This window comes from Cebidichthys violaceus, unplaced genomic scaffold, assembly GCF_023349555.1.
Source record: "Cebidichthys violaceus isolate CVI_PGR_0920_01 unplaced genomic scaffold, fCebVio1.0.p SCAF_109, whole genome shotgun sequence".
Lineage (NCBI taxonomy): Eukaryota > Metazoa > Chordata > Actinopteri > Perciformes > Stichaeidae > Cebidichthys > Cebidichthys violaceus.
The window spans coordinates 91,631-152,578 of record NW_027176273.1 but is presented as its reverse complement, the minus strand read 5'-3'; the positions used below and the strand labels follow the sequence as shown (position 1 = coordinate 152,578).

At 37.9% G+C, this 60,948-nt stretch overlaps 4 protein-coding genes and 1 long non-coding RNA gene across 5 annotated transcripts; 3 read left to right on the top strand and 2 right to left on the bottom strand.

The window, feature by feature from the left end:
• Positions 1-3,446: 3,446 nt before the first annotated feature.
• Positions 3,447-15,532, bottom strand: LOC137889597 (zinc finger protein 184-like). Its single transcript, XM_068733529.1, has 3 exons — positions 15,316-15,532; positions 3,917-4,694; positions 3,447-3,749 (listed from the first exon to the last, which is right to left on the bottom strand). Exons 1-3 carry the CDS (start codon positions 15,506-15,508, stop codon positions 3,653-3,655), a joined length of 1,068 nt encoding a protein of 355 aa, XP_068589630.1. The 5' UTR covers positions 15,509-15,532; the 3' UTR covers positions 3,447-3,652.
• A 2,628-nt stretch (positions 15,533-18,160) lies between these two features.
• LOC137889556 (zinc finger protein 771-like) lies at positions 18,161-24,077 on the top strand. Its single transcript, XM_068733468.1, has 2 exons — positions 18,161-18,309; positions 21,237-24,077. Exons 1-2 carry the CDS (start codon positions 18,258-18,260, stop codon positions 22,535-22,537), a joined length of 1,353 nt encoding a protein of 450 aa, XP_068589569.1. The 5' UTR covers positions 18,161-18,257; the 3' UTR covers positions 22,538-24,077.
• Positions 24,078-24,654: 577 nt separating this feature from the next.
• Positions 24,655-27,641, bottom strand: LOC137889668 (uncharacterized). The gene is made up of 3 exons (XR_011105233.1): positions 27,432-27,641; positions 27,198-27,349; positions 24,655-25,534 (listed from the first exon to the last, which is right to left on the bottom strand). It is a non-coding gene; the product is annotated as an uncharacterized lncRNA (long non-coding RNA).
• Positions 27,642-29,027: 1,386 nt separating this feature from the next.
• Positions 29,028-43,512, top strand: LOC137889380 (oocyte zinc finger protein XlCOF8.4-like). The gene is made up of 2 exons (XM_068733221.1): positions 29,028-29,278; positions 38,987-43,512. Exons 1-2 carry the CDS (start codon positions 29,215-29,217, stop codon positions 42,553-42,555), a joined length of 3,633 nt encoding a protein of 1,210 aa, XP_068589322.1. The 5' UTR covers positions 29,028-29,214; the 3' UTR covers positions 42,556-43,512.
• A 1,395-nt stretch (positions 43,513-44,907) lies between these two features.
• Positions 44,908-48,697, top strand: LOC137889563 (gastrula zinc finger protein XlCGF26.1-like). The gene is made up of 2 exons (XM_068733480.1): positions 44,908-45,454; positions 47,201-48,697. Exons 1-2 carry the CDS (start codon positions 45,262-45,264, stop codon positions 48,286-48,288), a joined length of 1,281 nt encoding a protein of 426 aa, XP_068589581.1. The 5' UTR covers positions 44,908-45,261; the 3' UTR covers positions 48,289-48,697.
• Positions 48,698-60,948: the final 12,251 nt, after the last annotated feature.

Genomic DNA, 60,948 nt, shown 5'->3' with positions numbered 1-60,948 from the left:
GGGCCAATAATCTACAAGAACAGATCGTAAAACATGAAACGTATTTAAAAAGACACAAAAAACAGAAAATACACCATTAAAACATAGATTAAAAGCAGGCCTAGAGCACGAGTTTAACCCAACCGCCAGTCTAAACAGGTGTGTCTTGAGCAGATTGTTAAACAAATTCACATAATCAGTAGTCCAGTGAGTAATCTGGCAGCAGCATTTTGGATTACCTGAAAACGGTTAAGAGCAGATACACTGAGTGTGTTACAGTAGTCAGTGAGTGAAGAGAGGATGATTATCTCTAAATCAGCTGTTCATAATAAAGATCTCAGTTTACTGACATTTCTTAGGTGGAAGAAACGGGATCTAGACAGTTGCTTAACATGGGGGTTGTAGCGTGAGCGGCTCCTGCCCCGTTTCTAGACGGGGAAGTCTTACGCACCTAACACGGTGGTCCCTCCGTCGGCTGTCCCACCTGTGAGGATTACGTTCCTCTTGGAGGTGTCGGAACAAAACCTTCGGCCTTTTATCTCACCCCGTTGCTAAATCGTTAGGATTTCGGAATTAATGTCTTTTTGAAAGTCTTTTACGGCTAATGTCCCTAGGCGCTCTCAATGGGATGTAACCCTAACACCCTGTATTTAATAGTTATATACATTGTCTATACTTTACTATTGGCTATTGTTTCTTTGGGTTTCTTTAATATAGGCTGGATAGTGGCAAGCTTAAAATAAGAGGGGACCATTCCTGTAGACAATGAGGAATTAACAATAGATGTTACTGTAGGGCCAATAATTGGCAGAACTTTCTGAAACAGAGAGGATGGTATAACATCCAGGGGGCAAGATGATGGCTTTGTTTTCTTAATTAAGTCCATCAGGTCTTGAAGGCTGATAGGCTGGAAAGAGTCCAGAACAGGAGGAGAATAAGAGGAGCTACAGGTAGATGAACAAATCCCAGGCTGAATACCAGACATAATAGCTATTAGTGCAATGTTCAATAAACAACTGCATTAAAAATTCAACATCATTGAGATTTGTGTTAATATCACAGCAGAAGGGCATTGAGGACTGATCAGCTGTACTCTCAGTAATAATGTGGAAGTGGAACGTTCGTTTAAGGCACAAGGAGTCAGTATTTAGAGAGCGATACAAAAAAAATACATTTATGATCACTGATCAGTAGGTCCTCACAACGGACATGATCAATATCTAGACCCAGAGAGAACACAGGGTCCAAGGTGTGACCGTCCCTGTGAGTGGCGCCAGAAACATGTTGTATGAAATTTAAAGATTCAGTAATATTAGGAAACTCAGTGACTATACAATCTGTGGTATCATTAATATGCAGATTAAAATCACCAACCATTAGCATTATAGCTTGATAATAGAGGTCAGAAAGTCACTGAAACAGAGTGAACCCGGCCATAAGTAGGGCACGAGTCTGTGATTCTGACGGGAATGTTCATGGGTCGGGAAGTGGAAGTTAAGTAGGAGACTAGGGAGAGAGTAGTAGGAGACCCACCAAGCCACCAGGGGGAGCTAGTGTTGCTTGTAGGGGAGGGAGGGGAATTCTTGTGTTGACAGGCTACCAGGTGAGGAAATAATAATAATAATAATAATAACACATTTTCTTTCTCAAGCGCTTTTCAAAGTACTCAAAGACACTTTACATTAAAATCATCATATATAAAAGCTATACACTATAAAAAAACATAAAACAATAAAACAATAATAGTCACACATTAAAAGCAGTTTTGAAAAGGTGGGTTTTGATTTTGGATTTGAATATGGAAAGTTCAGAGCAGTCTCGGATGTGTTTGGGGAGAGTGCTCCAGAGGGAGGGGGCAGATACGGAGAAGGCTCTGTCACCCCATGTCCGGTGCTTGGTCCTGGGTGGAGGAGACAGGAGGCATCAGAGGAGCGGAGCCGACGGGATGGAGTGTGGTGGTGGAGCAGGTCGGTGAGGGAGTAGAGGGCCTGATTATGGAGGGCTCTGTGAGTGAAGAGAAGGACTTTGTATTCGATCCGTTGTGAGACGGGGAGCCAGTGGAGGTTCTGGAGAACAGGGGTGATGTGGTCACAGGAGTGGGAGAGCAGAGTGCTGGATATACTGGAGTTTATTTAGGATTTTGGATGATGTGCCGTGAAAAATGCTGTTGCAGTAGTCGATTCTGGAGGTGATGAAGGCGTGGATCAGAGTTTCAGCAGCAGAAGAGAAGAGAGTGATGGGCGGAGACGGGTTATGTTTTTTAAGTGAAAAAAGGCAGTTCTGGTGATTTGTTTGATGTGGTGTTCGAAGGAGAGGTTGCTGTCAAACAAGACTCAGAGGTTGCGGATGTGTGGGGAGGGAGACAGAGTGGAGTTGTCGATGGTGAGGCAGAAGTTGTGATTGGTTTTAGTGAGGGATTTTGGACCGATGATGATCATGTCAGATTTATCACAGTTGAGTTTGAGGAAGTTGTTTTGCATCCATGATTTAATGTCAGTGAGGCAGTTGGTGAGAGTGGAGTGAGTAGCAGGGGTTATGGCCTTTGTGGAGATGTAGAGCTGGACATCATCAGCGTAGCAGTGGAAGTGGAGACCATGTTGACGTATGATGTTACCAAGAGGGAGCAAGTAGAGGATGAACAGAAGAGGACCAAGCACCAAGCCCTGGGGGACGCCTTGAGACAGAGGAGCAGTGAAGGAGGTGCAGTTGTTGATGCTGACGAACTGTTGTCTGTTTGTGAGATATGATTTAATCCAGGAGAGAGCAGTTCCGGTGATGTTGAGGGATGATTCGAGGCGGGAGAGAAGGATGTTGTGGTTGATGTGTCGGGGACTGAACCGGAGCTGAGGGAGGAGTTAATGATTACTGTGATGAGTGGTGAGATGGTTGGTAGACAGTCCTTGACGAGATTGGATGGGATGGGATCCAGGATACATACCCATTTACTATGGACCTCAAGGGAGTCCAGGAGAATGCTGAAATCCTGTTTCAGTAATTCAGAGGACTGGTTGGAAATGTCATTGCATCCCACATGCACAACCACGTCAAGTGGGTGTTTGGCCAAGATGCTGGGAAACTTTCCAGGATGTCAGTTACCTTTGCACCCAGAAAGCAAAGAGCAGCCGCCACTTGAGGGAGCAGGGCCCTCTCTTGGAGTCTCTCCACGTCGGCAGTGCTGGGCCTTGGCGACGCAGCGTACCTGAACCTGAAGGTAAGGATCCCTTCTAGCGTAAGCAGAGCTGGAGCTTGTCTTATGATGGACTGGTCTTCCCTCCCTTACCTAAATCTTAGGGGGGCACCAAACCGACGGTTAAGACTTCCCTCTTGAACCGTTATATTCCGTTTGTAATAAGCCAGAGAAAGGTCTCGCTGTCAAGGACCCGATAGTTATTCCACAAATATAATATGAATGGGTCTGAGTGGATCTGAGTTCCAGGCTGGTTCTGGTCCTCCACAGTCCTCTCCATCAGCTCAATGTTTTCTCCTCCGCGTAGGTTCCCATGTGATAAAGTAACCGGTCCTTGCGAGGGAATCTTATACCACAAATTGAGCCGCTAAACGGTTTTGTTCCTGTGTGAATCCTGATGTCTCTTCAGATTTGTCTTGTTGCCAAATCTTTGACTGCAGAGTAAAATGTTTCTCTCCTGTGTGAACTACCATCTTCAGACTTTTGTTACTTTAAAGTCTTTGATAACATACTGAGCAGCTGAATGGTTTCTCTTAAGTGTGGATTCTCATGTGTCTCTGTAAACTTCGTCTCTGTGTAAAAGATTTCTTACAAACGGAGCAGCTGAATGGTTTCTCTCTGGGGTGGCTTTTCATGTGTCTCTGTAAACTTCGTTTCTGTGTAAAAGATTTCTTACAAACGGAGCAGCTGAATGGTTTCTCTCTTGTGTGGCTTTTCATGTGTGACTGAAAGTGTCCCCTTGTTGTAAAAGATTTCTTACAAACGGAGCAGCTGAATGGTTTCTCTCTTGTGTGGCTTTTCATGTGTGACTGAAAGTGTCCCCTTGTTGTAAAAGATTTCTTACAAACGGAGCAGCTGAATGGTTTCTCTCCAGTGTGGCTTCTCATGTGTCTCTGTAAACTTCCTCTCCGTGTAAAAGAGTTCTTACAAACTGTGCAGCTGAATGGTTTTGCTCCTATATGAGTTCTCATGTGTCTCTTCAGACCCCTCTTAAAGTTAAATCTTTTATCACACTCAGAGCAGCCAAATGGTTTCTCTCCAGCACTACATCTTGAATCACTGACAGAAACTTCATCATTACTCTGATAAATTAAACCTGACTGAGGTTCTCTGGTCTCCTCCCAATCTTCACTGTCATCAGTCTCAGGTTCAAAAGCGTCTCCAGTCTTATTAAGAGGATCTGGGTTCCTGTCTGGTTCTGGTCCTCCACAGTCCTCTCCATCAGCTTCTGTTTCTATCTGTTCAGTTTGTCTCTGATGAAGCTGTGAGGACTGAGGTTTCTCTTCATCATCTACAATCTTCACAGGAGTGAATGAGAACTTGATATCAGCCTCCTCCAGACCTTGAAGCTGCTCTCCCTCCTGACTGGTCCAGAGTTCCTCCTGGTCCTCTTTAATGTGTGGGGGCTCTGGGTCCTCCTGGTCCTCTTTAATGTGTGGGGGCTCTGGGTCCTCCTGGTCCAGACTGGAGCTCCAGTCCTGCTGCTCAGAAGGAACCTCTTCTTTAACCACCAACAGCTGCTGGACGTCTGCAGGACAGAATGAAGTACAGACACATTACTGACCACCTCTCAGACTAAACTTAAACCAATAACAATAGTGAATTGTAGTTCAGAGAAGAAGAGATTCAGCAAATGTATGATGCCAGTTAGTTAGTTTAATTTTCAACCCTTTATATATTTATTTGCATTGCAAGCTGATCCAAGCTTACTCTGGTAACATTTATTTATGAATAACATTTTTTACAGTTTTTATTAAGTGGTGTGGAATGCCATTGTGGAAGGTTGAGGTTGCGACTCCGACCCTAAAAGAGTGTCAGGAGTAATGAACGGGAGAAATGCCAGACAAGAAGAGTGTGCGGCAGAATTGAAATGGGTAGCAACCTGTCCAGATTTGGAGAAGAAGAGGATCTGTCAATGTTACATTACATTACAATCATTTAGCAGACACTTTTATCCAAAGCGACTTACAAGAAGTGTATTCAACATAGGTATTCAAGAGAACTACTAGTCACCAGAAGTCATAAGTGCATCTCCTTTTTTAAACAAGCATCTAAGAGCATGAAGCAGAGCAAAAGTACAGAAACAAACTAGTATGAATACAATAAATGCTAAGTGGAAGGCTCAGGGTAGTACTTCCTGAAGAGGTGGGTTTTCAGCCTGCGCCGAAAGATGGGCAGCGACTCTGCTGTCCTGACGTCAGTGGGGAGTTCATTCCACCACTGTGGGGCCAGGACAGAAAACAGACGTGACCGAGTCGATCGGCCGCCAGGACCTCTGAGCGACAGGGCGACCGATCGCCCCGAGGCAGCAGAGAGAAGTGGTCGGGCGGGGGTGTGAGGCTTGACCGTGGCCTGGAGATAGGAAGGAGCTGTTCCTTTCACTGCCCTGTATTCTAGCACCAGAGTCTTAGACTGGATGAGCTCTTACAGGGAGCCAGTGTAGAGAACGGAGAAAGGAAGTTGTGTGGGAGAACTTGGGGCGATTGAACACCAGGCGAGCTGCAGCTTTCTGGACAAGCTCCAGAGGTCTGATGGCCGACGCCGGGGCTCCGGCGAGTAGAGAGTTGCAGTAGTCCAGGCGGGAGATGACAAGAGCCTGGATGAGAACCTGCACCGTCTCTTCAGTCAGGAAGGGGCGAGATCCAGAGCACAATGTGTCACATGTGTGTGTAAGAGTGCTGCAGCTCAAAGCGCCCCAAAGACACCAGTAAGAATAGCTGGGTGTGTGGGGAATGTGTGGGGGAGTGCAGACCATTTGCTCCTACAGGGAGACATAACAAATCTGAGTTTAGGAGTACCAAAACTAGTATTACTTAACCCTACAAACAGGGACATGTAAATAACCACAGTAAAAAGCTTACTGTGTAGATCAGAGGTAGCTAACACGGAGCCCGTGGGCACCTGGTCGCCCGCAGGGACCTATTGAGTTAACCACAAGGCATGTTCTAAAAATAGCACTAGTCACCATGGAGCTCCACCATGGAAGTGCTACCCTGAGCCTTCCACTTAGCACTTATTGTTTTCATACTAGCTTGTTGCACTTATTGTATTCGTATTACTTATAGCACTAACTGTTTCTCTTGTTTCTGTACTTTGGCTCTGAGTTATGCTCTGCTTCAGGCTCTTAGATGCTTGTTTAAAGGAAATGTACTTATGACTTCTGGTGACTAGTAGTTCTTTTGATTACCAATGTTGATGCACTTATTGTAAGTCGCTTTGGATAAAAGCGTCTGCTAAATGACTGTAATGTAATGTAATGTAAAGCTCCGTCTAAAATGTTTAAGTTGCTGTTCTTTTTTTAATCAAAAACGCTTGCATTAATGTTGACTTTAAAATTACAATATTTCTTGGGGAGAGACAGCCAGGTCGAGGCCGCCGCACCGCACTAGGTTTTCAGGTTCCGAATGGTGGGCGCTTCCTGTTGGCACTGTCCGTCGTCATGTCCGCCAGTCCTCGGAACAGGCCGCGGGGCAACATCTCGTCTCGTGGGTGGCGGGGGTAGAGGCGAGGCAACGCAGTCCGACCAAAAAGGCCCGGACTAGAGGTTTGAACAAGGGGGCACCTGAAGATTGAAATTCAATCGTCCCCTCCTCTTTAAAAAATATTTAAAGTCAACATTAAATCTTTTGTTTATGTCTGTGTGTTCTTGTGGCTTGGGCAAGCCATGGGCAGCTGCCGCAAGCTGAGCTTGCCCTTTCTCTCCAGAGGAGCGATTGACCAGATCATCAACAGTGAGCATTGTCCAAGGCCAGGAGGGGACGATTGAATTTCAGTCACTGAGCTGATCGATGAGATGAAGAAGCTGAAATATGACCCTGTGACTGTTTTTGCGTATATTGGATAATAAATAATTTTGATTATAACTTAGACCAGCTGTTCTGTAATTGGAAACGGACGAGAAGCACATGAGGGAGGGAGGGGCAGTTTCTCTCTTTGTTCAAAAGCTTGGGCCCTGACAAAACCGTAGACTTGCTTCGACATGTTAAACCCGGCCTCTCCACACAAAAGCACAAAAGCAAATAAGGATCCCAAAAAGAGAGCACCATCATCAACAGTGAGCATTGTCCAAGGCCAGCAGGGGACGATTGAATTTCAGTCAGTGAGCTGATCGATGAGATGAAGAAGCTGAAATATGACCCTGGGGGACACTTTGGGGGTTAAGGAGTTGTGTTTCTCCGGGGAATCTTCAGATCAACTCTGGAAGATAGGACAGCTGGGTGGAAAGGATTCTCTATTTCATGACATCTATTTTGTTAACAATAGCAGGCACGTGCACAGACATTTTGGGGGGCAGGTGCTCATTCTGCTCGGCCTGTGACTGTTTTTGCGTATATTGGATAATAATAATAATTAAAGCTGCAAGCAGCATTGATCGGGCCCTCGCAACGTCACACATGTCGAGGGTACTGGCAGGACTCTGGTTGATGCGGCAATGCATTTCTGTGACCATCATACACTGCATGCACAAGTTAGATGATATTTCCTGCGTCGACCAGCAGCATAGCAAGACCATGTTGCCAGGTCTTAAGCCTCAAATGTTTTGAGTGTACCTCCGATACAATCATAAATGTAAGCCTGTTAAGATCATTAAGAAAATGAACGTGCGAATGTGCTTCAGTATTTGTAACATAACAGACTGTCAGGTTACTGGGATGGAGTTCAACTCCCTGCAGTGTCCTACTGATTGTATTTGGACTTACATGAAAGTGAAAGTCGAAATTTTGTAGGGGGCGCTATTGAGCCGATTTAACACTCTGATTGAATAAAATCATATTATAGAACTACATTTTGGCCTTGTGATCTGTGTGTCAAGTTTGCTTGTGTTTCAAGCTTTTTTAACCTCTCCAAATGACCATCGTTTTTCACGGCGAAGACTGCGTTACCACGGCAACGGCGTTCGACGAAACATCAAAAGCTTAGAGAACTGGCATTATGAACTTCTTACATTTGTGTGGAACAAATTTGATGTTGATCTGATTTTCCAACTAAGAGAAACAAGCCAAAGTATAAAGACTTTAACTTACTGTTGCCAGTAGGTGGCGCTATGACTATGATTCAAAATTGGCTTGCAGATGTCTTCAGGCCTGGAGTTTACTCAAACATGTGAAATCTGGTAAAGATCTGATGATGCGGAGTCAAGTTACATCAGTTTATTCGTTCATGGCGAAGGATCAAAATTCGCAGAGCCGCCACGTCGCCACGCTTCGACAACTTCCTACAATTTTCACAATGAAGCATTATCAAGGTCTTAAGGCTTTTGTGACAAAATTTGAGAGGGATCCGATTAATCTGTGAGCAGTAGGGTGTCAAAGTACACAATCTATGACTTCCTGTTGCCACTAGGTGGCGCTATTACTAGGATTCTAAATTGTCATATACATGTGTTCAGGGTCAGGATGTTATGACATATGAGAAATTTGGAGCAGATTAGGCAATGTACAGCCGAGTTACAACAACTTCCTGTTTCATGGCGAATGGTGTTTTTTTGCCGCCACACCACGGACACATAGTTCGATACCTTTTTGATCTTTGAGTATCGTTTCACTGCCAAGGTCTCAAGAGCATACTGACCAAATCTGAAGGCAATCGGGTTTAATCTCTAGGAGGAGTTCGTTAAAGTACGGCGCCTTGAAACGGTCCAAAAACGTCATCAAATTCAAAATGGCCGACTTCCTGTTTGGTTTAGGATATACCTCCTTTTGACTTTTTTGTACGTCCCATCACGTTCCACATACCTACCAAATTTCATACAGCTAGGTGAAACCCAAAGTTGGGGCTACTCTGTAGGGGGCGCTATCGAGCCAAAATGTCATGCTGCAGCTGGACACCCCAATAATACTGGAATTTTCACCACGATTGAATTTTGTGCCAAATTTCAAAAGATTCCCAGTATCCCAAGCACCTCCTTTTTGCAATGAAACTGGTACGATAATAATAATAATTAAAGCTGCAAGCAGCATTGATCGGGCCCTCGCAACGTCACACACGTCGAGGGTACTGGCAGGACTCTGGTTGATGCGGCAATGCATTTCTGTGACCATCATACACTGCATGCACAAGTTAGATGATATTTCCTGCGTCGACCAGCAGCATAGCAAGACCATGTTGCCAGGTCTTAAGCCTCAAATGTTTTGAGTGTACCTCTGATACAATCATAATTGTAAGCCTGTTAAGATCATTAAGAAAATGAACGTGTGAATGTGCTTCAGTATTTGTAACATAACAGACTGTCAGGTTACTGGGATGGAGTTCAACTCCCTGCAGTGTCCTACTGATTGTATTTGGACTTACATGAAAGTTAACAGAACAGCAGTGTCATTTGTTTTTACTTGAACACTTTAATTTGACACTGTTTTCATTTTAAGCTCTTCTGTAACTTTAGATTGTAGTGTGAAGCATTCATTGTAACATTTAACCTGATTCTCATGTAGAAGCTCTAGACAGATCATTTATACTAATACCCACTGACATGGTTTGAAAAACACTGTTGATTAACTTTTGTTCTCCAAGCATCTTAGTTTGCACATATTTAGATCAGAGAAGTCTTTTTCTCATGGTGTGCCCACAAACCCTGTTTGGGCCGCTGTTATTATAGAATTCTGTTTACGTCCGTGGTTGCCAGTAGGTGGCGCTATGACTATGAGTTAATATTGGCTTGCAGAAGTCCTAAAATCACGACAGCAATCAAGCATGTCAAGTTTGGGGCAGTTTTGACAAAGTAAGGTTGAGTTACAAAAGCTTGATGGATGATGGCGAATCATGTAAAATTGCCGCGACACCAAGTCCATGTTATCCGATGAAACATCAAGCTTTTAGTAACTTTTAATCGTTAAGGTCTTTAGGTTGTTCTGATCAAATTCTAAGCTGATCGGATTATTTCCCTAGGAGGAGTTCGTAGTACAGCTCATGGAAATGGAAAAAAACATGAGAAATTCATACAAAATTCAAAATGGCGGACTTCCGGTTGGGTTTAGAGCATGAACCCCTAAGACTTTTTGTTAAGTCTACATGTGATACATCTGCTTACCAAATTTTATACAGCTAGGTGAAACGTACTGCAAGGGCTGCATCGTCAAAAAATTGTAGGGGGCGCTATCGAGCCAACTTGCCGCTCTGAAGCATTAAAATCACATCAGATAACTACATTCAGGATTATAAATGTGTTTGACAAGTTTGGTTACGTTTTGAGCATTTTTAGCCCCTCAAAAACACTTTTGTTTTTCGTGGCGAAGAATGCGTTGCTACGGCAACGGCCTTTCACGAAACAACAACCTTTGAGTAACATTTCATCACAAAGATCTTTAGATTGTAGTGACCAAATTTGAAGTTGATTTGATTAATTCCCTAGGAGGAGTTCGTTAAAGTAGAGCGCCTGGAAATTGAAAAAACGACACTAGAAATTCATACAAAATTCAAAATGGCTGACTTCCGGTTGGGTTTAGGGCATGGCCCCAAGAGACTTTTATTTAAGTCCACATGTGATACATATTCCTACCAAATTTCATACATCTAGGTCTAACGTACTGCGAGGGCTGCTTTGTCGAAATATTGTAGGGGGCGCTATTGAGCCCAATTAAAACTCTGATTGAATAAAATCATATTATATAACTACATTTTGGCCTTGTGATCTGTGTGTCAAGGTTGCTTGTGTTTCGAGCTTTTTTAACCTCTCCAAATGACCATCGTTTTTCACGGCGAAGACTGCGTTACCACGGCGTTCGACGAAACATCAAAAGCTTAGAGAACTGGCATTATGAACTTCTTACATTTGTGTGGAACAAATTTGATGTTGATCTGATTTTCCAACTAAGAGAAACAAGCCAAAGTATAAAGACTTTAACTTACTGTTGCCAGTAGGTGGCGCTATGACTATGATTCAAAATTGGCTTGCAGATGTCTTCAGGCCTGGAGTTTAATCAAACATGTGAAATCTGGTAAAGATCTGATGATGCAGAGTCAAGTTACATCAGTTTATTCGTTCATGGCGAAGGATCGAAATTCGCAGAGCCGCCACGTCGCCACGCTTCGACAACTTCCTACAATTTTCACAATGAAGCATAATCTAGGTCTTAAGGCTTTTGTGACAAAATTTGAGAGGGATCCGATTAATCTGTGAGCAGTAGGGTGTCAAAGTACACAATCTATGACTTCCTGTTGCCACTAGGTGGCGCTATTACTAGGATTCTAAATTGTCATATACATGTGTTCAGGGTCAGAATGTTATGACATCTGAGAAATTTGGAGCAGATTAGGCAATGTACAGCCGAGTTACAACAACTTCCTGTTTCATGGCGAATGGTGTTTTTTTGCCGCCACGCCACGGACACATAGTTCGATAACTTTTTGATCTTTGAGTATCGTTTCACTGCCAAGGTCTCAAGAGCATACTGACCAAATCTGAAGGCAATCGGGTTTAATCTCTAGGAGGAGTTCGTTAAAGTACGGCGCCTTGAAACGGTCCAAAAACGTCATCAAATTCAAAATGGCCGACTTCCTGTTTGGTTTAGGATATACCTCCTTTTGACTTTTTTGTACGTCCCATCACGTTCCACATACCTACCAAATTTCATACAGCTAGGTGAAACCCAAAGTTGGGGCTACTCTGTAGGGGGCGCTATCGAGCCAAAATGTCATGCACATATTGGACATCCCAATAATACTGGAATTTTCACCACGATTGAATTTTGTGCCAAATTTCAAAAGATTCCCAGTATCCCAAGCACCTCCTTTTTGCGATGAAACTGGTACAATAATAATAATAATAATAATAATAATAAAAAACATTAGAATAACAATAGGTCCTCCGCTCCGACTACGTCGGTGCTCGGGCCCTAATAATAATAATTAAAGCTGCAAGCAGCATTGATCGGGCCCTCTCAACTACACGCACGTCGAGGGTACTGGCAGGACTTTAGTTGACGTGGCCATGCATTTCTGTGACCATCATACACTGTGTGCACGAGTTAGATGATATTTCTGCGTCGACCAACAGCGTAGCAAGATCATGTTGCCAGGCATTATGCCTCAAATGTTTTGAGTTTACTCCGATACAATCATAAATGTAAGCCTGTTAAGATCATTAAGAAAATTAATGTGTGTGAATGCGCTTCAGTGTTTGTAACATAACAAACTGTCAGTTTACTGGGATGGGGTTCAACTCCCTGCAGTGTCCTGCTCATTGTATTTGGACTTACATGAAAGTTAACAGAACAGTAGTGTCATTTGCTTTTACTTGAACACTTCAATTTAACACTGTTTTCATTTTAAGCTCTTCTGTAACTTTAGATTGTAGTGTGAAGCATTCATTATAACATTTATTCTGATTCTCATGTAGAAGCTCTGGACAGATCATTTATACTAATGCCCACTGACATGGTTTGAGAACCACTGTTGTCTAACTTTTGCTCTCCAAGCATCTTAGTTTGCACATATTTAGATCAGAGAAGTCTTTTTCTCATGGTGTGACCACAAACCCTTTTATTAAGTTCAGTGTTTGGGCCGCTGTAATTATAGAATCCTGCTTACGTCTGTGGTTGCCAGTAGGTGGCGCTATGACTATGAGTTAATATTGGCATGCAGATGTCCTAAAATCATGACAGTAATCAAGCATGTCAACTTTGGGACAGTTTTGACAAAGTACAGTTGAGTTACAACAGCTTGATGGATGATGGCGAACCATGTAAAATGGCCGCTACACCAAGTCCATGTTTGATAAATTCTAAACTTTTAATCACAAAGGTCTTTAGATTGTTCTGACCAAATTCTAAGCTGATCTGATTAATTACCTAGGACTAGTTCGTAGTACAGCACCTGGAAATGGGAAAAATACACGAGAAATTCATACAAAATTAGAAATGGCTGACTTCCTGTTGGGTTTAGAGCATGGACGCCTAAGACTTTTTTTTAAATCCACATGTGATACATCTGCTTACCAAATGTTATACATCTTGGTGAAACGTACTGCGAGGGCTGCATCGTCAAAATATTGTAGGGGGCGCTATCGAGCCGAGTTGCCACTCTGAAGCATTAAAATCACATCAGATAACTACATTCAGGATTTTAAATGTGTGTGACAAGTTTGATTTTGTTTTGAGTATTTTTAACCCCTCAAAAACACCTTTGTTTTTCATGGCGAGGAATGCGTCGCCACGGCAACGGCATTTCACGAAACAACAAGCTTTGAGTAACTTTTAATCACAAAGGTCTTTAGATTGTTCTGACCAAATTCTAAGTTGATCTGATTAATTCCCTGGGAGGAGTTCGTTAAAGTAGAGCACCTGGAAATTGCAAAAACGACACTAGAAATTCAGACTAAATTCAAAATGGCTGACTTCCGGTTGGGTTTAGGGCATGGCCCCAAGAGACTTTTATTTAAGTCCACAGGTGATACATGTGCCTACCAAATTTTGTTAATCTATGTGAAACGTACTGCGAGGGCTGCTTCGTTGAAATTTTGTAGGGGGTGCTATTGAGCCGATTTAACACTCTGATTGAATAAAATCATATTATAGAACTACATTTTGGCCTTGTGATCTGTGTGTCAAGTTTGCTTGTGTTTCGAGCTTTTTTAACCTCTCCAAATGACCATCGTTTTTCACGGCGAAGACTGCGTTACCACGGCAACGGCGTTCGACGAAACATCAAAAGCTTAGAGAACTGGCATTATGAACTTCTTACATTTGTGTGGAACAAATTTGATGTTGATCTGATTTTCCAACTAAGAGAAACAAGCCAAAGTATAAAGACTTTAACTTACTGTTGCAAGTAGGTGGCGCTATGACTATGATTCAAAATTGGCTTGCAGATGTCTTCAGCCCTGGAGTTTAATCAAACATGTGAAATCTGGTAAAGATCTGATGATGCAGAGTCGAGTTACATCAGTTTATTCGTTCATGGCGAAGGATCGAAATTCGCAGAGCCGCCACGTCGCCACGCTTCGACAACTTCCTACAATTTTCACAATGAAGCATAATCAAGGTCTTAAGGCTTTTGTGACAAAATTTGAGAGGGATCCGATTAATCTGTGAGCAGTAGGGTGTCAAAGTACACAATCTATGACTTCCTGTTGCCACTAGGTGGCGCTATTACTAGGATTCTAAATTGTCATATACATGTGTTCAGGGTCAGGATGTTATGACATATGAGAAATTTGGAGCAGATTAGGCAATGTACAGCCGAGTTACAACAACTTCCTGTTTCATGGCGAATGGTGTTTTTTTGCCGCCACACCACGGACACATAGTTCGATACCTTTTTGATCTTTGAGTATCGTTTCACTGCCAAGGTCTCAAGAGCATACTGACCAAATCTGAAGGCAATCGGGTTTAATCTCTAGGAGGAGTTTGTTAAAGTACGGCGCCTTGAAACGGTCCAAAAACGTCATCAAATTCAAAATGGCCGACTTCCTGTATGGTTTAGGATATACCTCCTTTTGACTTTTTTGTACGTCCCATCACGTTCCACATACCTACCAAATTTCATACAGCTAGGTGAAACCCAAAGTTGGGGCTACTCTGTAGGGGGCGCTATCGAGCCAAAATGTCATGCCGCAGCTGGACACCCCAATAATACTGGAATTTTCACCACGATTGAATTTTGTGCCAAATTTCAAAAGATTCCCAGTATCCCAAGCACCTCCTTTTTGCGATGAAACTGGTACGATAATAATAATAATAATAATAATAATAATAATAATAATTAAAAAAAACATTAGAATAACAATAGGTCCTCCGCTCCGACTACGTCGGTGCTCGGGCTCTAATAATAATAATAATAATAATAATAATAAAAAACATTAGAATAACAATAGGTCCTCCGCTCCGACTACGTCGGTGCTCGGGCCCTAATAATAATAAAATATATTAATGTTAATAATAAATACTATTCCAATATGGGAGAAAACATGTTCTGAGTCAAAACATTATATTGCTTAATATGATGTGAAGAACTATTGAATCCAATGTATTCATTTGTATTATTATGTTTCTCTGTTTAAATGTAAAATCAATAAAGTTAAACCTGGCCAAGAGAACGCAGTTATGTTAAATTATTGTATATAAAACACGACCACACAATACGGTGTGTTAGGCACTGTACACACTCTAAGCAACACTCGTGTGTTTTAAAGAGAAGAAGTGAAGAGAACCAACCTGCTCTGTGTAACCGAAGCTGAGGGTTGAAATCACCGTCCAGTAGTTTCCGTTGTCGCTCGTTCTCCTCTTTTGAACGACAAAGTTCCTCCTCGTACTCTGCTATCGTTCTTTCAAACACACCAAATATCTCTTCAGCAGCCGCAGTTAGTCGCTGGTTGACTAAACATCTCAGCATTTGGACTTTAGACATTTTCACACAACGACACGAACTTGTTCTCCACACGAACTCCGTTCAGACACTGTGAACACAACACAGAGAGTCTGACGACAGACGTGTTTCTTGATCACATGCTGTGAAGTTGGCCTCAGGGAACGATACAGCTTCCGGGACACATCCGATGCGGAATTTCAAAATAAAAGTTCGGAAGTGTTACTGAAATTACAGACTTCGTCATAAAAACACAGACAGGAAGTTAAATGATTAAATAGACTTTTTAAAGAATAACATACATGTTGTAACACACTGTGGTGTGATATATGTTCAAGGAGTAGAGAACAAGAAACACATATGAATAAATGAAGCTCTTTCACTTCTTTCCTTTCCTTTATTGAGGAATGTCTGAATAGTGTCCGCTGGTCCTACCTGTCCTCCTCGTCGTAAAACTGCGTGTACCCAACCCCCACGCTTCCTTAGGACTTCATTCATCAACGTCTCTGTTGGAGCAATACGTCTCCTTCCCCCACTGTGTACACCTCACATTCCTGAAGTCAGCTCACCCAACTCATCTCATTACCATACAGTTGTTTTCAGCTCTGAAAAGCCCGTCTCAAAGGTCTCTCTCTTTCCCTCAAAACATTCACTACTTGTATTTTATAGTTTGATACATAGAATGATTATACTTTTATGATTTAACACTTCTTCAAACAAACATGTTATAACATTATATCCACCACTAGGTGTGCTTATTAAACACACTAACATTGCTTTTTAACATTAAAATATTTCACAACACAACAAAGAGACTCATATATGAATAAATGAAGCAGCTCTTTCACTTCTTTACTTTTATTGTTAATTAGTGCCGACATGGAGTCACTGCACATGTCCTTTGTCTGGTGTCTGTTGGTCAACCCACCAAAATAAAATTGCACACACTTCAACTGTTTACACAGCAAACAAATTCAAAGTATGTTTAAATATTTCAGTTTTGTGACTATGAACTGCTACATTAGAGTATTTTTGATCTGTGTACTCAGTAAATCAGTATTTTTATGTCTTACCTTGATGTCCACCTCTGGATCTTTTCTCTAAAACTCGTCTTTGTTACGTCTTTCCCAACATGCCTGTAACACTTTTTTTTAGTTGTGTGATTCTAAGATGTATCCAATAATTAACCAACAGTTGTTTTTGATGTTATTTCTCTCGTCTCTACTTCACAGGTGATGTCCTTACTGAACCTGTACGGACTCTGAGGGTCCTGGTCTGGATTACATCTGGTTTCTGATGCTGAAGCCCCATAATTTAATCTGGATTTAATTAGTTTTCTATTTTTAATGTGGTCTTTCCATGTTAATCTGCTGTCATAGTGTACTTTGAATGTCTCTAATATTTCAAAATTTTCATTCAGATTCAGCTGAAAGTTTCATAAAGAACATTACTTTCATTTTTTTCAGATGACAATTTAAATCCTCATTTCTTTCCCTCATATTTCAACTTGTTTTTATTCCTTCTTGCAGTTTTTGAACACCATCTTCTAAATGTCTTACTTTTTCCCCTCTAAGGCCCCAAATCGTCCACAAATAAATAACATTCCCACTTCTGTTGACAAAGTTCCAAAGATGTCATTTATTGCATTATATATATATATATATATATATATATATATATATATATATATATATATATATATACATACTTACATACTTTCTCACCTCATCTTCTCGACATAAATGTAATCCAAGGTTTCCTAAATCCACTCTGACAGCCTACTAATATCTGCTGTTTCTTTCTTTGCGTTCCATTAAATGTACATATATGTGATCATTTGATCTTTCCTTGGCTTCCCTATAGGAACAAGAACGGCCTCCTTCCACCTTGCTGGTGTGCTTCCTTCCTCCCTCACTTTATTAAACAATGTTAGTGACTTATTCGGCCCGTCACCACTTAAATGTTTTACCATAATATAACATATCTCATCATTTGTAAATGGAACACTTCATCTTCAGTATTCTCCTTCTTCCTCAAGTCCTCCCTACTTTCAAACCTTGTTTCCTCCTCTGGTTTGTTTTCCTTCGTCACAATAATTGTTAGAACTGAGTTTATCTTTATGAAAGTATTAAATGTCTCAGTTTTCTCTTTATTAGTCAGGATAACTCCACTCTCTTCTTTCTAATCCTCACTTCTTAAAAAGTGAAGAAAGAAAGTCACTCTCTTCCTTAAACCTCCTCCAGTCGGCTTCATTCCCATAATGTCTTCTGTGTGTTGAAGTCCTCACACTTCACTCTCTTTCACTTCTATTTCTTCCTATTTCTCAATTCTCAAACATGGATTATAATAATTCCTTCCTTTCAACCCACACTTCCACACACTCCATGTATTTCCCTATACATAGGACTCTATGAGGAATCCCTTTTGTCTGAAGGTGAAATGTTTTTATTGATTCTTGTTACTCTACGTTAGTTCTGTCTGTTTTCTCCATTTGTTTTGAACATAATTGTGTGACTTAAACATGATACAATAATATAATACAAAACAATACTAACACCAGCTTCTATATTACGTCTTTAAATATAAAGTACCACAACATTACGGGTCGGGCAGAAAGTCTTCAGTTTTATTTTGAAAGCTGTCCAGCGGAAGTGATAGTTGGTATTTCCGCCGGTTAGCTTCTCCGTTAGCTTCTCGGTTACCCCCTCGTGAGCAGAGAGAACCGTTAGCTGAAGCTAAATAACGGCAGAACAACAAACCGTCAGAGTTCAGTTCCGTGAACAGAACGGAGATGGAGCGACACCGGAAACTGCTGCACGAAATGAAGCCGAGAAGAAGAACAGGTTTGTTTTCTTTCTCATGATGCTAAGCTAACGTTAGCTGGTTAGCCGCAGCTAGCTGGCTTCAGTTCGAGTCTTTAACTCCACACACGTCATCATCGATCAACAGCTTTATAACGCTGATTAATAACGAAATAAATGATGTGTTATTACACATTAAACCAGCAGCAGAATGTAACGTGTTGTGTTTTATAAACAAATACAATGAAGTGTACTGAAGTAGAATATCACCACAAATACTGATTTATGAAATCTTATTTTATATATATATATATATATATATATATATATATATATATATATATATACACACAGTATATATAGATATACTTATACTGTAGTATATATAGTATATATATATATATAGTATATGTATATATACTTATACTATATATACACACACACAGTATATATAGATATACTTATACTGTATATATATATATATATACAGTATAAGTATATCTATATATATATCTATATATATATATACTTATATATACAGTATAAGTATATATACATATACTATATATATATATACTATATATACTGTGTGTGTGTGTAGTTGGAGCAGCTCATCATGATAATTTAAACATTTAAACATTAAATAATAAAATCATCATTAAAGCTACAAGCAGCATTGATCGGGCCCTCGCAACTACACGCACGTCGAGGTTACCGGCAGGACTCTGGTTGACGCGGTCATGCATTTCTGTGACCGTCATACACTGCGTGATCAAGTTAAACAGTATTTCCTGCGTCAACCAGCAGCGTAGCAAGATCATGTTGCCAGGTCTTAAGCCTCAAATGTTTTGTGTACCTCTGATACAATCATAGATGTAAGCCTGTTAAGATCATTAAGAAAATGAATGTGCGTGAATGCGCTTCAATGTTTGAAACATAACAGACTGTCAGTTTACTGGGATGGGGTTCAACTCCCTGCAGTGTCCTGCTGATTGTATTTGGACTTACATGAAAGTTAACAGAACAGTAGTGTCATTTGCTTTTACTTTAACACTTTAATTTAACACTGTTTTCATTTTAAGCTCTTCTGTAACTTTAGATTGTAGTGTGAAGCATTCATTATAACATTTAACCTGATTCTCATGTAGAAGCTCTGGACAGATCATTTATACTAATGCCCACTGACATGGTTTGAGAACCACTGTTGTCTAACTTTTGCTCTCCAAGCATCTTAGTTTGCACATATTTAGATCAGAGAAGTCTTTTTCTCATGGTGTGTCCACAAACCCTTTTATTAAGTTCAGTGTTTGGGCCGCTGTAATTATAGAATTCTGCTTACGTCCGTGGTTGCCAGTAGGTGGCGCTATGACTATGAGTTAATATTGGCATGCAGATGTCCTAAAATCATGACAGTAATCAAGCATGTCAAGTTTGGGACAGTTTTGACAAAGAACAGTTGAGTTACAACAGCTTGATGGATGATGGCGAACCATGTAAAATGGCTGCTACACCAAGTCCATGTTTGATGAAACCTCGAGCTTTTAGTAACTTTTAATCACAAAGGTCTTTAGATTGTTCTGACCAAATTCTAAGTTGATCGGATTAATTCCCTAGGAGGAGTTTGTAGTACAGCACCTGGAAATGGGAAAAAACAGGAGAAATTCATACAAAATTCAAAATGGCTGACTTCCTGTTTGGTTTAGGATATACCTCCTTTTCACTTTTTTGTACGTCCCATCACGTTCCACATACCTACCAAATTTCATACAGGTAGGTGAAACCCAAAGTTGGGGCTACTCTGTTGGGGGCACTATCGAGCCAATATGTCATGCCGCAGCTGGACACCCCAATAATACTGGAATTTTCACCACGACTGAATTTTGTGCCAAATTTAAAAAAATTCCCAGTATCCCAAGCACCTCCTTTTTGCGATGAAACTGGTACGATAATAATAATAATAATAAACATTAGAATAACAATGGGTCCTCCGCTCCGACTACGTCGGTGCTCGGGCCCTAATTAAGGAGCTGATCAATAGAAACAGGAAGTCTCTCTCCAGTTCAGTTTGTCCGCTCTGGGCCACCGTAGGACCAAAGAATCAGAACCAAGTCCACGACGTCCTGGTTTTATTTGTTGTCTCTTTCTTTTTGCTACTGGATTCATTTATGAGGAGCGGAGGCAGAAGGATGAAGCTAAGCTAAGCTAACGGACACAAACTTTAAGTGAGGACCGTTTTCTGAATAACTTGATGAAGCTCGACGTGACAGATTTAGTCCCAGAGCATCGTGTCATCACTGACGTTGAATCATAAATGGAGGATAAACATATTGTATCTCTATAATATATATTTTATATATATATACCTCATAGTAGTACAGAGACCAGACACTATGTGTATAAATGTTTGTGTATAAACTATATGTTACAAACAATAACCACCTATATAACCTATATGACGTTATGTTGAGCGTTGATGGAGCTGCTATAATGTTAGCTTAGCATAGCATAGATCAGTCCAGACTCCATTCAGAAAACAAGTATTTAAAAAAAAGTTATTTACTTGTCGTCTTGTAGAGAGAACTAACAAAACATGAATTCAGAATTTGTATAAATCTGCATCATTATGTCGTTATTTCAGCATCACTTGTTATTTGTTTATTGTAATTAAATCACTTTTAAAGTAGTTTCTTTTGGGTTCAAACAGCTGTAGTAAAGCTGACAGCTTTTAGTCTCCAGGTGAAACTCACGACACCGGCCGTGACTCAGCGACGGGCTCAGCTGTCTCTCCCTCACTTATTTCTACGCTATCCGTCACATAAAAGGTGAAAACGTCCCCAAAAAATCTTTAAAGCACTTCAGAATTATTTCCCAGGTTCTGCCAATCAATCAATCAATCTTAAGACAGATGTGAGGAGACGCGATACCAGAGCAGTTTTTAAGATTCATATTAACGTCTGTCTGTGTCTCAGTTTTACCTTCAGATGTACAAAAAGTGATCGTCGGTGAAGAAGAGCAGCAGGAGTGGCGCTCCAGTCTGGACCAGGAGGACTCAGAGTCCCCACACATTAAAGAGGACCAGGAGGACCCAGAGCCTCCACACATTAAAGAGGACCAGGAGGACCCAGAGCCCCCACACATTAAGCAGGAACAGGAGGAACTCTGGACCAGTCAGGAGGAAGAGCAGCTTCAAGGTCTGGAGGAGGCTGATATCACCAAGTTCATATTCACTCCTGTGAAGAGTGAAGATGATGAAGAGGAACCTCAGTCTTCACAGCTTCATCAAAGACAAACTGAACAGATGGAAACAGAAGCTGATGGAGAGGACTGTGGAGGACCAGAACCAGACTCTTCTGAGACTGAAGTCAGTGATGGGGACTGGGAGGAGACCGGAGAACCTCTGTCAGGTTTAAACTCTGTGAATAATGACGATGTTTCTGTCAGTGAGTCCAGATGTAGTGCTGGAGAGAAACCATTTGGCTGCTCTGAGTGTGAGAAACGATTTGGAACTAAGGCAGATCTGAACAGACACATGAGAACTCACACGGGAGAGAAACCATTCAGCTGCTCTGTATGCACAAAATGTTTTGCACGAAGTACGTGTCTACAGAAACACATGAGACTCCACACGGGAGAGAAACCGTTCGGCTGCTCCCTGTGCGGTAAAGCTTTCATTGAAAGTGGATACCTGAAGATCCACATGAGGTCTCACACGGGAGAGAAACCATTCAGCTGCTCCGTCTGTAAGAAATATTTTGCCTGGAGAGGACGTTTACGGAAACACATGAGAATCCACACGGGAGAGAAACCGTACGGCTGCTCCATCTGCGAGAAGAGTTATTTGCAGAAAGCTCACCTGAAGAGACACATGATAACGCACACGGGAGAGAAACCCTTTAGTTGTTCAGTGTGCGATAAAAGATTTTTGACCAAGGGACATCTGAAGAGTCACGCGATCACTCACACGGGAGAGAAGCGATTCGGCTGCAGCGTTTGTAACAAAAGGTTCGCTTGGCGTCGACAGGTCAAGAGACATAAATGTGTCGGTCGACGGTTCTCACAGCTTCATCAGAGACAAACTGAGGAGAACAAAGAGGCGGAGCCTCCAGCCAGCAGCTCAACTCAACACAAGGAACCAGAACTAGACATGAGCTCATATCCAGAACCAGGTCCTGATGAGGAGACTGGAGACTCTTCTGAACCTGAGACTGAAGTCAGTGATGATGATGACTGCAGTTTAAAGTCTCAGTACGACAAACACAACAACGGTTGAGCTGCTGTCAGTCGGGTTAAAGAGTTTAGCTTCTCAGCTTGTGGTCTAACATACTGGATTAAAACAATATAAGGGATTCAAAACATTTTGACATTGATATATAAATCGACCAATATTCTAATAAAATATCCTGGAAGGGTCCATTTACAATGTAAAGTCACAGGTGTAATTCATGATGTTCCAGTTAAGTCGCCCCCAGTTACACCTGAGTTTACTGGCTGCTGGTCTCAGAGGGTCCAGTCTTAGACCCAGTTCTCTCGGGGACTCGTGTAATCTGGGGACCTCTAATAATCTGTCGTAATCGTGTTGGTCGTCGCTGATGTGAATCTGCCTCGTTTATCTAATTCGTCAGGTGAGAATTCCACATGACAGGTCAAGTGACAATATGAATCATTTGGGTTTTTGGAGTTTTATCAGCGTTTTGGGTGCAAATTCAGGCAACGCAAACACATTCAGACTGGAGACAGAGGTCTGTGTGTATAATATAATATGTATCATATGAAGTATTAATGTGTGTGTGTGTGTGTGTGTGTGTGTGTGTGTGTGTGTGTGTGTGTGTGTGTGTGTGTGTATGTGTTTGTCTCTCAAACTGCACTAACTAGCTCATCTCAAACACACGTTTTGGACCCCGTTGTTTTAATCAGTTAAACACCAAAAACGTGTTCTGAGGTGCGTCGAACTGCCTCACCTCGACTTTGCCTGAAGAAATTACCCACAATTCATAGCGTTGTGACGTTAAACATGAGGGTTACCAGTGGCAGCATGGAGACATTAAAAAAAAGTTCCGATGAGAGATGGAGGATGATGGAGGTGAGGAAGGAAGTTGCTTGCATCTGGAAGTGGAGACCACATTGTACCAGGAAGGACCTGCAGTTGAACTGTCCCCCCCAGGTCCGATGCTTGGACCTTGGACACAGAGGGTCACAGAGTGTGTTTGGTAAGGAGGTTGGCATTGGTGGATCTCAGGTTGCGGGTGGGAGCGTGTCGATGCAGGAGGTCAGAAAGGTATGAAGGGGCGAGGTTGTGAAGGGCTTTGTATGTGATGAGAAGAATCTTGAAGTGGATTCTTTGCTGTATGGGGAGCCAGTGGAGGTTTTGAAGGACTGGGGTGATGTGGTCTCTGGTGTGGGAGTGTGAGAGCAGACGGGCAGCAGAGTTCTGGATGTATTGAAGTTTGTTGATGATTTTGGTGGATAAACCTTACAGGATGCTGTTGCAGTAGTCCAGTTGAGAGATGATGAAGACAAGGATGAGGAGGAGAGGGAGGGGCGGAGACAGGTGATGTTTTTGAGATGAAAGAAGGCGTTTTTTGTGATGTGATTGACGTGGCGTTCATAGGAGAGGGTTTGACCAAAAATTATTCCAAGCTGACGGACATGTGTGGAGGCAGGAACAGTGGTGCCATCGATGCAGAGGGAGAAGTTGTGGTGGGATTTGTTTTGTGATTTGGGGATGATGAGGATTTCAGATTTGTTGCTGTTGAGTTTAAGAAAGTTGGCTTGCATCCAGGGTTTTATGTCTGTGAGGTAGTTGGTGATGGTGGAGAGGGGGGTGGGGGTGAGGGATTTGGGTGGAGATGTAGAGCTGGGTGTCATCAGGAATCAGCGGGAACAGGAACAGCAGTCGGCCGGACCGGACAGGGAAAACATACAAAGGCTGGAAGTGAAGTGAACACGGGACACAAGAGGCAGGAAACTTCAAAATAAAACGGGAAACAAACTAAACAAAACTCAAAACTCTGACAAAATGAGAGGTTTTCTAAAGGGACTCTGGTGCTCAGGAACACTATTGCATTAGTCCACAGGGAGCGCCAAAAACTACACAACATGAAAGTTCCTTGTAGTAACTTTAAATACAACGGCGCACTAAAGTACAAACTACAATGAAAATAATGTGAACACGGAATGAAAAATAAAAAATGTATTAGAAACAAATTAACTTAATTTCAAGGGACCTTCAATTTCCATGAATTCATGCTGAGTGTTGTCTAACTCGATGAATCTTTAACAGTTCTTTAAATCTTTAGTTTAAACCCAGTTTAGTGTCAACTGTTAATAATTCACTCTAAACATCAGTCGAGGTGGTTTTAATTCTCATGAATTGATTTTCAAAGTGAATTAAACAAAGTGAGAAGTTTTATTAACAGACAGAAAAACTCAGGATGTAACTGCATGTAGAGATCACGGCTCTATTTGAGGCTCATTTTACATCAACTTTATTGTTCCAGAAGGAAAAAAACGTTGAACATAAAACACATGAAGATATAAAAACCTTGATTATAAAGAACTTGATCATTTAATAGTTTGATGGCATGTTAGTGAATCATTTCTCACCCTGTTAGAACTGACATTAAAACTAAACCGAGTCTTATTAAATCAGGGTTTCATCTCTAATCCAGATCCATCATGTGAAGTCAGAACATGAACGTTGGTGATAACGACATGAAACTGTAATAAACTAAAGAACAACAGATAGTCAGCTTTATTATTCTCCTGTTGACATGATTCATGAACATAAAGTGTAAATATTAAGCTGCTGAACACAATCTGTTTGTCAGTTGAGAAACTAAAGTGAAGCCTTGATTGAGTTCAGGTTCAGGTTTTATCTTCTCTTCCTGTTTGTTACAAGCTAATCTGTGTCTGTTATAACATGAGAAGAGGCTGGTACTGGTGGTAATAAGGTAACTTCATACATGTGAGATCAACTCCCACTGTTATTGAGAAATAGGAGTAAATGAAGTGCAGAACTCCATCATTCCACAGGGAGGAGCTGCAACAGAAAGCAAAGCAGAAACATCCATTTACATGTGTTCATCTACTGTTATGTTGTCATGAACACAACTCATCTGCAGAGACACTTTAGGGTCACAACACATGAAGGAACCAAAGGACTAAACTAAATCCAGGTCCAGGTGGAGTGAGGAGTCCAGATCCTCTGATCAGATCCAGAGGAACACAGAGATGATGGTGGACTCGCTCTTAATGAGTCCACTCCCATCTGAGGAGAGAAGAAGAAGAAGAGATGAATGAGTGTTTGCAGAGACTCCCTTCATCAGCTGTCAGTCAGTGATGCAGCACATCCAGTAGAAAGAGCAGCAGGACTTCAGTCCTTCCAGCTCTCATCTTAACGGATTGGAGTGAACACACTGAGCTCCAAGCTCACACACCTGCACACACTTTGGACATCAAGTCTGTTCACTCTGCACATTTCACTCAAGTACACAGTGGAGATAAAGAGCTGAGGGTCCTGAACGCATCACAACCGCAGAAACAGAGAGGTGTTCACTGCTCACTGTAATGATGGTTCAAAGCTGATAAAAACCACAGTCTCAGTGACATTTGAACGTCTCATCTCTTTGAAATATTTCAATGAGAGAGAACAGATCAGACTGATGAATGAGGACCATTGTCTCTATACATGTGGAGATGCTGTCAGCTGATGAACAGCGTTATTTCCTGCAGACTTGAACACAACAACAACAGTCGTCTTCACATCAACTCAAACACATGATCACAACAAGCTTGTGGCTCATCTGATTGGCTGACTTTCTGTTCAATCCTGAAGCCTGTCAGCGTTCTCCTCGCACAGCTTCAATGGGTACATCTCAAGTCTCTTATTTGTTGTTTCCTCGCTCCTTGATCCTCGCTTGAACAGGAAGTTGTTCTGCTCCTCCATATTGACGGCCGTCCCAAAGCTCTTATTTAGCTCTGAGGAGCGAGGAGAGAGGAGAGAGGAGGGATCTCCAAGGAGACATGAGCGAGGACGCACGAGAACAGGCTTCCAGGAAGTGTTTTAACGGCGGACACGCCCCCTCATTGTTCATCAGTGATGTGATTGGACGCTGCAGCCGATCGGACTGATACGATTTTTTCAACATTTAAACAGTGACGACGGATCAGATTAAACTCTAGTTTATATTTGATATGTTTTCTGATTCACCTTCTGGTTTAAATATGTGTTCATTGTAGTCTGAACAACAAAAGGACCACAAACCACTTTCTTCATTTGTTATAAAGATTTGTCTTTTCATGATCTGATATTTCCCTCAATAACTTTTACTATGAATATAATTAAAGTGAGAGAGCTTTTTACATCATTGATCATCATTTCATTCAGACACTGAGCCTGATCATTCAAGAGTTATGTCATTTAAGAGAAACTATAATCATATTCTGGTTTATTTAATAATCACGTCACAATTTCAAAACGTACAGATGCAAAAGTCATAAATATGACAAACGCATTCTGCCATAGAAATCGATCCTGATCTTATAAACAGAACAGTTTATTAAAGAGGAAACAGAGAAAACACCTCTAGTGATGAAGTTACTAGTAGTATTAGTTACTATTATTAAGTACAGTGATGACTACTGTGTCTTTATTAGTTACTAGTAGTATTAGTTACTATTATTAAGTACAGTGATGACTACTGTGTCTTTATTAGTTACTAGTAGTATTAGTTACTGTTATTAAGTACAGTGATCATGTACAGATCATCTACAGCCTCATCAGGACTGACATCACCTTCACTGACTGATGGACCACAATGAGAGTCTGTGGAAGCTAAAAACTCTCCTGTCAATCACTTCACTTCTCTACTTTCTGTACTCCAACAAATATTCTGCTTTTTTTTCAGAAACCTTACAATCAGTGAACTGACCTCAGAGTCTCCAGTCGACAGTGTGAACTCTCCAGTCCAGCAGACAGTAACTTCACTCCTGAATTTTCCAGGTTGTAGTTGTAACTCAGGTCCAGCTCTCTCAGATGGGAGGGGTTGGAGCTCAGAGCTGAGGCCACAACTTCACAGTGAGTCTTTGAGAATAGACAGTCAGAAAGTCTGTCATGACACAAATATTATAAAATATTATTATTAAAGAGGACACTTGATATTTACTTCCTGCTTCCTGTTTTGATGAACATTGTCTCTTCACATCAGTGGTTCAGCTGATCTTATCTCACTGTGTTTCACATGAAACAATAACTCTCATTCCTGCAGACTCTTCATCTTTTGTTAATCTATGTTGGATTAACACCCTGCCTCAGCCTTCAGCTTCTCTCCTTCTGCTCTGGGACTCAAAATGGAGTCTGAACTTTCTGACTGAACACATCAGGGTTCTTTTCCTGTTCTTATGTTACTGGATCACCTGATCACTGTAGCTCCGCCCCTCTTCATTTACAGGAAACCAGCAGAGTTCATGTAGAAGTGTGTGGGTGTGTCTTTTTATCATGATGTGTTTATGAGCGTCTCTCGGCTTGAACAGGTTGAATTAAAATTAGTTGTGGTCAAAATGTTGCTCCATTATCTTCATGTTTAAATGATGAACATACATCTATAAGAGCTTTGTGTGTGAAGGTTTCTGTTCCAGACTGTGAGGGAACAGAACCACAGTTGAACATCAGCTCCTTCATGTTCCTCTGGATCTGGAGCTTTCTGTGTGACAGGACAAAGTGGCTTAATGTGAACCACCTTTCATCTGATCCTCTAGAACCTCAGGAGCCCCCCAGGTCTGGGTCCTGACCCCCTGACTCTTCTTCCTTACTGAATAATAAACATAGAGGTTAAAAGTGCAAACAGTAAATAAACTTGGATAGCGTTGTGGCTTCATTGTCGTGACAACAAAGCCAGCAATAAAATCAAATTATCATTTATTTTCTACAGTCGGACTCAAGTCTCAACACTACAGCCTGAAACATTCACCTCAAATAGTTTAAGGAGGCTTTATTTAAATAAATAAATTGATAATATAATAAATCATTTAGATAATTTCAGATTACAGATTTCAGATTACAGATTGACTTTATCACAGTTATATAATATGTTGATTATTTAAGCAATTTATCTAATAATTTAATTTAGCTCTCCTTAAATTGAACGCTGGAGCAGACGCGTTTGAAAACATGCAACTTTTATTTTGAAGGCGAGCTGTCTCTGTTTCTGACTCTCGGCTTCAATTTTCATTATTGAAGTTGGATAATGGATAATACTGTTTTATTTAAACCAATGCTCATACTTTTATAAACTGATCACATGTTTAGTAAATTAAATATTAATTCTATCGTTCTTTCAAACAGCCCAAATATCTCTTTCCTTTCCGTTATCTTGACACAATTACTTTTTTAATCAATTTATTATATTTCACTTTTATCAATTGTTCCTTACTCCGTTTTATCCTAAATCCATGGGTTTTAAATTGTGTTTAAACTTGTTTCTATTTTTATTAATTTCCATTCACAGAAATATCTCAATGCTGGAAAGTTTAAGCTTTTATATTTATATATATCTGTGAAGCACCTTTGTGAAAAACTTTTTTCTTTTAAAGAGTTATAAATTAAACTTAAACTTACAGTTAACACAGTGCAAACACAACCATAAAATAACAAGGTAAAAAAATATTGTATTATTATTTTTGCTCTTTTATTGTGAAGGCCAGAGGAACGTAGCGGAAGTAGTGTTAGTGTTTCTGGTTCTCTCTGCTCTCTCCATCGGAACACAGTTAGCATGTGGCTGTGTTAGCATGTCAGCTGAGTGTCAATAAGGACACGAACACAGTGTAGTTTTCTTTGCTCTTCTTTCACTCGATCTGTGTAAAATGTCCACATTTCAGGATGTTAAACATGAATTCAAACGGCGGTTCGCGGACCTCTGATTGGACATTTGGAGTCAACAATATCCGGATATGAAAAGGAGAAAAGAGCTGGATGTGGTTTTAAAGGCCGACATGGAGCTGCGGAGAGAAGCAGGTTGGTTTTCTTTCTCCTGCTGGAAATATCTGTACTGATCATGTTGTCCGTGCTAAGCTAACGATAGCATGTTAGCAGCTAGCTCCCGCTAACAAGCTAACGTTAGACTGTTGGCAGCTAGCTCCCGCTAACAAGCTAACGTTAGCCTGTTAGCAGCTAGCTCCTGCTAACAGCTTCTACTGCGTGTTGAGGATCGATTGTAGTGATTAGGAGCAAAGTAACGAAGTACATGTACTCAACTTACTCTACTCAAGTACTAATACTGGCTATATCGTACCAGTACCAGCATTGTATGCTATTGTATTTAACTGTCGTCGGCCATCAGACCTCTGGAGCTTGTCCAGAAAGCCGCAGCTCGCCTGGTGTTCAATCGCCCCAAGTTCTCCCACACAACTTCCTTTCTCCGTTCTCTACACTGGCTCCCTGTAAGAGCTCATCCAGTTTAAGACTCTGGTGCTAGAATACAGGGCTGTGAAAGGAACAGCTCCTTCCTATCTCCAGACCACGGTCAAGACCCACACCCCCGCCCGACCACTTCGCTCCGCTACCCTGAGCCTTCCACTTAGCACTTATTGTTTTCATACTAGCTTGTTGCACTTATTGTATTGGTATTACTTATAGCACTAACTGTTTCTCTTGTTTCTGTACTTTGGCTCTGAGTTATGCTCTGCTTCATGCTCTTAGATGCTTGTTTAAAGGAAATGTACTTATGACTTCTGGTGACTAGTAGTTCTTTTGATTACCAATGTTGATGCACTTATTGTAAGTCGCTTTGGATAAAAGCGTCTGCTAAATGACTGTAATGTAATGTAACTCAAAGTAGAAATACTACAGTATATAAATAACAGTATTTAAATAGAGTCCTCCTCCTCTGGTCCACCAGAGTCCGGCTCTCTGTCCTGATGTCCTCTCTTTAAGTGCAGCTTGATCCTGGACCACGATGGGTCCAGGTCTCTGTGAGGATCTGGACTAAACCGTCACCCACTTCCAGCTGCCGGTTACAAAAAACAACAACTAGTAGCTTGTTTACGATCACGTGACTTTATTGTGACGCGTGAAATTCCGATGGAGGGCAGGAAGTGAAGAACCTGTAGACTGTGTGAAGTGGAAGTGGAGGAAAGTTAAAACGGGGTTTCACGAGGGTTTCACGAGGGTTTCACGAGTCTGAAGGCTGACCACTATTTCGTGACCTCGGAGCCCAAGCGGCACCAAAGGTTTGATTCCCAGATAAACGTCTTCATCAATGTGTTCCTCAGTAAACGAGTTTAAATCAGGAGAACTGAAGGTGGAATACTACTACTACTACTCTAATCAGTACTACTACTACTACTCTAATCAATACTACCAGTCTTATCCATACCACTACTACTACTACTCTAATCAATACTACTACTACTCTAATCAATACTACTAGTCTTATCCATATCACTACTACTACTACTCTAATCAATACTACTACTCTTATCAATACTACTACTACTCTAATCAATACCACTAATCTAATCAATACAACTACTCTAATCAATACTACTACTCTAATCAATACTACTACTACTACTCTAATCAATACTACTACTCTTATCAAAACTAATACTACTACTCTAATCAATACCACTACTCTAATCAATACTACTACTCTTATCAATACTACTACTACTCTAATCAATACTACTACTCTAATCAATACAACTACTACTACTCTAATCAATACTACTACTCTAATCAATACTACTACGACTACTCTAATCAATACTACTACTCTAATCAATACTACTACTCTTATCAATACTACTACTACTCTTATCAATACTAATACTACTACTCTTATCAATACTACTACTACTCTAATCAATACTACTACTCTAATCAATACTACTACTACTACTCTAATCAATACGACTACTCTAATCAATACTACTACTACTACTCTAATCAATACTACTAGTCTTATCAATACTAATACTACTACTCTTATCAATGCTACTACTCTTATCAATACTACTACTCTTATCAATACTAATACTACTACTCTAATCAATACTACTACTCTTATCAATACTACTACTCTAATCAATACTACTACTACTCTAATCAATACTACTACTCTAATCAATACTACTACTACTCTTATCAATACTAATACTACTACTCTTATCAATACTACTACTCTAATCAATACCACTACTCTAATCAATACTACTACTCTTATCAATACTACTACTCTAATCAATACTACTACTACTACTCTAATCAATACTACTACTCTTATCAATACTACTACTACTCTTATCAATACTAATACTACTACTCTTATCATTACTACTACTACTCTTATCAATACTAATACTAATACTACTACTCTTATCAATACTAATACTAATACTACTACTCTTATCAATACTAATACTACTACTCTTATCAATATTAATACTACTACTCTTATCAATACTAATACTACTACTCTAATCAATACTACGACTCTAATCAATACTACTACTACTACTCTAATCAATACTACTACTACTCTAATCAATACTACTACTACTACTACTACTATAATCAATACTACTACTACTCTAATTAATACTACTACTACTACTCTAATCAATACTACTACTCTAATCAATACTACTACTACTCTATTCAATACTACTAGTCTTATCCATACCACTACTACTACTACTCTAATCAATACTACTATTATCAATACTACTACTACTCTTATCAATACCACTACTCTAATCAATACTACTACTCTTATCAATACTACTACTACTCTAATCAATACCACTACTCTAATCAATACAACTACTCTAATCAATACTACTACTCTAATCAATACTACTACTACTACTCTAATCAATACTACTACTCTTATCAATACTAATACTACTACTCTAATCAATACCACTACTCTAATCAATACTACTACTCTTATCAATACTACTACTACTCTAATCAATACTACTACTCTTATCAATACTACTACTACTCTAATCAATACTACTACTCTAATCAATACTACTACGACTACTCTAATCAATACTACTACTTTAATCAATACTACTACTCTTATCAATACTACTACTACTCTTATCAATACTAATACTACTACTCTTATCAATACTAATACTACTACTCTTATCAATACTACTACTACTCTAATCAATACTACTACTCTAATCAATACTACTACGACTACTCTAATCAATACTACTACTCTAATCAATACTACTACTCTTATCAATACTACTACTACTCTTATCAATACTACTACTCTTATCAATACTACTACTCTAATCAATACTACTACTACTCTAATCAATACTACTACTCTAATCAATACTACTACTACTCTTATCAATACTAATACTACTACTCTTATCAATACTACTACTCTAATCAATACCACTACTCTAATCAATACTACTACTCTTATCAATACTACTACTCTAATCAATACTACTACTACTACTCTAATCAATACTACTACTCTTATCAATACTACTACTCTTATCAATACTACTACTACTCTTATCAATACTAATACTACTACTCTTATCAATACTACTACTACTCTTATCAATACTAATACTACTACTCTTATCAATACTAATACTACTCTTATCAATACTAATACTAATACTACTACTCTTATCAATACTAATACTAATACAACTACTCTTATCAATACTAATACTAATACTACTACTCTTATCAATACTAATACTACTACTCTTATCAATACTAATACTACTACTCTTATCAATACTACTACTCTAATCAATACTACTACTCTAATCAATACTAATACTACTCTAATCAATACTACTACTACTCTAATCAATACTACTACTACTCTAATCAAAAATACTACTACTCTAATCAATACTACTACTACTACTCTAATCAATACTACTACTCTAATCAATACTACTACTACTACTCTAATCAATACTACTACTCTTATCAATACTACTACTCTAATTAATACTACTACTCTTATCAATACTACTACTCTAATCAATACTACTACTTTAATCAATACTGCTACTACTACTCTAATCAATACTAATACGACTACTCTAATCAATACTAATACTACTACTCTAATCAATACTACTACTCTAGTCAATACTACTACTCTAATCAATACTGCTGCTCTAATCAATACTAATACTACTACTACTCTAATCAATATTAATACTACTACTCTAATCAATACTACTACTCTAATCAATACTACTACTCTAATCAATACTACTACTCTTATCAATACTACTACTACTACTCTAATCAATACTACTACTACTACTCTAATCAATACTACTACTCTTATCAATACTACTACTACTCTAATCAATACCACTAATCTAATCAATACAACTACTCTAATCAATACTACTACTCTAATCAATACTACTACTACTACTCTAATCAATACTACTACTCTTATCAAAACTAATACTACTACTCTAATCAATACCACTACTCTAATCAATACTACTACTCTTATCAATACTACTACTACTCTAATCAATACTACTACTCTAATCAATACAACTACTACTACTCTAATCAATACTACTACTCTAATCAATACTACTACGACTACTCTAATCAATACTACTACTCTAATCAATACTACTACTCTTATCAATACTACTACTACTCTTATCAATACTAATACTACTACTCTTATCAATACTACTACTACTCTAATCAATACTACTACTCTAATCAATACTACTACTACTACTCTAATCAATACGACTACTCTAATCAATACTACTACTACTACTCTAATCAATACTACTAGTCTTATCAATACTAATACTACTACTCTTATCAATGCTACTACTCTTATCAATACTACTACTCTTATCAATACTAATACTACTACTCTAATCAATACTACTACTCTTATCAATACTACTACTCTAATCAATACTACTACTACTCTAATCAATACTACTACTCTAATCAATACTACTACTACTCTTATCAATACTAATACTACTACTCTTATCAATACTACTACTCTAATCAATACCACTACTCTAATCAATACTACTACTCTTATCAATACTACTACTCTAATCAATACTACTACTACTACTCTAATCAATACTACTACTCTTATCAATACTACTACTACTCTTATCAATACTAATACTACTACTCTTATCATTACTACTACTACTCTTATCAATACTAATACTAATACTACTACTCTTATCAATACTAATACTACTACTCTTATCAATATTAATACTACTACTCTTATCAATACTAATACTATTACTCTAATCAATACTACGACTCTAATCAATACTACTACTACTACTCTAATCAATACTACTACTACTCTAATCAATACTACTACTACTACTCTAATCAATACTACTACTCTAATCAATACTACTACTACTACTACTACTATAATCAATACTACTACTACTCTAATTAATACTACTACTACTACTCTAATCAATACTACTACTCTAATCAATACTACTACTACTCTATTCAATACTACTAGTCTTATCCATACCACTACTACTACTACTCTAATCAATACTACTATTATCAATACTACTACTACTCTTATCAATACCACTACTCTAATCAATACTACTACTCTTATCAATACTACTACTACTCTAATCAATACCACTACTCTAATCAATACAACTACTCTAATCAATACTACTACTCTAATCAATACTACTACTACTACTCTAATCAATACTACTACTCTTATCAATACTAATACTACTACTCTAATCAATACCACTACTCTAATCAATACTACTACTCTTATCAATACTACTACTACTCTAATCAATACTACTACTCTTATCAATACTACTACTACTCTAATCAATACTACTACTCTAATCAATACTACTACGACTACTCTAATCAATACTACTACTTTAATCAATACTACTACTCTTATCAATACTACTACTACTCTTATCAATACTAATACTACTACTCTTATCAATACTAATACTACTACTCTTATCAATACTACTACTACTCTAATCAATACTACTACTCTAATCAATACTACTACGACTACTCTAATCAATACTACTACTCTAATCAATACTACTACTCTTATCAATACTACTACTACTCTTATCAATACTACTACTCTTATCAATACTACTACTCTAATCAATACTACTACTACTCTAATCAATACTACTACTCTAATCAATACTACTACTACTCTTATCAATACTAATACTACTACTCTTATCAATACTACTACTCTAATCAATACCACTACTCTAATCAATACTACTACTCTTATCAATACTACTACTCTAATCAATACTACTACTACTACTCTAATCAATACTACTACTCTTATCAATACTACTACTCTTATCAATACTACTACTACTCTTATCAATACTAATACTACTACTCTTATCAATACTACTACTACTCTTATCAATACTAATACTACTACTCTTATCAATACTAATACTACTCTTATCAATACTAATACTAATACTACTACTCTTATCAATACTAATACTAATACAACTACTCTTATCAATACTAATACTAATACTACTACTCTTATCAATACTAATACTACTACTCTTATCAATACTAATACTACTACTCTTATCAATACTACTACTCTAATCAATACTACTACTCTAATCAATACTAATACTACTCTAATCAATACTACTACTACTCTAATCAATACTACTACTACTCTAATCAAAAATACTACTACTCTAATCAATACTACTACTACTACTCTAATCAATACTACTACTCTAATCAATACTACTACTACTACTCTAATCAATACTACTACTCTTATCAATACTACTACTCTAATTAATACTACTACTCTTATCAATACTACTACTCTAATCAATACTACTACTTTAATCAATACTGCTACTACTACTCTAATCAATACTAATACGACTACTCTAATCAATACTAATACTACTACTCTAATCAATACTACTACTCTAGTCAATACTACTACTCTAATCAATACTGCTGCTCTAATCAATACTAATACTACTACTACTCTAATCAATATTAATACTACTACTCTAATCAATACTACTACTCTAATCAATACTACTACTCTAATCAATACTACTACTCTTATCAATACTACTACTACTACTCTAATCAATACTACTACTACTACTCTAATCAATACTACTACTCTAATCAATACTACTACTCTTATCAATACTGCTACTCTAATCAATACTACTGCTACTACTCTAATCAATACTAATACTACTACTCTAATCAATAGTAATACTACTACTCTAATCAATACTACTACTCTAATCAATGCTAATACTACTACTCTAATCAATACTACTACTCTAATCAATACTAATACTCTAATCAATACTAATACTACAACTCTAATCAATACTACTACTTTAATCAATACTGCTACTACTACTCTAATCAATACTAATACTACTACTCTAATCAATACTAATACTACTATAATCAATACTACTACTCTAATCAATACTAATACTACTACTCTAATCAATACTACTACTCTAATCAATACTAATACTACTACTCTAATCAATACTACTACTCTAATCAATACTACTACTACTACTCTAATTAATACTACTACTCTAATCAATACTACTACTCTTATCAATACTACTACTACTACTCTAATCAATACTACTACTACTACTCTAATCAATACTACTACTCTAATCAATACTACTACTACTCTAATCAATACTACTACTCTAATCAATACTACTACTACTCTAATCAGTACTACTACTCTAATCAATACTGCTACTCTAATCAGTACTACTACTACTACTCTAATCAATACTAATACTACTACTCTAATCAATACTGCTACTCTAATCAATACTGCTACTCTAATCAATACTAATACTACTACTCTAATCAATACTAATACTCTAATCAATACTAATACTCTAATCAATACTAATACTGCTACTCTAATCAATACTACTACTCTTATCAATACTAATACTACTACTCTAATCAATACTACTACTCTTATCAATACTACTACTCTAATCAATACTACTACTACTCTAATCAATACTACTACTCTAATCAATACTACTACTACTCTTATCAATACTAATACTACTACTCTTATCAATACTACTACTCTAATCAATACCACTACTCTAATCAATACTACTACTCTTATCAATACTACTACTCTAATCAATACTACTACTACTACTCTAATCAATACTACTACTCTTATCAATACTACTACTCTTATCAATACTACTACTACTCTTATCAATACTAATACTACTACTCTTATCAATACTACTACTACTCTTATCAATACTAATACTACTACTCTTATCATTACTACTACTACTCTTATCAATACTAATACTAATACTACTACTCTTATCAATACTAATACTAATACTACTACTCTTATCAATACTAATACTACTACTCTTATCAATATTAATACTACTACTCTTATCAATACTAATACTACTACTCTAATCAATACTACGACTCTAATCAATACTACTACTACTACTATAATCAATACTACTACTACTCTAATCAATACTACTACTACTACTCTAATCAATACTACTACTCTAATCAATACTACTACTCTATTCAATACTACTAGTCTTATCCATACCACTACTACTACTACTCTAATCAATACTACTATTATCAATACTACTACTACTCTTATCAATACAACTACTCTAATCAATACTACTACTCTAATCAATACTACTACTCTAATCAATACTACTACTACTACTCTAATCAATACTAATACTACTACTCTAATCAATACTACTACTCTAATCAATACTACTACTACTACTCTAATCAATACTACTACTACTACTCTAATCAATACTACTATTCTAATCAATACTACTACTTTAATCAATACTACTACTCTAATCAATACTACTACTCTAATCAATACTACTACTACTACTCTAATCAATACTACTACTCTAATCAATACTACTACTCTAATCAATACTACTACTTTAATCAATACTACTACTCTAATCAATACTACTACTACTACTCTAATCAATACTACTACTCTAATCAATACTACTACTACTACTACTCTAATCAATACTACTACTCTAATCAATACTACTACTACTCTTATCAATACTACTACTCTAGTCAATACTACTACTACTACTACTCTAATCAATACTACTACTCTAATTAATACTACTACTCTAATCAATACTACTCTAATCAATACTACTACTCTAATCAATACTACTACTACTCTAATCAATACTACTACTCTAATCAATACTACTACTACTACTCTAATCAATACTACTACTCTAATCATTACTACTACTACTACTCTAATCAATACTACTACTCTAATCAATACTACTACTCTAATCAATACTACTACTACTACTCTAATCAATACCACTACTCTAATCAATACTACTAAAGACGCAGAGACACAGAGAGAACGTTTGAGACGAAGACGTCTTTCTCCAGAACTAAGAAAGTCTCAGAGTCTCAGAGTCTCAGCTGGACACCAGGAGGTCCAGTTTCAGGTTTAAAGGGTGATGATTGTTTATAAATGTGTTATTTCAGACTGTAGTAGAGTTTTAACCTGAAGGAATGTGTGTTTCCTGTTTCCTGCAGACGTCCAGCAGCTGTTGGTGGTTAAAGAAGAGGTTCCCTCTGAGCAGCAGGACTGGAGCTCCAGTCTGGACCAGGAGGACCCAGAGCCCCCACACATTAAAGAGGACCAGGAGGACCCAGAGCCCCCACACATTAAAGAGGACCAGGAGGACCCAGAGCCCCCACACATTAAAGAGGACCAGGATGACCCAGAGCCCCCACACATTAAAGAGGACCAGGAGGACCCAGAGCCCCCACACATTAAAGAGGACCAGGAGGACCCAGAGCCCCCACACATTAAAGAGGAACAGGAGGAACTCTGGATCAGTCAGGAGGGAGAGCAGCTTCAAGGTCTGGAGGAGGCTGATATCACCAAGTTCTCATTCTCTCCTGTGAAGAGTGAAGATGATGAAGAGGAAGCTCAGTCCTCACAGCTTCATCAAAGACAAACTGAACCGATGGAAACAGAAGCTGATGGAGAGGACTGTGGAGGACCAGAACCAGCATGGAACTCAGATCCAGATAGACATCCAGAACCAGAAACTGAGACTTCAGACTCATCTGAATCTGAGCCTGAAGAAGACTATACAGATCCTGAAATAAAAACGTTCTGCTGCTCTGTGTGCGCCAAAACATTTAAACACAGAGGAAATCTGAACATACACATGAGGACTCACACGGGAGTGAAACCCTTCGGCTGCTCCGTGTGCGGTAAAAAGTTCACACAGAAAGCGGGTTTGGACTACCACCTGAGAATCCACACGGGAGAGAAACCGTTCAGTTGCTCACTCTGCGGTAAAAGCTTTCGCCACAAAGGAGCGGTCACGTCTCACATGGCGACGCACACGGGAGCGAAACCGTTCAGCTGCAGAATTTGTAACAAAAGATTCAGAGCCACGTCGCAGCTCAAAGTCCACAAGTGTGTCGGGGGCTACTCGAGGCTCCTCGGGGCCCGAGGGGACGAACACAACAAACCGCTGAGCTGCTCCGAATGTGACGCGACGTTTCCCAACAACTACCTGCTGGTGACCCACATGAGGATGCACAAAGGAAAGAAACTGTTCACCTGCTCCGTGTGTGGTCAGAAACGTCAGTTCAGTTCCCACCTGGAGATACACATGAGAACCCACACCGGAGAGAAACCGTTCAGCTGCTCCGTTTGCGGTAAACGGTTTTCTCAGAGGGGAATCATGTCGCAGCACATGGCGGTCCACTCGGGGGTGAAGCCGTTCAGCTGCACCGTCTGTGGGAGGAGATTCTTCTGGCATTTTCAGATAAAAAAACACAAGTGTCTCGGTGAGTTCTCACAGTTCAGAGGAAGTGGCTTTAACGATGAGGACTTTGAAGGATCAGAACCAGCCAGTTCAGATCCAGTTGGCCATTTAGAACCAGATCCTGATGTCAAGACTGAACCGTCCTCTGAACCTGATGACGGTGTTGACGTTGAGTTTTGGAAAGAAACCAGGAAACATCAGTCAGGGTTCACGTACCAGAGAAATAAAAAAGTCTCTGCAAACGATGGATTTAATAGCAGCAAGAAACCATTCAGCTGCTCTGATGATGAGGCTGAAACTGAACCCAAGACTGATGACGGAGTTGATGGTGATCGACCTCAATCAGTTCTGAAACATCTGAACAGTGAGGACGTCTCTGTCAGAGATCCAGGATGTAACACTGACATGAAACCTTTCAGCTCCTCTGAGTGTCACGAAAGATCTGAAGACAGTCTCACTCTGCTGACACATAAGAACCCCCCCGCGGGAGAGAAACCGTTCGGCTGCTTATTTTGCGGAAAAGGATTTGCGACGGCGGGACACCTGTCGAGACACACGTCCCTCCACACGGGAGAGAAACCGCTCAGCTGCATCGTTTGTCAGCAGAGATTTGCGCTGGAGTCTCAACTCGTCGGTCACGAGTGTGCCGGCGAGTCCTCGCGGCTCCAAGACGACGACGACGACGACGACACGTCGGTCGGCGGCTCTCAGAGCGGTGGAGGGTTGAACCCGAAGCACCAGCTGCAGGTTCCCGTGAGCCTCCACACGGGACTGAAACCGTTCGGCTGCTCGGTTTGCGGTAGAACCTTTGCCGAGCGTGAGAGCTTAAGTTCTCACATGACGTGTCACTCGGGGGAGAAACCGTTCCGCTGCTCAGTGTGCAACACAGGATGCAGTGACAGCGAGTCTTTGGTTCAGCACATGAGGATACATGCGAGGCTAACGCAGTTCAGTTGCACTGTTTGTGGGAAAGAATTTGCTTGGAGGAGACATCTGGAGAAACATCTGGAAGTCCATTCAAGGGAGAAAGTCTACAGCTGCAGATATTGTGAGCAAAGATTTGGTTGGCATTATCAGCTGAAATATCATCAGTGTGTCGGTCATCGGTCCTCACAGCTTCATCAGAGTCGGACTGAGGTGAACAGAGAAGCAGAGCCTCCAGAAGGTGATGGAGAGGACTGTGGAGGACCAGAACCAGACAGGAACGCAGATCCACATAGACATCCAGAGCCAGAAACTGGAGACTCTTCTGAACCTGAGACTGAAGACAGTGCCGACAGTGATTTTTGGGACGTGAGCTGTGGACGTCTGTCAGGTTTAAACTCTCTGAGACATGATGACGTCTCTCAGAGCGATGAAACATTGACCAACCACAACAGAAGAAGTCCTACAGGAGGGGAACAGTCCACAGAAGTAGGAAGTCTGAGCCGGCACATGGACCCAGAGCCTCCACACATTAAAGAAGAACAGGAGGAACTCCGGACCAGTCAGGAGGGAGAGCGGCTTCAAGGTCTGGAGGAGGCTGATATCACCAAGTTCACATTCACTCCTGTGAAGAGTGAAGATGATGAAGAGGAAGCTCAGTCCTCACAGCTTCATCAAAGACAAACTGAACAGATGGAAACAGAAGGTGATGGAGAGGACTGTGGAGGACCAGAACCAGACAAGAACCCAGATCCACATAGACATCCAGAACCAGATCCTGATGATAGTGTTGATAGTGATTTTTGGAAGGAGACCAGAGAATCTCAGTCGGGTTTAAACTCTCTGAAGAATAATGAAATCTCTGACGGTATTATGGGATGTCATTCCGTCAACAAAGATATCGGAACGTCAGAGTGTCTTGAACCCGACAGCGACGACAGCGATTTCTGGAAAGACGACAGGAAGTCCGGTCTAAACTCCCCGGACAGTAACGAAGTTCCCGAAAGCGAAACGAGGTTCACCGTCACGAAACCGTACAACTGCACCGAGTGCGGAAAGAGATTCCACCACGATTACAATCTGAAGAACCACATGAAGTACCACACGGGGGAGAAGGCCTTCTTCTGCTCCATCTGTGGTCTGAAATGTCTCTACAAGTCCCATCTGGAGATCCACATGAGAACTCACACCAGAGAGAAACCATTCCCGTGCCCGGTTTGCGGTAAGAAATACGCTCACAAGGCCAGCATGCAGTCGCACATGGCCGTCCACACGGTGGAGAAACAGTACAGCTGCAGCGTCTGCGGCGAAGGCTTCGCTTGGTACACGGAGCTGAAGTACCACCAGTGTGCCGGAGAGTCGACGCAGGAAATGTGGAGCGAAGCGGTGTGACTTGGCTGTTTCTCCACTTTTTTTATTTATTTATTTTTTCATTGAAGGCGAATCTGAATCTTCATAATGTCTCGTCGTCCCAAAAAACCCCAAAACATTCTGTTCGCTGTAAATTATATAATAAAGCAGCAATATTTCACATTTCTGCATTAAAGAAAAGTTTCCGCTGGTTGAGCTGAATGCGAGTTTCTTACTTTTATTATGTTAAAAAAAAAAAAAAAGACGTGATTCTGTTTTTGACTTCAGTTGAGAAATTTAAACCCAAACGATCACGATTACTAATTGTATACAAATGTATTTGATTTAGTTCTTGAAAAGTCATTCTTCTGTATTCTTTTTATTTTTCATGAAAGAATTCCTAAATGTTGTGTCGTTCATTCAAACCACAGATGACAATAAACTTGACGTCTCGGTGAACTTCCTGTGGATCTCTTGATTCTAACCGTCGTCACACCGGACCAGTTAGACCGGGGGGGGGGGGGGCTGTTGTGAGGAATTTTAAGTTTTAAAGCATTCCTAGTGCTGGATATTATGTGTCACAGTGTGGTTACTTGGGAAGTGTTAAACCAAGGAGTGTGGTCATTGAATGTATATTGAGTGTCTGTGATGGGGGTTTGAGGAATGCCAGGAGGTGTAAATCTGCGGGGGAAGTGGGTAGTTCACAGAGGTGTCTGCCCAGGACAATGGGTCAGGATCCAAGGAGGAGCCCATTGGACTTCAGCCAATCATGGAGCTGATCGATAGGTTGAGGAATGTAACTCTGGGGGGGCAAAGGAGCTGTTTGTCCCCTGAGAGAATCAGACTTCCTTCGTACCATGGGGCAGATACATCAATCTGTCCTGTGGTATGAACGGGGTCTCATATTTCTTGAAATATTTGACTATCGGTAGTGTAATTTGGTTTGTGATTGTTTTGGCTTCTGTTAACAATATTAAATACTTTTGATTTTGACCTGGACCTGCTGACTCCTGCCCTGCTTGCTGATGGAACAAAGAGTGCAAAGGGGGGGGGGGCTGCTGCTTCTTCTCCTCAGTGGCCTTCTTCTCCACTATGGCCTTCTTCCTCTCTGTTTGAGAAATTTCTGAACATTACACTGTGAGCGGTAAGAGCAAATGTAATGATCAGTGGTGGAATGTAACTAAGTATATTTACTTAAGTACACATTCACGGTACTTTACTTGAGTGTTTCTATTTTATTCTACTTTGTACTTCCACTACATCTCAGAGGGAGATATTGTACTTTTTACTCCACTACATTTGTCTGGCAGCTTTAGTTACTTTAAACATTATCACTTTTCAAACCTTTCCAAACCGAACAACAGAGTATAAAGGAGTTAAAATGAGCTGCAGCAGGAATAATGATCCAAATAAATACACATTTGTAATATCCATATATCATAGTAAAACACTGACAGGGATGATGTTTCTGATTCGTTAGTACTTTGATTACTATTGTTTGTGGTCCAATGATCTCATTATGTGTTCTTCAGTTCAGTGAAGGATGAACTGAAGCCAGGCTGAATGTGTGAGGTGAGATGTGGAGGACAGCTGATCTTCAGAGAGAGGATCTGGATCTGGATCTGGATTAGTTAAACTTCATCACGGAGGACGTTTGTTCAGATGTAGGTCGATCCAAAGAGAAGCAACATGTTCTGAGTCTTGCTTTAGCAGCTTAAAGCCTCAGAAGTCCGTTCTGCATCAGTCAACGTTTAGTATTTCTCTGTTTCGTCTCGTGATGGAGATTCAAATTGTAATCCGATCTGTTCTCCACAAACTAAGCTCACGGCTTTACCTTTGACTTCACTAAATAAATACTTTAAAGTCCGTGTTTTGTTAAAAACGCTACACTCTGTCACTCTTTCTTTTTTAACACAGGCGGACGTTTTTAACGGCTAACTCACTTCTCCTTGAGCTCAGTTCACCGACACACTGCGGTGACGCTGCTGCTCACACATTCACTAAGTACGTAAAATGAGGAAAAAAACAGCAACAGTCACCTTCAAAATAAAAGCAATGCAGTTGCATTACGTGCATGATGAACACTTATTTACATTTTATTCCTAATTTCCCATGTATTTTCTTTAGTCAGGTAATTCATTCAGGAATGTTACTTCAACTGTCGAAGTAACATTACTCTTCAGGTTTCTGGTGAGCCTGCATGAGTTCATCTGAGTTCACCAGAATCTGACCCGGTGGCTCCGATGACAACTTCATGACTGTTTCCGTAACACTTTTAGACTTTTATTTTGAAACTCAGCAGCGGCTGTTCCCCGGAAGCTGTATCGTTCACTGAGGCTAACTTCACAGCATGTGATCAAGATGGCGTCTATCAGAAACACGTCTGTCATCAGAGTCTCTGTGTTGTGTTCACGGTGTGTGTGTGTGTGTGTGTGTGTGTGTGTGTGTGTGTGTGTGTGTGTGTGTGTGTGTGTGTGTGTGTGTGTGTGTGTGTGTGTGTGTGTGTGTGTGTGAGAGCTCCATCCGGGTCTCTGTGTGTCCGGATGAACCTTCTGAATGGACTTTTCTCTCGATGGTTCTCCTCTGACTCATCTCCCGGTAGCCTAGGAAGCTGTTGAAATTAGCTTAGCATGCTAGCTGGGACGGAAGTGATGAACGCAGCGCTAGTCAGAGTGACTGTTTGATGGAGAGCGAACGGTGTTTCTGACGGAGTTCGTGTGGAGAACAAGTTCGTGTCGTTGTGTGAACATGTCTAAAGTCCAAATGCTGAGATGTTTAGTCAACCAGCGACTAACTGCGGCTGCTGAAGAGATATTTGGTGTGTTTGAAAGAACGATAGCAGAGTACGAGGAGGAACTTTGTCGTTCAAAAGAGGAGAACGAGCGACAACGGAAACTACTGGACGCTGTTTTCAACCCTCAGCTTCGGTTACACAGAGCAGGTTGGTTCTCTTCACTTCTTTAGTTGATTTTAAGGATTTGCTTCCTTCCTCGATTCCTCGAAATATAAATGCGTCACATCCGGTGTTACGGTTTATCAAGGGACCCTGTTAACTGGCGACCTTCAGCCGAATGCGTCTGCTGTTGAAAGCAGGAGGAGAACAGGTGTCAGTGCAGTACAGTGTCAAACCTTCTCACAGTCTTTGGTCTAAACATGGAAACGAGTCCACTCACGTTTGAAACGTCGCCTGTTGTTTATGTTGAAACAGGAAGTGAGCGCGTGGTCCTTCCTTCAAAACAATAAAGTTGGTAAAAAAACAAACAAACACATAATCGTCTTTGGAGCCTGTTTTGTGCAAACATGTGTTATGTAGAAGAACTCTGAAGCACAGTTAAAAAATACATAAAATAATTGTATATACGGGATTCAAACTCGAATCAATGAGCAGACAAATAGTCCAGCAGCAGCACCACTACGCCGCGGTCGACACATCATTCTTGGAGGCATACATTAAAACAAGTTAAAACACGGTGTCCAGCTGGCTGATGGAACATTAATCTGAAATCTTTGGCTGTTAAATCGTATCTTGTTCATTGCAGCAGCAGCATTGGTGGATCTGTTTAGTAGCATCTTGTTCTATACAGAGTTTTCCTGCTTCATACGAATAGAGACAAGAGATTAGAGGCTGTATAAAATAAGTTGGTTCCTCAGGCTCTGCCCAAACCTTTTTAAGTTCTCTCTAAATCCCCTGGTACGTCACGTTGAAGCTTTTCATTTTGTTGTATGGTACTGTATACTACTATTATTGCCTTGTTAATCGTCTACATTGCTTCGTAATCATGCCTGGACTGATGCTCGATATAACTCTTGGTTTCGTTTGGTCCGAATTGCTTTCTTGCTGCTCACTTTTATCTGTTATTTGCGGTCATAGTGGACCTCGGCATTCCATTCACGTCATCTAAAATCCATCCGGTCATTGCTGTTAATATTTGATTATTAATTAACATAATTCAACTAATTACTCAAATTCACATATTCTACCAAATACACCCATATTCATTGTTTTCTGATCTTTGGGGTCATATCCATCATATCTGTTCAGATATCCAGTCCATTTCTGTAAGCGGTTCACAATCTCGTATTCTCATAAATGTCGTCAGATGCTATGTGCCTCATTTTCATTGCTTCTGTAATTGCCCCCAACCCTTGTGCTCCGATATGTGGTTCAGATCTATCATATTACTAATTCTCAACCCTTAATTTGTCGAGTTAGATCTGAAGCTGTGGCATCTCTACATGATGCCTCTCTCTCTCCCCACGGAGCTTCTGGTACTTCTGTCCCTCATCACTCATCCCGCTGCATTGTTCAATGCTTCTCTTATAAACCGTTCGTTTGTCTGCATATCCCCGAGCTAAGGAGGATCCTAAAGTCTGTGATTTAATTTCATGATTAGTTACGTTGCTGGATTTTTTTGGAAGAGAGAACGGCTGCTGTAACAGCTGAATGATTTATTTTCCTCCCTGTCAGCCTGTTTGTGTTGAGTTATATACAAATACATTTGTTTACATTTCGGTTGTAAATCAGATGAACTCATTGAGAAACCGTTCCATCATTAATGGTTCTTTTGCTGAATTTCTTCTCTATTTTTGAACTACATCTGATTGTTTGCACTCTTTTATTATTTTCTGTTTAAGTTTAGTCTGAGAGGTGGTCAGTAACGTGTCTGTACTTCATTCTGTCCTGCAGACGTCCAGCAGCTGTTGGTGGTTAAAGAAGAGGTTCCTCCTGAGCAGCAGGACTGGAGCTCCAGTCTGGACCAGGAGGACCCAGAGCCCCCACACATTAAAGAGGACCAGGAGGAACTCTGGACCAGTCAGGAGAGAGAGCAGCTTCAAGGTCTGGAGGAGGCTGATATCAAGTTCTCATTCACTCCTGTGAAGAGTGAAGATGATGAAGAGAAACCTCAGTCATCACATCTTCATCAAAGACAAACTGAACAGATGGAAACAGAAGCTGATGGAGAGGACTGTGGAGGACCAGAACCAGACAGGAACTCAGATCCAGATAGACATTTCCAACTATCCAGCAGTGACAAAGCCTCACAATGTAACAAACAACAAACTGATGACAGTGTTGACTGGAAGGAGACCAGAGAACCTCAGTCAGGTTTAAACTCTCTGAATAATGAAGTTTCTGTCAGTGATTCCAGATGTAGCGCTGGAGAGAAACCATTTCGCTGCTCTGAGTGTGGGAAAAGATTTGGCAAAGGAAGATGTCTGAAGAGACACATGATAATTCACACAGGAGAGAGACCATTCAGTTGCTCACTTTGCAGTAAAAGGTTTATACAAAAAGTACATCTGGCAGACCACATGGCCCGTCACATCGGGGTGAAACCGTTTAGTTGCTTAGTTTGCGGTAAAGGATTCATACAAAAGCGAGAGCTGACGTTCCACATGGCACGTCACACAGGGGAGAAACCATTCAGTTGCTCAGTCTGTAAGAAGTCTTTTGCACAGCGAGGGAATTTACAGACACACATGAGAATCCACACACGAGAGAGACCTTTCAAGTGCTCGGTGTGTGGTCAAAGCTTTTTGCAAAAAGCATATCTGAAGAGACACATGATAACTCACACCGGAGAGAAACCCTACAGCTGCTCCGTTTGCAAGAAATCTTTTGCACAGAGAGGAAATTTACAGACACACACGAGAATTCACACAGGTGAGAAACCATTCATCTGCTCACTGTGTGAGAAAACTTTTATCAAAAGTGGAAACCTAAAGGTACACATGAGAACTCATACGGGAGAGAAACCATCTGGTTGCTGCTAATGGAGGACCAGAGCCAGCCAGGAACTTAGATCCAGATAGACATTTGACTGATAACAGATACGATTGGGATTAGGGAGGCCCGGTGAGGAAATTTTACCACCGTATGATAAACACAGCTAGAGCTGATTGCGACCACTCAAGACTGTGATTCCACCAGACTGCTCTGATATTTGTTATGAGGGTCTTTGGTTCTCTTTTGTCCTGGTCTCACTGTAAGGGAAACAACAATGTTTGTAGTGTGACATGTGAAGAGTCTCCTAAACAACTTTAACTCTTAACAGACTCACATAGTGGTTTCTTTTAGGGGAGACAGAGAATCTTTAAGGGGAGATGGCAGGTCAACAGTATATATTCATATATACTGTGTGTGTGTGTGTGTGTGTGTATATATACAGTTGTGGTCAAAAGTTTACATACACTTGTAAAGAACATAATGTCATGGCTCTCTTGAGTTTCCAGTTATTTCTACAACTCTGATTTTTCTCTGATAGAGTGATTGGAACAGATACTTCTTTGTCACAAAAAACATTCATGAAGTTTGGTTCTTTCATGACTTTATTATGGGTTAACAGAAAAAGTGACAAAATCTGCTGGGTCAAAAATATACATACAGCAACATGAATTAGCAATTTTGGTGACTTAGAAAGTTGTGTCAATGAAATGAGCTTCATAGCATGGCCTCTTAACTTCTTGTGAGTGATTATGAGTGACTACAGCCGGTGACTTCTCTGAGGCCATTTAAATAGGGCTCATTGGATACAAACGCCCACAAACGCTACAATGGGAAAGTCAAAGGAGCTCAGCATGGATCTGAAAAAGCCAATCATTGACTTGAACAAGTCAGGAAAGTCACTTGGAGCCATTTCAAAGCAGCTGCAGGTCCAAAGAGCAACAGTGCAAACAATTGTTTGTAAGTATAAAGTGCATGGCACTGTTTTGTCACTGCCACGATCAGGAAGAAAACGCAAGCTATCACCTGCTGCTGAGAGAAAATTGGTCAGGAGGGTGAAGAGTCAACCGAGAACCACCAAAAAGCAGATCTGCCAAGAATTAGAAGCTGCTGGAACACAGGTGTCAGTGTCCACAGTCAAGCGTGTTTTGCATCTCCATGGACTGAGAGGCTGCCGTGCAAGAAGGAAGCCCTCGCTCCAAAAACGGCACCTTAAGGCTCGACTGAAGTTTGCTGCTGATCACGTGGACAAAGATAAGACCTTCTGGAGGAAAGTTCTGTGGTCAGACGAAACAAAAATCGAGCTGTTTGGCCACAATGCCCAGCAATATGTTTGGAGGAGAAAAGGTGAGGCCTTTAACCCCAAGAACACCATGCCTACCGTCAAGCACGGTGGTGGTAGTATTATGCTGTGGGGCTGTTTTGCTGCCAATGGAACTGGTGCTTTACAGAGAGTAAATGGGATAATGAAGAAGGAGGATTACCTTCAAATTCTTCAAGATAACCTAAAATCATCAGCCCAAAGGTTGGGTCTTGGGCGCAGTTGGGTGTTCCAACAGGACAATGACCCCAAACACACATCAAAAGTGGTAATGGAATGGCTAAATCAGGCTACAATTAGGGTTTTAGAATGGCCTTCCCAAAGTCCTGACTTAAATCCCACTGAGAACATGTGGACAATGCTGAAGAAACAAGTCCATGTCAGAAAGCCATCAAATGTAACTGAACTGCACCAATTCTGTCAAGAGGAGTGGTCAAAGATTCAACGAGAAGCTTGCCAGAAGCTTGTGGATGGCTACCAAAAGCGCCTAATTGAAGTGAAAATGGCCAAGGGACATGTAAACAAATATTAGCACTGCTGTATGTATATTTTTGACCCAGCAGATTTGATCACTTTTTCTGTTAACCCATAATAAAGTCATGAAAGAACCAAACTTCATGAATGTTTTTTGTGACAAAGAAGTATCTGTTCCAATCACTCTATCAGAGAAAAATCAGAGTTGTAGAAATAACGGGGAAACTCAAGAGAGCCATGACATTATGTTCTTTACAAGTGTATGTAAACTTTTGACCACAACTGTATATATCTATATATATTTATATATAGATATATATATATATATATACATATATATACATTTAGTGGTATACGTCATCTGAAAGCTTGAAATATCAAGGTTAATTTGAGATGTAGTTCATCAGTGTGTGTTCATTTGTCCTAATCATGAACCAGAAATAAAAATTAATTAATTAAGAAATAAAAAATGATTGTGCTTTGAACATTATGATGGAGGTATATGAGTTGTTGCAGCAATTTCTGCATTGATGCCATTTAATACACATATTTGGTGCTAAATTTAACAGTTTTTGACTTGAGAATTGATAATAATAATATGATCAAAAATCCCTCCTAAATACCACATTTAGACACCAAGACCTCGAGGAACACCATAGAAAAAACTTCTGATATTTGGAGATTTCTAAAAAAAAATTCAATTTTTTTTGGCGATTGGATGGCGAGCACTACTGTTGTGGAAACTTCTTTTTAAAATTACTAATCGACATTCTCTGAAGGCCCTCGGTCTGTAGTTTGTGGTTGGTAAATTTCAAGAGGCTGTGATTATCCTAAAGGTCACAACAGGTCATTTTATAGTCAAGTCTCAAAAATACGTCACGTTAGCGTAGTCGAAAGAACACATTCTTACTGAATTCAAACAACTGCTTGTGTTTATCATAAAGTGGGCTTGTCTCTAAAAGGGTGACTCGTTGGTACCATAGAGCCCATTTTCATAGAGGTCAAGGGGACCCCTTTTAAGAGCGGTTCATAAGTGTACTTGGTACCAGAAAACACTGTGATCGACTTTGTGGTCGTATCATCAGATCTGCGGACGTACGTCTTGGACACTCGGGTGACGAGAGGAGCAGAGCTGTCAACTGATCACCACCTGGTGGTGAGTTGGATCAGATGGCGTGAGAGGCCTCTGGAATAGTTCTTCATGCATCCCGGCGGAGGCTGGGGACGTGGAATCAGAGTGGGCCATGTTCAGAGCCTCCATTGTGGAAGCGGCCGCTCACAAGGTCATCGGTGACTGTCGTGACGGCAACCTAAAAACCCGCTGGTGGACTCCATCGGTGAAGAAGGCCGTCAAGCTGAAGAAGGAGGCCTTTTGGGCTTAGCTGGCCCAGGGGTCAGTTGTCCTTTTCTTTAAAAATTGTATTATGCTATATTATGACTTACTATTCATTGACTTTTTATGACATATTATACTACAACGATCTTTTTACTTTTTGTGAAGTACTATATTATGAATTTATTTTTGTCTTTTTTTGACGTACTATATTATGACTTTTTTATGACATACTATACTATGACTTTTTTATGACTTACTATACTATGACTTTTTTATGACTTACTATACTATGACTTTTTTATGACATACTATACTATGACTTTTTTATGACATACTATACTATGACTTTTTTCGACATGCTATACTATGACTTTTTCGACATGCTATACTATGACTTTTTTCGACATACTATACTATGACTTTTTTCGACATACTATACTATGACTTTTTTATGACATACTATACTATGACTTTTTTCGACATACTATACTATGACTTTTTTCGACTTGCTATACTATGACTTTTTTATGACATACTATACTATGACTTTTTTATGACATACTATACTATGACTTTTTTATGACATACTATACCATGACTTTTTTCGACATACTTTACTATGACTTTTTTCAACATGCTGTACTATGACTTTTTTATGACATACTATACTATGACTTTTTTCGACATACTATACTATGACTTTTTTATGACATACTATACTATGACTTTTTTCGACATGCTATATTATGACTTTTTTTCGACATGCTATACTATGACTTTTTTATGACATACTATACTATGACTTTTTTCGACATGCTATACTATGACTTTTTTCGACATACTATACTATGACTTTTTTCGACATACTATACTATGACTTTTTTATGACATACTATACTATGACTTTTTTATGACATACTATACTATGACTTTTTTCGACATGCTGTACTATGACTTTTTTCGACTTGCTATACTATGACTTTTTTATGACATACTATACCATGACTTTTTTCGACATACTTTACTATGACTTTTTATGACATACTATACTATGACTTTTTTCGACTTGCTATACTATGACTTTTTTCGACATACTATACTATGACTTTTTTCGACATACTATACTATGACTTTTTTATGACATACTATACTATGACTTTTTTATGACATACTATACTATGACTTTTTTATGACATACTATACTATGACTTTTTTATGACATACTATACTATGACTTTTTTCGACTTGCTATACTATGACTTTTTTTCGACTTGCTATACTACGACTTTTTTATGACATACTATACTATGACTTTTTTCGACATGCTATACTATGACTTTTTTTCGACATGCTATACTATGACTTTTTTATGACATACTATACTATGACTTTTTTATGACATACTATACTATGACTTTTTTCGACATGCTATACTATGACTTTTTCGACATGCTATACTATGACTTTTTTCGACATACTATACTATGACTTTTTTCGACATACTATACTATGACTTTTTTATGACATACTATACTATGACTTTTTTCGACATACTATACTATGACTTTTTTCGACATACTATACTATGACTTTTTTATGACATACTATACTATGACTTTTTTATGACATACTTTACTATGACTTTTTTCGACTTGCTATACTATGACTTTTTTATGACATACTATACCATGACTTTTTTCGACATACTTTACTATGACTTTTTTCAACATGCTGTACTATGACTTTTTTATGACATACTATACTATGACTTTTTTCGACTTGCTATACTATGACTTTTTTCGACTTGCTATACTATGACTTTTTCAACATGCTATACTATGACTTTTTTATGACATACTATACTATGACTTTTTTATGACATACTATACTATGACTTTTTTATGACATACTATACTATGACTTTTTTATGACATACTATACTATGACTTTTTTATGACATACTATACTATGACTTTTTTCGACTTGCTATACTATGACTTTTTTATGACATACTATACCATGACTTTTTTCGACATACTTTACTATGACTTTTTTCAACATGCTGTACTATGACTTTTTTATGACATACTATACTATGACTTTTTTCGACATACTATACTATGACTTTTTTCGACTTGCTATATGACTTTTTTCAACATGCTGTACTATGACTTTTTTATGACATACTATACTATGACTTTTTTCGACATGCTATACTATGACTTTTTTCGACATGCTATACTATGACTTTTTTCGACATACTATACTATGACTTTTTTCGACATACTATACTATGACTTTTTTCGACATGCTGTACTATGACTTTTTTCGACTTGCTATACTATGACTTTTTTATGACATACTATACCATGACTTTTTTCGACATACTTTACTATGACTTTTTATGACATACTATACTATGACTTTTTTCGACTTGCTATACTATGACTTTTTTCGACATACTATACTATGACTTTTTTCGACATACTATACTATGACTTTTTTATGACATACTATACTATGACTTTTTTATGACATACTATACTATGACTTTTTTATGACATACTATACTATGACTTTTATGACATACTATACTATGACTTTTTTCGACTTGCTATACTATGACTTTTTTTCGACTTGCTATACTACGACTTTTTTATGACATACTATACTATGACTTTTTTCGACATGCTATACTATGACTTTTTTTCGACATGCTATACTATGACTTTTTTATGACATACTATACTATGACTTTTTTATGACATACTATACTATGACTTTTTTATGACATACTATACTATGACTTTTTTCGACATGCTACACTATGACTTTTTCGACATGCTATACTATGACTTTTTCCGACATACTATACTATGACTTTTTTCGACATACTATACTATGACTTTTTTATGACATACTATACTATGACTTTTTTCGACATACTATACTATGACTTTTTTCGACATACTTTACTATGACTTTTTTCAACATGCTGTACTATGACTTTTTTATGACATACTATACTATGACTTTTTTCGACTTGCTATACTATGACTTTTTTCGACTTGCTATACTATGACTTTTTCAACATGCTATACTATGACTTTTTTATGACATACTATACTATGACTTTTTTATGACATACTATACTATGACTTTTTTATGACATACTATACTATGACTTTTTTATGACATACTATACTATGACTTTTTTATGACATACTATACTATGACTTTTTTCGACTTGCTATACTATGACTTTTTTATGACATACTATACCATGACTTTTTTTGACATACTTTACTATGACTTTTTTCAACATGCTGTACTATGACTTTTTTATGACATACTATACTATGACTTTTTTCGACATACTATACTATGACTTTTTTCGACTTGCTATATGACTTTTTTCAACATGCTGTACTATGACTTTTTTATGACATACTATACTATGACTTTTTTCGACATGCTATATTATGACTTTTTTTCGACATACTATACTATGACTTTTTTTATGACATACTATACTATGACTTTTTTCGACTTGCTATATGACTTTTTTCAACATGCTATACTATGACTTTTTTATGACATACTATACTATGACTTTTTTCGACATGCTATACTATGACTTTTTTCGACATACTATACTATGACTTTTTTCGACATACTATACTATGACTTTTTTATGACATACTATACTATGACTTTTTATGACATACTATACTATGACTTTTTTCGACATGCTGTACTATGACTTTTTTCGACATACTATACTATGACTTTTTTCGACTTGCTATACTATGACTTTTTTATGACATACTATACTATGACTTTTTTATGACATACTATACTATGACTTTTTTATGACATACTATACCATGACTTTTTTCGACATACTTTACTATGACTTTTTTCAACATGCTGTACTATGACTTTTTTATGACATACTATACTATGACTTTTTTCGACATACTATACTATGACTTTTTTATGACATACTATACTATGACTTTTTTCGACATGCTATATTATGACTTTTTTTCGACATGCTATACTATGACTTTTTTATGACATACTATACTATGACTTTTTTCGACATGCTATACTATGACTTTTTTCGACATACTATACTATGACTTTTTTCGACATACTATACTATGACTTTTTTATGACATACTATACTATGACTTTTTTATGACATACTATACTATGACTTTTTTCGACATGCTGTACTATGACTTTTTTCGACTTGCTATACTATGACTTTTTTATGACATACTATACCATGACTTTTTTTGACATACTTTACTATGACTTTTTATGACATACTATACTATGACTTTTTTCGACTTGCTATACTATGACTTTTTTCGACATACTATACTATGACTTTTTTCGACATACTATACTATGACTTTTTTATGACATACTATACTATGACTTTTTTATGACATACTATACTATGACTTTTTTATGACATACTATACTATGACTTTTTTATGACATACTATACTATGACTTTTTTCGACATGCTGTACTATGACTTTTTTCGACTTGCTATACTATGACTTTTTTCGACATACTATACCATGACTTTTTTTGACATACTTTACTATGACTTTTTATGACATACTATACTATGACTTTTTTCGACTTGCTATACTATGACTTTTTTCGACATACTATACTATGACTTTTTTCGACATACTATACTATGACTTTTTTATGACATACTATACTATGACTTTTTTATGACATACTATACTATGACTTTTTTATGACATACTATACTATGACTTTTTTATGACATACTATACTATGACTTTTTTCGACTTGCTATACTATGACTTTTTTTCGACTTGCTATACTACGACTTTTTTATGACATACTATACTATGACTTTTTTCGACATGCTATACTATGACTTTTTTTCGACATGCTATACTATGACTTTTTTATGACATACTATACTATGACTTTTTTATGACATACTATACTATGACTTTTTTCGACATGCTATACTATGACTTTTTCGACATGCTATACTATGACTTTTTCGACATACTATACTATGACTTTTTTCGACATACTATACTATGACTTTTTTATGACATACTATACTATGACTTTTTTCGACATACTATACTATGACTTTTTTCGACATACTATACTATGACTTTTTTATGACATACTATACTATGACTTTTTTATGACATACTTTACTATGACTTTTTTCGACTTGCTATACTATGACTTTTTTATGACATACTATACCATGACTTTTTTCGACATACTTTACTATGACTTTTTTCAACATGCTGTACTATGACTTTTTTATGACATACTATACTATGACTTTTTTCGACTTGCTATACTATGACTTTTTTCGACTTGCTATACTATGACTTTTTCAACATGCTATACTATGACTTTTTTATGACATACTATACTATGACTTTTTTATGACATACTATACTATGACTTTTTTATGACATACTATACTATGACTTTTTTATGACATACTATACTATGACTTTTTTATGACATACTATACTATGACTTTTTTCGACTTGCTATACTATGACTTTTTTATGACATACTATACCATGACTTTTTTCGACATACTTTACTATGACTTTTTTCAACATGCTGTACTATGACTTTTTTATGACATACTATACTATGACTTTTTTCGACATACTATACTATGACTTTTTTCGACTTGCTATATGACTTTTTTCAACATGCTGTACTATGACTTTTTTATGACATACTATACTATGACTTTTTTCGACATGCTATACTATGACTTTTTTCGACATGCTATACTATGACTTTTTTCGACATACTATACTATGACTTTTTTCGACATACTATACTATGACTTTTTTCGACATGCTGTACTATGACTTTTTTCGACTTGCTATACTATGACTTTTTTATGACATACTATACCATGACTTTTTTCGACATACTTTACTATGACTTTTTATGACATACTATACTATGACTTTTTTCGACTTGCTATACTATGACTTTTTTCGACATACTATACTATGACTTTTTTCGACATACTATACTATGACTTTTTTATGACATACTATACTATGACTTTTTTATGACATACTATACTATGACTTTTTTATGACATACTATACTATGACTTTTATGACATACTATACTATGACTTTTTTCGACTTGCTATACTATGACTTTTTTTCGACTTGCTATACTACGACTTTTTTATGACATACTATACTATGACTTTTTTCGACATGCTATACTATGACTTTTTTTCGACATGCTATACTATGACTTTTTTATGACATACTATACTATGACTTTTTTATGACATACTATACTATGACTTTTTTATGACATACTATACTATGACTTTTTTCGACATGCTACACTATGACTTTTTCGACATGCTATACTATGACTTTTTCCGACATACTATACTATGACTTTTTTCGACATACTATACTATGACTTTTTTATGACATACTATACTATGACTTTTTTCGACATACTATACTATGACTTTTTTCGACATACTTTACTATGACTTTTTTCAACATGCTGTACTATGACTTTTTTATGACATACTATACTATGACTTTTTTCGACTTGCTATACTATGACTTTTTTCGACTTGCTATACTATGACTTTTTCAACATGCTATACTATGACTTTTTTATGACATACTATACTATGACTTTTTTATGACATACTATACTATGACTTTTTTATGACATACTATACTATGACTTTTTTATGACATACTATACTATGACTTTTTTATGACATACTATACTATGACTTTTTTCGACTTGCTATACTATGACTTTTTTATGACATACTATACCATGACTTTTTTTGACATACTTTACTATGACTTTTTTCAACATGCTGTACTATGACTTTTTTATGACATACTATACTATGACTTTTTTCGACATACTATACTATGACTTTTTTCGACTTGCTATATGACTTTTTTCAACATGCTGTACTATGACTTTTTTATGACATACTATACTATGACTTTTTTCGACATGCTATATTATGACTTTTTTTCGACATACTATACTATGACTTTTTTTATGACATACTATACTATGACTTTTTTCGACTTGCTATATGACTTTTTTCAACATGCTATACTATGACTTTTTTATGACATACTATACTATGACTTTTTTCGACATGCTATACTATGACTTTTTTCGACATACTATACTATGACTTTTTTCGACATACTATACTATGACTTTTTTATGACATACTATACTATGACTTTTTATGACATACTATACTATGACTTTTTTCGACATGCTGTACTATGACTTTTTTCGACATACTATACTATGATTTTTTTCGACATACTATACTATGACTTTTTTATGACATACTATACTATGACTTTTTTCGACTTGCTATACTATGACTTTTTTCGACATACTATACTATGACTTTTTTATGACATACTATACTGTGACCTTTTTTATGACATACTATACTATGACTTTTTTTGACATACTATACTATGACTTTTTATGACATACTATACTATGACTTTTTTATGACATACTATACTATGACTTTTTTATGACATACTATACTATGACTTTTTTCGACTTGCTATACTATGACTTTTTTCGACATACTATACTATGACTTTTTTCGACATACTATACTATGACTTTTTTATGACATACTATACTATGACTTTTTTATGACATACTATACTTTGACTTTTTTCGACTTGCTATACGATGACTTTTTTCGACATACTATACTATGACTGTTTTATGACATACTATACTGTGACCTTTTTTATGACATACTATACTATGACTTTTTTATGACATACTATACTATGACTTTTTTCGACATGCTGTACTATGACTTTTTTCGACTTGCTATACTATGACTTTTTTCGACTTGCTATACTATGACTTTTTCAACATGCTATACTATGACTTTTTTATGACATACTATACTATGACTTTTTTATGACATACTATACTATGACTTTTTTATGACATACTATACTATGACTTTTTTATGACATACTATACTATGACTTTTTTTGACTTGCTATACTATGACTTTTTTATGACATACTATACCATGACTTTTTTCGACATACTTTACTATGACTTTTTTCAACATGCTGTACTATGAATTTTTTATGACATACTATACTATGACTTTTTTCAACATACTATACTATGACTTTTTTCGACATACTATACTATGACTTTTTTATGACATACTATACTATGACTTTTTTCGACATGCTATATTATGACTTTTTTTCGACATGCTATACTATGACTTTTTTATGACATACTATACTATGACTTTTTTCGACATGCTATACTATGACTTTTTTCGACATGCTATACTATGACTTTTTTCGACATACTATACTATGACTTTTTTCGACATACTATACTATGACTTTTTTATGACATACTATACTATGACTTTTTTATGACATACTATACTATGACTTTTTTATGACATACTATACTTTGACTTTTTTCGACTTGCTATACGATGACTTTTTTCGACATACTATACTATGACTGTTTTATGACATACTATACTGTGACCTTTTTTATGACATACTATACTATGACTTTTTTATGACATACTATACTATGACTTTTTTCGACATGCTGTACTATGACTTTTTTCGACTTGCTATACTATGACTTTTTTCGACTTGCTATACTATGACTTTTTCAACATGCTATACTATGACTTTTTTATGACATACTATACTATGACTTTTTTATGACATACTATACTATGACTTTTTTATGACATACTATACTATGACTTTTTTATGACATACTATACTATGACTTTTTTTGACTTGCTATACTATGACTTTTTTATGACATACTATACCATGACTTTTTTCGACATACTTTACTATGACTTTTTTCAACATGCTGTACTATGAATTTTTTATGACATACTATACTATGACTTTTTTCAACATACTATACTATGACTTTTTTCGACATACTATACTATGACTTTTTTATGACATACTATACTATGACTTTTTTCGACATGCTATATTATGACTTTTTTTCGACATGCTATACTATGACTTTTTTATGACATACTATACTATGACTTTTTTCGACATGCTATACTATGACTTTTTTCGACATGCTATACTATGACTTTTTTCGACATACTATACTATGACTTTTTTCGACATACTATACTATGACTTTTTTATGACATACTATACTATGACTTTTTTATGACATACTATACTATGACTTTTTTCGACATGCTGTACTATGACTTTTTTCGACTTGCTATACTATGACTTTTTTATGACATACTATACCATGACTTTTTTCGACATACTTTACTATGACTTTTTATGACATACTATACTATGACTTTTTTCGACTTGCTATACTATGACTTTTTTCGACATACTATACTATGACTTTTTTATGACATACTATACTATGACTTTTTTATGACATACTATACTATGACTTTTTTATGACATACTATACTATGACTTT

What these genes read in the sequence shown, in the direction of transcription:
- LOC137889597 (XM_068733529.1), bottom strand. Translation starts at nt 15,508, where the DNA reads ATGTCTAAAGTCCAAATGCTGAGATGTTTAGTCAACCAGCGACTAACT. An exon ending in GCTTCGGTTACACAGAGCAG is followed by an intron (nt 4,695 to 15,315) that starts GTTGGTTCTCTT and finishes TCTGTCCTGCAG; the next exon opens with ACGTCCAGCAGCTGTTGGTG. An exon ending in TGCTCCGTTTGTAAGAAATC is followed by an intron (nt 3,750 to 3,916) that starts TTTTACAACAAG and finishes TTTGTAAGAAAT; the next exon opens with CTTTTACACAGAGACGAAGT.
- LOC137889556 (XM_068733468.1), top strand. Translation starts at nt 18,258, where the DNA reads ATGGAGCGACACCGGAAACTGCTGCACGAAATGAAGCCGAGAAGAAGA. An exon ending in GAAGCCGAGAAGAAGAACAG is followed by an intron (nt 18,310 to 21,236) that starts GTTTGTTTTCTT and finishes TCTGTGTCTCAG; the next exon opens with TTTTACCTTCAGATGTACAA.
- LOC137889380 (XM_068733221.1), top strand. Translation starts at nt 29,215, where the DNA reads ATGAAAAGGAGAAAAGAGCTGGATGTGGTTTTAAAGGCCGACATGGAG. An exon ending in GGAGCTGCGGAGAGAAGCAG is followed by an intron (nt 29,279 to 38,986) that starts GTTGGTTTTCTT and finishes TGTTTCCTGCAG; the next exon opens with ACGTCCAGCAGCTGTTGGTG.
- LOC137889563 (XM_068733480.1), top strand. Translation starts at nt 45,262, where the DNA reads ATGTCTAAAGTCCAAATGCTGAGATGTTTAGTCAACCAGCGACTAACT. An exon ending in GCTTCGGTTACACAGAGCAG is followed by an intron (nt 45,455 to 47,200) that starts GTTGGTTCTCTT and finishes TCTGTCCTGCAG; the next exon opens with ACGTCCAGCAGCTGTTGGTG.